Raw genomic sequence first — 72,089 nt, forward strand, 5'->3', positions numbered from 1 at the left:
AGATAGCTCTGCTGGCCAGGATTTGCGCTGATGTGGATGGCAGGTTGTTGAAATGATTAATTCTGGATTTTTACTTAATTAACTTTATCTATAAAAAATAAGCAAACTAAAACAGGAGTAGGCAGGTAAGTTGTTCGGTGAGAAAAATCAAATTGTGTTGTCATCCTCTGTCTTCATTGGTGCGCGCAGGGATGACGAGCCGCTACACTATTGGCTGCCGATCACGACATGTCTGATGCACGCCTCTCATTGGCTGCTGGGGGCATGACGCGATGACATGTGTGTGACGTCATGGTACTCGTGGTAGGGGCGCATCGCAGCCGGGGATAAGCGCGCGGGTCGCTAGGCGCGGGTCGGGCTGAAGGTCACGGGCCGCCGCCGGTTTCTATGCACTTTAGGTATTGCCGTAACATAAGCTCCCGGCCTTGGAAGAGTGCACTTCCAATGTGAAGATGAGACGGTGAAGTTAGTCATCATCATGCGTAGGTAGCGGGCAGATTTTCGAAAAAGCTCGGCGTACAGTGCCGCGGGATGTGCGGATATCGGCTACTCGGGAGACGCCGTCTTTGCCCGGGTAAGTCTTGGTGATTCGCCCTAAGCTCCATTTGAGGGGCGGAGCATGGTCCTCCTTGATTAGGACGAGGGTATCCACCTTTAGGTCGTCCAAATTTTGCGTCCACTTTGTCCTGACCTGCAGCTCGGATATGAACTCCTTCGACCACCTGGCCCAGAAATGTTGTCGCATTTGTTCCACTCGCTGGTATCGGGACAGACGGTGCACGGGAGCGTCGTTGAGGTCAGCGCACGCAGGGGCTGTCAGCGGACGTCCAGCAAGGAAATGAGCAGGGGTTAAAGGGGTGTAGTCTTGCGGGTCTGAGGACAAAGGACTCAAAGGCCTGGAATTCAGAATGGCTTCGCATTCCGTCAAAATAGTGCTAAAGTGCTCGTAAGTTAGCTTGACATCGCCTATCACACGTCGCAAGTGATGCTTGCAACTCTTAACACCAGCCTCGACCAGACCGGCAAAATGACTAGCATAAGGAGGCGTCATAATAAATTCAATTTTTTGTGAGATTGCGTACTCTTTTATTTCGCTCGAACATGATTTTAAAAACTTTGAAAAATCATTCATAAGACCTACAAAGTTCCGTCCGTTGTCCGAAAATATTTTTGAAGGTTTACCACGACGCGAAATGAACCTTTTCAACGCCAGTAGGTAAGCATCTGAAGAGAGATCGGTAACCAACTCTAAGTGAACTGCGCGCGTAGCAAAGCATATAAATATACATAAATACGCCTTGACAGTTGTGGCTCCCCGACCCTTGCGGTTTAAAATGTAGAATGGACCTCCATAGTCCACAGCGCAATTGACAAACGCGAACCCTGGTTCTAATCGCTCAGAAGGTAAATTACCCATAATAGGAGTTAACGTTTTACCCTTAAAACGAACGCAAACAACGCAGCTGTGAACCACTTTCCTAGCAAGATTCCTACCGCTTACGGGCCACCAGGCCTCGCGAAGCGAGAATAATATATGCTGCGGTCCCGCGTGCAATAATCTTTTATGTTCAAATCGGAACAACAAAATAGTAAAATGATGCTTACTAGAAAGTAATATCGGGTGTTTTTTATCGTAATCAAACCTAGAAGAATTGGTAAGCCGTCCTCCGACTCTAATTAGGTTATTATTGTCAATGAACAAATTTAATTTGGCTAAGAAACCCTTTGCGATACATTTGTTCTTTGTCAATGCGTTGTGAACATCCGATAATGACTCCAATTGCGATAAGCGCGAGAGTAATATCTCAGATTCCCTCAGTTCATCTACAGTGAGCGCGCCGGTTCGACGTGCATCCTTATTGCGCGAGTTATGAATGAAGCGAATTACGTACGCGGCTGCGCGCTGCATTCGGTTGAACTGAGAAAACCTGTCGAATGTAAATAGTTTATTATTGTTATTGTCGTTGCATACCAGACTAGTCATCGGATTCGTTTTACGTTCGGGTATCTGGGACTCGTCTGGCAACAATGACGGATCTACAGTCTGAGCATTATAATTAATGTCATGAAGGAAGTCAGGGCCGCTCCACCAGAGACTGGATGAGCGAAGTGCGTCCAACTGTACTCCCCTAGAAACCATATCGGCCGGGTTGCACTTGCCGCTAACATGATGCCACGAATGTTCTTTCGTTAGTTCGTGGATTTCTGCAACCCTATTTTGAACGAAAGGTTTTAGTAAATTAGGCTGCATTCGGAGCCAACTTAGTGCGATAGTTGAATCGGTATGAAATATTACTCGGTTGAATTTCGCGCGGAACGATCCCTTTATTTTATTATATAATTTAGCGCCCAATAAGCACGCGGACAGCTCCAGTCGAGGCGTACTCAAAGGAGGCGAAATTGGGGCCACTTTACTTTTCGAGCATAGCAACCGGACGGTAACAGCTGATTTATTATCAATCGTTCGCAAATAGGCGCAAGTGCCATAAGCTAATTGGCTTGCATCTGAAAATATATGCAAATCTATACATATAGGATCATTGCACATAACATGACGTGGTATGCGAATGTTAGGTAAAATAGCCAGGTTGCTTACGAAGCGGTGCCAGGCTTGCGTGACGTCATCGGGCACAGCTGCGTCCCAATCTACCTTTAATAAAAACAACCGTTGTAATAAACATTTGGCGATAATTATCATTGGACTTAATAATCCGAGCGGATCGAAAACCTGTGATGCCGTGGATAATATTATGCGTTTCGTGACAGGTTTAGGATTTGGCTCGTGTCGCGAGTGATAGAACAATTCGTCACTTTTGTTGTACCACCCGAGACCTAAAGTTTTACTATGCGCGTGCTCGCCTAATGATAATTCCTTTGACGTGTCGTCATTATAACGTTGATCGTTACAATCGAAGTTAAATACCCATTTTCGTAATGGGAAGCAACCAGAACTTAAAACTTTCGCGGTTTCGTCACAAATTCGTAGCAATTCGGGAATCGTAGACGATCCAGAAATAAAATCGTCTACGTAAAAATCGTCTCTAATAGTTCTAGCTACTTCGGGATCTGTACATTCTAGCGCCAATTGTTTTAGACACCTGCAACTGAGGAAGGCAGCGGCCGCCGTGCCGTACGTAACGGTACTCAGCTGATATATGTCAAGGTCGTCGCTTGGATTATCGCGCCATAAAATTAGTTGTAAGTCGCGTTGAGATTCGTCAATTAGGACTTGTCTATAATGTTTTTCGATGTCAGCGCATGCAACAAACCTATTTTCACGGAATCTTAACAATATAGCAATCAAATCGCCTTGTATAGGCGCGCCTACGCGTTGTATGTCGTTCAGCGATTTGCCACTGGTCGTGGGGGCGCTAGCATCGTATACGACTCTTAGACGTGTTTTTTGTGCATGTGCACGATAAATTCCATGGTGGGCCAGAAAGTAATTAGGGGTCCCGTAGGTATATACTCGTTTCATATGACCTAATGCGAGATATTCTTTTATAAAGTCGCTGTACATGCCTTTATATATCGGATCGCGATTGAGGCGTTTTTCCAACGACATAAAGCGTCTTTTCGCTTGCGCAAATGAGTCACCGAGAGACTCGGGAGATTCTTTGAGAGGAAGTTGCACGCAAAACCTACCATCCTCGAGACGGGTGGTCGTTTTGACAAAATGGTCTTCGCATGCAATTTCCTCTTCGCTGCGCGAATCGTGCGATTTGTTATTTACCTGCACCTCCTCTATTTCCCAAAACCTACGTAATTGATTATCTAATGAGGTCGCGTCAAGAGATTGCATAAAATTACAATTAATAGGCTTTGTATTGCGCGTATTAGAGGAGACAGGTCCAGAAACGATCCATCCTAACTGGGTATTTATTAAAAATGATCCGTTCGTTAAGCGCCTTATCTCAACTATCCCTACGAGGAGCTCCCAGAATATGTCAGCTCCTATAAGGACCTCAACAGGTTGACTTTCATGAAAGCTAGGATCTGCCAGACGTACGTTGTCTGGAATGCGGAATTGATTACGTTTACTCGGAAACGTAGGCAATGACGAGGTTAACTTCGGTAAAACTCGACATTGTAATCGCGCCTTAAAATTGGTAACAAGTGAATTTATTTCGATCTCACATACTCGCGAACTATGTGTAGCTAAATTCATGATACCGTTTAGTTCTTCTGTGGACTGTATACATAGCGGATTTAATTTGTCACACAACGCTTCGGTAATTAGACAACCTTCGCTCCCATTATCGAGAATCACTCGCGTTTTATGATAGTTACCGTAACTATCTGGAATTTCGACAATGGCGGTTGCTAATATTACAGGACGCCTCGAAGACAATCGCGCGTATAAGTCTTCGTCTATGTGTGCGTTCGATACCTGCAATACGTGTTGTGCGCGTGCGATATTATTATCAGAGATCGAGGAGGAGGGCGACTTTGATGCGTTGTCTGTTGCCAGCAACGCTACGGAGCGCTTGTCACTGGCACCTTCCTTCTCGTCCTCGTGAATTATGGAATTGTGTTTTTTGTTACACTTTCTGCACGGGCCATATCGGCATTCACTGGGCGCATGCCCTGTTCGTAAACAATTCTCACACAAACATTTATCGCGAACTAACTTTAATTTATCTTGCAAACTTAAATCAATGAATGCTTGACACGAGTACAAAGGATGTTTACCGTTGCACATAATGCATATTTTTTTGTTAGGTGTTTGTTTGGAGTGAGATTTGTCCACGGACTTTTCGGTGACAACATTACAGTGAACCTTTGGAGCCGTGTGCGCGTTATGAGTGTATGTTTTTTTAGCATCATGCTGCGGATAAGTGTTATGTGAGTTGGACCGGCTGTGCGTAACCAATAATGTTTCCAACATATCAGCGCGGTCGCGAATGAATTTTAGCAAATCATCTACCTTAAGCGCGGTTTTGTTTTCGTTCGACACTGGTAATAAAGTGCTTTTATATTGCTCCCACTCACGTTCGGTGGTGGGATCTAATTTAGAGACGACTAAATAAATAATTAGTGTGTCCCAACTTTCTGTGGGCTCACCGAGCAATTTTAAAGCGCGTAAATTCTTTAAAACTGTATCTAATAACTTTCTTAACAGTGCCGGCGATTCCTTGTTAAGCGATTGTATAGAAAACAAGGCCTTTACGTGATTGTGCACTAGCAATCTACTATTGTCATACCGGTTCAGTAGTAATTCCCAAGCAATTGCGTAATTATCTGCCGAAAACTCAAGCGAATCGATAACAAGAAGCGCATTACCCTTGAGCGATGATTTTAAATAATGGAACTTTTGAATGCTGGTTATTTCTTGCGAGTTGTGCACTAAAGACGCGAATGTGTCTCGGAATTGTAACCAGTGTTCATAAGATCCGTCAAAGGTAGGTAAAGAAATGACGGGGAGCCGAACTGTTTGCGCCAAATTATTAGAAGCTTGCACTATAGGTTCATTAGCTTTCTCCGAGCATTTCACCATACATTGCGTTTGAGCTAAAATCGCGTAATATTCGCTTTCAAACACCTCTCTGGTTTCAAAAAGTGAGTCCATTTCGCTATCGGGAATTAAACTTTCTAACTGATTATGAATTTCACTAAAATCATCGAAAATACCCTGAGCTCCCTGCATGCGTAAATTGAGCTCTGTGCGTTGGGTATCGGACAAAGTTAAACCCTCAAATGTTTTTACAAACTTTTTGAAATTAGTCAGCCTACATTTTACGGAACCTCGTCTACGGTTTAAATGTTTTATCGTTTCCGAGTCCGCTTCTTGATTAGGACCTAACGCGGCGTGAAACACAAAATCATATTTGCCAGTCATTTTGCGAATCGAATAAAGGCAGACGCTAAGTACTCACAGTTGCAATCACCACCACGGTCGAGCACAGCAAGGCATCTAGCAGTGAAGCTGACGCGGGCTGCTTGCAGACTTTTGCGAAGGTCGACTCGACGACGTGCGATAGGGTCACAACGAAAGCACAAGCACTGGAATTGAGAAAAGCACGGTATGACGCAAGCGTAAAAGGGAAAGGTAGGATAGGTAAGCTGGCTCGTCTCACCGAAGATCTTCACCGATGCCGATGACTCTGGTCGTTTCAGCACTCTGCCGATGCGTTCTCACACCCAATCTGTGGATCCAAGGCTGGTTGATATCCGGTATCGATGGATCAAAATTATGTCTGCGCGTATAGACATACGTAGATAGCTCTGCTGGCCAGGATTTGCGCTGATGTGGATGGCAGGTTGTTGAAATGATTAATTCTGGATTTTTACTTAATTAACTTTATCTATAAAAAATAAGCAAACTAAAACAGGAGTAGGCAGGTAAGTTGTTCGGTGAGAAAAATCAAATTGTGTTGTCATCCTCTGTCTTCATTGGTGCGCGCAGGGATGACGAGCCGCTACACTATTGGCTGCCGATCACGACATGTCTGATGCACGCCTCTCATTGGCTGCTGGGGGCATGACGCGATGACATGTGTGTGACGTCATGGTACTCGTGGTAGGGGCGCATCGCAGCCGGGGATAAGCGCGCGGGTCGCTAGGCGCGGGTCGGGCTGAAGGTCACGGGCCGCCGCCGGTTTCTATGCACTTTAGGTATTGCCGTAACACGATTATCTTTCCAAAAACTTGTTATTTAACTGTACAGCGAATAAAACAATTTAAATAAGTTAATGTGACGTCACAAAGTTTGTGACGCCCCCCTCCCCCTTTTCACAACATGTCTCATTTTCTTGACCTCCTCCCCCCCTTAAACGTGTGATGTAATTAATGGATGTCCCCGAATGACGACCCTCAGCAATGAGGAATACGACGCGAGGAGGAGGAGGAGGAGGAGGAGGCGGAGGAGGAGGAGGAGGAGGAGGAGGAGGAGGAGAGGGAGGAGGAGGGGGGGTAACAACCTTGACATGTCGCAGCAGCACCAGAAGACAGCACCACTGTTGAGCGAGCGTGGAGGGCGCTCCCAGTAACAGTTGAGCCGTGCGGGAGCCGTGCGCGGCGCCGAACGTGTCGCCGTAGCGCGCGATCACACGGCCCACTGCGGCGAACCAGGACGCTCTGAGAAAGAGATCGTAAATAACTAGATGTGGTATTTTCTATAAAAAGGGACCTTATTGTCGATGGCATTATAAACGATGCTCCGATATAAATACGATGCCGCGCGACGCTGTGCGGCGTAAGCGCCATCGACAATAAGGTCCCTTTTCATAGAAAATGCCCCAAATAATAAACAGGTGTTCTATGTTTTACTCTTTAAATGAGTTCCTCCAAATATAGTAGTATTAAATAGAAATTATAGTTTTGAGTAAACAATGTAATAGATTAAGACCACCTATGTATAGCTTTATGATAACATTTGCATACTTAACCAGCAAAATATGACACTGTACGGGAAAATCTTTCCAATTTCACCTTGCTGTACAGTCGAGTTCATAAATATGTGTACATTTCTTCACCTTAATCCATTGCAATAAGGTGAAAAAATTTATACATATTTATGAACTCGACTGTACCATAATAATAATAATAAAATACTTTATTGTGCACTACAAAGAAAAATACATGTTACAAACAATGACAGGACATAAGTGGGTAGGTAACAACAGGCGGACTTATCGCTAAACAGCGATCTCCCCTATATTTTATGCAAATAAAAGTTTTTTTATATTTATTTAAAAACATTTAGAAAAACTAAATAGGTACGACGTAGACTTAAAATTAAATTAAATTGAATAAAGGGTAGTACAGTCGCCATCAGATATATCGGAGCGGCCGAGGCACTCACAAATATCTGAGCACGCCTCTATTGTCAAGGCGCTAGAGTGCGTGTTCAGATATTGTGAACACCTCGGCCACTCCGATATATCTAATGGCGACTGTACTAAAATTTATGTAATAATAAATCAATATTAAGTTTTAAATGTAATTTCTGACAAATGAGTGAACCATTTAGAAAAATTCTTATGCCCTAACCTAGATTGGATTTTGGCCCAGTTAAATTAAAGGTTTCACCTCGGAATGAGAGATAATAAGCTGAAAACTCGTATACACCTTCACTATGACGTATTAAAGGTTCTCTTAAAAGTCGACGCATATATCGTGTGCGCGTCAGTTGTTATTCAAGGTCAAAAGTCATAAAAATCGGTTTTTCGCGAATATCAAAGTTTCTATAGCTCCCATGTTATTTACATGTAGGTAAGAACTGTAGAACATTAAATTTGCGACAAGTTTGATATCATATATTTTTTCATGCGATTAGCCGTTTTCAAGATATTCTCCAAATAAACTGAAATAAATGAATGAATATTTTCATAGAATGAATGAATGAATATTTTCATAGAAAATAATTTAATTTGTTCTTAGAGTATTCTCCAAATAGATATATTCTTAAATGTTTTTGATTCCGAATAGAAACAGAATTGACTGGATTAAAAAAATAACCATTTGTGACGTTTTCAACCAAAAGGTACCACATTGTCGCTTGTCGATAAGGTTGATTTCTAATTGAAGCTACATGGAAATAGCGCCTTACTGACAAGCGACAATAAGTACCCTTTTGGTTGAAAATGACACATTTTATCTCTGAAACATATGTTTATTATACCTGACTTGCTGCGACTTGTTGGAGGCTATCTTCCAGAAGGAGCTAGACGCTAGGAGCGGCGTTAGTTCTCCCCACAGCCAGTCATCATGTTGAGAAGGCAGATGTTGTACGAAGAACTCCAAGCCTTGGAGGCTGGCGGTCACCAATCTCGCCCATTGGAGCTCCTTCTCCTCTGGTGTAAGGATCCTATAAATGTTATTAATAATTAGAATACAAGATAGAAGAATATAGAATTGGTAAAAGTAGATGTATCATGAAGCCTCGTAAAAGTCAGCTGCCGCTCCGTTGGTGGATTAAAGAACGGTAGCAACACAAACTAACTATCTCAATTCCTATTTAGGTTAACTGGAAGAGATCCCTCTTAGGGATAAGTTCGCCTTTGTACTACTTTTATCTGATGTAACCTTGATTCCTTTCTGTTTCGTACAATAAAGTGTTTACTTACATAACTATCAAAATATGTGGGTGGTTGATAAGATTGTAAGTTAAAACTTCAAACCTCAGGCGTGTCGTATATATTTTTTTTTTTTTTTTTTTTACTTTATTTAGAACACAAACAGTCACATATACAAATGGGTTTGAAGTACAAATGTACTTAACATACTTAAGAAAACAGACCTGGAGGTTCATTAGTAAGTACATAATGTTAACATACACACTAAACAGCAAAGATAAAAAGGAGATAAAAGAAAAACATGAGCCTACGGTTGTCCTACCGGAAAGCCGGAAAGTTACATTTATACATTTACTTATTTATATTTATACTTGACATATTAAAACAACTTATGTCTAAGTTTCATTCTAAGACTAGACAGGGAAGTGTATATCAATCAATATATAATTTATTTCGAACAAAAGTCCATAATGTATGTGTAATGTAGAGTAGAAACACTTTTAAAACTCAGACCAAAGATAGATATAACTCCGTAATAGATGGATACAGTCTAAGGAAAAAACGTGCCTCGAAAATCAAGAAAATTTGATTCTCGTTCAGAGGGCGCTACTAGCTTTGGCCGACTGTCGTATAGATGGCGTTGACGGTTTCGTTTGTTATTTAACAATTTTAACGCATATCAGTGAAAAAACATGGGTCAAAATCATAAAAATAATTAATGCAAATAAAAAAAATCATTTATCCATATTTAAATACATTTTATCGTATTTTTATAAATCTTCATTTTTAGTTTTAAAGTGTGTCGACAGATGGCAGTGAATTTACTGGGGTTACAAAATTTACTATGACAGTACCGCTCTAGTATAAGTTACTCTATGCTCAGACGAAATGTTTAAAAAATGTAAGATTGTCCATGCCGCGTAGCCAACATGCCAATCGCTTGCTCCGTAGCGATCGAAACGCAACTGTCACTGTCGCACTAATGTGGAAGAGTGATAGAGAGACACAAAGCGTTTCGTTGTCGTAGCGATAACGATTGTCACCTTGGCTAGGCAGGCTGTAGCTGTAATGATTATTTATTTATTGACAGACGAAACTTACTTCTTGCTAAGAGTAACTTCTGCGTTGCCGACGAGATTCTCCAGAAGGTGTGAGATTACTTCAGACATACAGAAGGAGATCACATCCGGCAGCTTACTTTCTGGGAATGTTGACTAAAAAAAACACATTTGTTTAAAAACATTTCATTATGATGTATACTTATATTTTCTAAAGTGTTGAAGGTACGACCTTGAAATTTGAAACATAAAAGAAAAAAAAAACATAAACATAAACTATAACCTCCTTCTTTAAAAGCCCCACAAACAAACGAAGGTTTTTTTTTATCAATTCCTAAAGTGAAAATATGTTTTTTAATGATTTTTGTGCCGATTTTTAGGGTTCCGTACCCAAAGGGTAAAAAACGGGATCCTATTACTAAAACTCCGCTGTCCGTCTGTCTGTCACCAGACTGTATCTCATGAACCGTGATAGCTAGTCACTTGAAATTTTCACAAATGATGTATTTCTGTTGCCGCTATAACAACACATACTAAAAACAAAAAAAAATATATTTAAGTGGGGCTCCCATACAACAAACGTGATTTTTTTGCCGTTTTTTACGTAATGGTGCGGAACCCTTCGTGCGCGAGTCCGACTCACACTTGGCCGTTTTTATTTTATTAACACTTACTGTCAACGCGGCCCTCGCGGCCGCAGCGGCCGGGGCGTACTCGTCGTACTGCGCCTGCAGCCACGGCGGCAGCATCACGCCATGCGCCTCCTGTTGACGTGTATAGCACACTTACTGTCAACGCGGCCCTCGCGGCCGCAGCGGCCGGGGCGTACTCGTCGTACTGCGCCTGCAGCCACGGCGGCAGCATCACGCCATGCGCCACCTGTTGACGTGTATAGCACACTTACTGTCAACGCGGCCCTCGCGGCCGCAGCGGCCGGGGCGTACTCGTCGTACTGCGCCTGCAGCCACGGCGGCAGCATCACGCCATGCGCCACCTGTTGACGTGTATAGCACACTTACTGTCAACGCGGCCCTCGCGGCCGCAGCGGCCGGGGCGTACTCGTCGTACTGCGCCTGCAGCCACGGCGGCAGCATCACGCCATGCGCCACCTGTTGACGTGTATAGCACACTTACTGTCAACGCGGCCCTCGCGGCCGCAGCGGCCGGGGCGTACTCGTCGTACTGCGCCTGCAGCCACGGCGGCAGCATCACGCCATGCGCCTCCTGTTGACGTGTATAGCACACTTACTGTCAACGCGGCCCTCGCGGCCGCAGCGGCCGGGGCGTACTCGTCGTACTGCGCCTGCAGCCACGGCGGCAGCATCACGCCATGCGCCTCCTGTTGACGTGTATAGCACACTTACTGTCAACGCGGCCCTCGCGGCCGCAGCGGCCGGGGCGTACTCGTCGTACTGCGCCTGCAGCCACGGCGGCAGCATCACGCCATGCGCCACCTGTTGACGTGTATAGCACACTTACTGTCAACGCGGCCCTCGCGGCCGCAGCGGCCGGGGCGTACTCGTCGTACTGCGCCTGCAGCCACGGCGGCAGCATCACGCCATGCGCCTCCTGTTGACGTGTATAGCACACTTACTGTCAACGCGGCCCTCGCGGCCGCAGCGGCCGGGGCGTACTCGTCGTACTGCGCCTGCAGCCACGGCGGCAGCATCACGCCATGCGCCTCCTGTTGACGTGTATAGCACACTTACTGTCAACGCGGCCCTCGCGGCCGCAGCGGCCGGGGCGTACTCGTCGTACTGCGCCTGCAGCCACGGCGGCAGCATCACGCCATGCGCCACCTGTTGACGTGTATAGCACACTTACTGTCAACGCGGCCCTCGCGGCCGCAGCGGCCGGGGCGTACTCGTCGTACTGCGCCTGCAGCCACGGCGGCAGCATCACGCCATGCGCCTCCTGTTGACGTGTATAGCACACTTACTGTCAACGCGGCCCTCGCGGCCGCAGCGGCCGGGGCGTACTCGTCGTACTGCGCCTGCAGCCACGGCGGCAGCATCACGCCATGCGCCACCTGTTGACGTGTATAGCACACTTACTGTCAACGCGGCCCTCGCGGCCGCAGCGGCCGGGGCGTACTCGTCGTACTGCGCCTGCAGCCACGGCGGCAGCATCACGCCATGCGCCACCTGTTGACGTGTATAGCACACTTACTGTCAACGCGGCCCTCGCGGCCGCAGCGGCCGGGGCGTACTCGTCGTACTGCGCCTGCAGCCACGGCGGCAGCATCACGCCATGCGCCACCTGTTGACGTGTATAGCACACTTACTGTCAACGCGGCCCTCGCGGCCGCAGCGGCCGGGGCGTACTCGTCGTACTGCGCCTGCAGCCACGGCGGCAGCATCACGCCATGCGCCTCCTGTTGACGTGTATAGCACACTTACTGTCAACGCGGCCCTCGCGGCCGCAGCGGCCGGGGCGTACTCGTCGTACTGCGCCTGCAGCCACGGCGGCAGCATCACGCCATGCGCCACCTGTTGACGTGTATAGCACACTTACTGTCAACGCGGCCCTCGCGGCCGCAGCGGCCGGGGCGTACTCGTCGTACTGCGCCTGCAGCCACGGCGGCAGCATCACGCCATGCGCCTCCTGTTGACGTGTATAGCACACTTACTGTCAACGCGGCCCTCGCGGCCGCAGCGGCCGGGGCGTACTCGTCGTACTGCGCCTGCAGCCACGGCGGCAGCATCACGCCATGCGCCTCCTGTTGACGTGTATAGCACACTTACTGTCAACGCGGCCCTCGCGGCCGCAGCGGCCGGGGCGTACTCGTCGTACTGCGCCTGCAGCCACGGCGGCAGCATCACGCCATGCGCCACCTGTTGACGTGTATAGCACACTTACTGTCAACGCGGCCCTCGCGGCCGCAGCGGCCGGGGCGTACTCGTCGTACTGCGCCTGCAGCCACGGCGGCAGCATCACGCCATGCGCCTCCTGTTGACGTGTATAGCACACTTACTGTCAACGCGGCCCTCGCGGCCGCAGCGGCCGGGGCGTACTCGTCGTACTGCGCCTGCAGCCACGGCGGCAGCATCACGCCATGCGCCTCCTGTTGACGTGTATAGCACACTTACTGTCAACGCGGCCCTCGCGGCCGCAGCGGCCGGGGCGTACTCGTCGTACTGCGCCTGCAGCCACGGCGGCAGCATCACGCCATGCGCCACCTGTTGACGTGTATAGCACACTTACTGTCAACGCGGCCCTCGCGGCCGCAGCGGCCGGGGCGTACTCGTCGTACTGCGCCTGCAGCCACGGCGGCAGCATCACGCCATGCGCCACCTGTTGACGTGTATAGCACACTTACTGTCAACGCGGCCCTCGCGGCCGCAGCGGCCGGGGCGTACTCGTCGTACTGCGCCTGCAGCCACGGCGGCAGCATCACGCCATGCGCCACCTGTTGACGTGTATAGCACACTTACTGTCAACGCGGCCCTCGCGGCCGCAGCGGCCGGGGCGTACTCGTCGTACTGCGCCTGCAGCCACGGCGGCAGCATCACGCCATGCGCCTCCTGTTGACGTGTATAGCACACTTACTGTCAACGCGGCCCTCGCGGCCGCAGCGGCCGGGGCGTACTCGTCGTACTGCGCCTGCAGCCACGGCGGCAGCATCACGCCATGCGCCTCCTGTTGACGTGTATAGCACACTTACTGTCAACGCGGCCCTCGCGGCCGCAGCGGCCGGGGCGTACTCGTCGTACTGCGCCTGCAGCCACGGCGGCAGCATCACGCCATGCGCCACCTGTTGACGTGTATAGCACACTTACTGTCAACGCGGCCCTCGCGGCCGCAGCGGCCGGGGCGTACTCGTCGTACTGCGCCTGCAGCCACGGCGGCAGCATCACGCCATGCGCCACCTGTTGACGTGTATAGCACACTTACTGTCAACGCGGCCCTCGCGGCCGCAGCGGCCGGGGCGTACTCGTCGTACTGCGCCTGCAGCCACGGCGGCAGCATCACGCCATGCGCCACCTGTTGACGTGTATAGCACACTTACTGTCAACGCGGCCCTCGCGGCCGCAGCGGCCGGGGCGTACTCGTCGTACTGCGCCTGCAGCCACGGCGGCAGCATCACGCCATGCGCCACCTGTTGACGTGTATAGCACACTTACTGTCAACGCGGCCCTCGCGGCCGCAGCGGCCGGGGCGTACTCGTCGTACTGCGCCTGCAGCCACGGCGGCAGCATCACGCCATGCGCCACCTGTTGACGTGTATAGCACACTTACTGTCAACGCGGCCCTCGCGGCCGCAGCGGCCGGGGCGTACTCGTCGTACTGCGCCTGCAGCCACGGCGGCAGCATCACGCCATGCGCCACCTGTTGACGTGTATAGCACACTTACTGTCAACGCGGCCCTCGCGGCCGCAGCGGCCGGGGCGTACTCGTCGTACTGCGCCTGCAGCCACGGCGGCAGCATCACGCCATGCGCCACCTGTTGACGTGTATAGCACACTTACTGTCAACGCGGCCCTCGCGGCCGCAGCGGCCGGGGCGTACTCGTCGTACTGCGCCTGCAGCCACGGCGGCAGCATCACGCCATGCGCCACCTGTTGACGTGTATAGCACACTTACTGTCAACGCGGCCCTCGCGGCCGCAGCGGCCGGGGCGTACTCGTCGTACTGCGCCTGCAGCCACGGCGGCAGCATCACGCCATGCGCCACCTGTTGACGTGTATAGCACACTTACTGTCAACGCGGCCCTCGCGGCCGCAGCGGCCGGGGCGTACTCGTCGTACTGCGCCTGCAGCCACGGCGGCAGCATCACGCCATGCGCCTCCTGTTGACGTGTATAGCACACTTACTGTCAACGCGGCCCTCGCGGCCGCAGCGGCCGGGGCGTACTCGTCGTACTGCGCCTGCAGCCACGGCGGCAGCATCACGCCATGCGCCACCTGTTGACGTGTATAGCACACTTACTGTCAACGCGGCCCTCGCGGCCGCAGCGGCCGGGGCGTACTCGTCGTACTGCGCCTGCAGCCACGGCGGCAGCATCACGCCATGCGCCACCTGTTGACGTGTATAGCACACTTACTGTCAACGCGGCCCTCGCGGCCGCAGCGGCCGGGGCGTACTCGTCGTACTGCGCCTGCAGCCACGGCGGCAGCATCACGCCATGCGCCTCCTGTTGACGTGTATAGCACACTTACTGTCAACGCGGCCCTCGCGGCCGCAGCGGCCGGGGCGTACTCGTCGTACTGCGCCTGCAGCCACGGCGGCAGCATCACGCCATGCGCCACCTGTTGACGTGTATAGCACACTTACTGTCAACGCGGCCCTCGCGGCCGCAGCGGCCGGGGCGTACTCGTCGTACTGCGCCTGCAGCCACGGCGGCAGCATCACGCCATGCGCCACCTGTTGACGTGTATAGCACACTTACTGTCAACGCGGCCCTCGCGGCCGCAGCGGCCGGGGCGTACTCGTCGTACTGCGCCTGCAGCCACGGCGGCAGCATCACGCCATGCGCCACCTGTTGACGTGTATAGCACACTTACTGTCAACGCGGCCCTCGCGGCCGCAGCGGCCGGGGCGTACTCGTCGTACTGCGCCTGCAGCCACGGCGGCAGCATCACGCCATGCGCCACCTGTTGACGTGTATAGCACACTTACTGTCAACGCGGCCCTCGCGGCCGCAGCGGCCGGGGCGTACTCGTCGTACTGCGCCTGCAGCCACGGCGGCAGCATCACGCCATGCGCCACCTGTTGACGTGTATAGCACACTTACTGTCAACGCGGCCCTCGCGGCCGCAGCGGCCGGGGCGTACTCGTCGTACTGCGCCTGCAGCCACGGCGGCAGCATCACGCCATGCGCCACCTGTTGACGTGTATAGCACACTTACTGTCAACGCGGCCCTCGCGGCCGCAGCGGCCGGGGCGTACTCGTCGTACTGCGCCTGCAGCCACGGCGGCAGCATCACGCCATGCGCCACCTGTTGACGTGTATAGCACACTTACTGTCAACGCGGCCCTCGCGGCCGCAGCGGCCGGGGCGTACTCGTCGTACTGCGCCTGCAGCCACGGCGGCAGCATCACGCCATGCGCCACCTGTTGACGTGTATAGCACACTTACTGTCAACGCGGCCCTCGCGGCCGCAGCGGCCGGGGCGTACTCGTCGTACTGCGCCTGCAGCCACGGCGGCAGCATCACGCCATGCGCCACCTGTTGACGTGTATAGCACACTTACTGTCAACGCGGCCCTCGCGGCCGCAGCGGCCGGGGCGTACTCGTCGTACTGCGCCTGCAGCCACGGCGGCAGCATCACGCCATGCGCCACCTGTTGACGTGTATAGCACACTTACTGTCAACGCGGCCCTCGCGGCCGCAGCGGCCGGGGCGTACTCGTCGTACTGCGCCTGCAGCCACGGCGGCAGCATCACGCCATGCGCCACCTGTTGACGTGTATAGCACACTTACTGTCAACGCGGCCCTCGCGGCCGCAGCGGCCGGGGCGTACTCGTCGTACTGCGCCTGCAGCCACGGCGGCAGCATCACGCCATGCGCCACCTGTTGACGTGTATAGCACACTTACTGTCAACGCGGCCCTCGCGGCCGCAGCGGCCGGGGCGTACTCGTCGTACTGCGCCTGCAGCCACGGCGGCAGCATCACGCCATGCGCCACCTGTTGACGTGTATAGCACACTTACTGTCAACGCGGCCCTCGCGGCCGCAGCGGCCGGGGCGTACTCGTCGTACTGCGCCTGCAGCCACGGCGGCAGCATCACGCCATGCGCCACCTGTTGACGTGTATAGCACACTTACTGTCAACGCGGCCCTCGCGGCCGCAGCGGCCGGGGCGTACTCGTCGTACTGCGCCTGCAGCCACGGCGGCAGCATCACGCCATGCGCCACCTGTTGACGTGTATAGCACACTTACTGTCAACGCGGCCCTCGCGGCCGCAGCGGCCGGGGCGTACTCGTCGTACTGCGCCTGCAGCCACGGCGGCAGCATCACGCCATGCGCCTCCTGTTGACGTGTATAGCACACTTACTGTCAACGCGGCCCTCGCGGCCGCAGCGGCCGGGGCGTACTCGTCGTACTGCGCCTGCAGCCACGGCGGCAGCATCACGCCATGCGCCTCCTGTTGACGTGTATAGCACACTTACTGTCAACGCGGCCCTCGCGGCCGCAGCGGCCGGGGCGTACTCGTCGTACTGCGCCTGCAGCCACGGCGGCAGCATCACGCCATGCGCCACCTGTTGACGTGTATAGCACACTTACTGTCAACGCGGCCCTCGCGGCCGCAGCGGCCGGGGCGTACTCGTCGTACTGCGCCTGCAGCCACGGCGGCAACAAGGACTTCAGATGTGGCGCCAAGCGGCGCCCGCAAGCGCCTGCGATCACGCCATGCGCCACCTGTTCACGTGTATAGGACAACGGCTTTAAACATACGAGTATGTGCAAATAAGGCTCAAACACTTAAGGCAAACAATATTAATTGCTAGCCAATGCAGATTTCTTTTTATTTGCATTAATTATTTTTATATTATTTTGACCCATGTTCTTTCACTGATATGCGTTAAAATTGTTAAATAACAAACGAAACCGTCAACGCCATCTAAACGAGAGTAGGTAGTGGCACCATCTGATCGAGAATCAAATTTTCTTGATTTTCGAGGCACGTTTTTTCCTTAGCCTGTATCCATCTATTATGGAGTTATATCTATCTTTGCTTATAAGTGAGTTGGGAGTGCCAAACGATAATGGACATTGACTTTTACTTCTGAATTATAATATTACCTGAGCAGCCTCTCGCACTTTGTGATCGGTGTCAGTAGTGAGTTGTTTATAGTAGTGTGCCCAGCTACCCAGTGCTGCTACTACGTCTTCTATATCTCCTTTTTTCACCAGGTCACACAGCTCTTGTAGTGCCTATGGAACAAGCAGTGTTTCTTCTTATCTTAAAAAATAGTATAGTTATATGTAAGAAATCCGCAACGCAGGCAAATCAGCAACATGCTTCGTCCCAAAACCACCAATGATGATATCCGCAACAGGCCTCGTCATTCGTCGTCGTGTTTTAATTAACATCCATAATCAATGAATCATTAACAGCAACACCCTTCAAAATTTACCCTTGCCAAACATTATATCTTTGCAGTTAACTACGTGTTATGAAAGTTGCCATTTTTTCTCAAAAAACAAATCAAGGGCCCCAAAGAATATTTTTCTGATCTGGCAATGGGAGAACTATAGTCTGACCAACACCGCTGTACCGCGCCTTAGGTGTGCGAGCGGCGAGACGGGGGGAGCGTGACGTGACGTGAGCGACGATGGCGGAATGACAAAACGAAGCGGCTGCTCTGCCCCCCCATCTTAAAACAAAAAACCTACCTTAGTTTTCGTGATAGGATCCTTCTTATTCAACTTCTTAAAACACAACGTAAAGTCCGGGTTCAGCGTTGGGTCCAACGGAGCGGCCAATGTCGGGAACAGCACTGGCAGCACCTTGCCTGAGCTTGTGCTCATGAGGCCAGGGTCCATGCGGACCGCGTTGTGAAGCAGCTCGGCGCTGCGGCCGCTGCTTGATGGCTGTTGATTGGGCATTTAAAACAATGTTAACACTGAACACGTATAATTATAATGCATGCTCATTGGAGAATGTTGTGAGGGTTGCTATTGTCAAATACTAGACAATGCGTTACTATAAAGACTTTGCACGCGTTTGTAAACTGTACGTTTCTTAATTATTATAAACTTTATATGGATCTCCGAGTTTGATTTCTACACCGCTGAATAGGAATCCATAGACTATTAGCAAGGAAGTCTGTCTAGCGTTTGAATCACAGTAAGGGCATTCATTTGTCTGTTAATTACGATAATTGTTCCTGAGTAGATAAGATAAGATATTTCTTTATTGTACAACCGTGTTACAAAGGTGTTATGTGGTGTGATACATGTGTTTCAACGGTAACCCAATTCGGGTATACAATGGACACTTAAAACTAAATTAAAACTAAGAAACACTTAACTATTATACACATACATAGCATAGCTATCAGTACAGGGGACACAGTATCATGAAGAGTATAATTCAAAGAAATCCTTTAGTGAATAGAATTCATTCTTAATAAGCCATTTTTTTAAACTACACATAAATTCTATGCCATCTAACATTTTCAATTCATCTGGAACCTGATTAAAAGAGTTACAGATCTTTTCTAATATATTTAAATAATATAATAATATATTATATTGTCTTCGGTTACCGCGATAGTTACTCATGAAATAAAACTATGAAAACGGATTATATCGCGTATATTGAATTTATAATACATCCCGACGTTTCGAACTCTTTACAGCGTTCGTGGTCAACGGGTGACTGAGGAAAAATTACAAAATGCAAAAATACCCACATACTAAAATAATGAACAATCATAGACTACAAACTTAATCGGGGGGGGGGGGGATCTTAGTCGGGATGTATTATAAATTCAATATACGCGATATAATCCGTTTTCATAGTTTTATTTCATAATAATATATTTTTTAAATTTAATTAATTTTATTTATTTATTTGTGAATTCTATTTTAATTAATTTTAATAATTTATTGCGAATTTTCATTGTATTAATTTAATTTATTGTAAAAAAAAATTCCATTCATTTAATTTATTGTATATTTTTAAATTAATTTAATTTAATTAGTATTTTAAATATTAACAATAGATTTTAAGCCACCATGTACCTAACCCCAATGGATCCTAGTTATCTTAATAAAGAAATTATATTATTATTATTTAACTATCATAACCATAATCTATTTATATGTAACTATCTATTATATGATTGTTGCCTGGTCCTGGTACCCACAATACAGCCTTATGTCGCTGCTATAACAACAAATACTAAAAAGTACGGAACCCTCGGTGGGCGAGTCCGACTTGCACTTGTCCGGTTTTTTTACATAGCTTTACTAGGGATTGTGAAATCACAGTATAGGTTTGCTAAAGAGGAAAATTCTTTTTAAAAAGACAGTAAATCATAAGATACAATTACACGGACCCTAGTTGCATCTTACTCTCTCAAATACCTTATATTATACTCATTTTAATATAAATAAATAATTAATTTGTATCGTTTTATGTAGTTTTAAATAAATTAAAATAAAATGAATGAATCTGCGGCCAAAATTGACCGTGACCCTCGATTAGAAATCTTATTGCTTCTAATAAAAAATGTTAAGTAACTTTTGCTAATTAATAGAAGCAACGGAAATCTATACCTTTATGGATGAAGGTAGACATTCGTCAAAAAGATATTTCTTGGAAATTATTATCTAATTAGCAATTATTCTTCACTAAATAGAAATCAAAATAATCAGCAGTGTTTACGTACCCGAACATTATTCTTCGTCCGCTGAGTCTGCTTGGTTTTGCCACCCATTTTCGGTAAAAACTATGAGATTATTATCACTGAACTATTCCCAATAGCATATTTTAGACACAAAAGCTGTGTTTTAGCGCAAAATATTGAAAGAGTAGTGCAAGTTGCAAATTGAAACGTCAATTTTAGGAATTATTACGAATATTACGATACGTCAAAAATTTTGACGTTGACAAGAACATACATCAGAGCTATTCGGGTATATTCTTTTTAATGTTGGGTTTGTTTATGTAGGTGTATTTTTCTTATCATAAGCGAAACGGCGATAATGTTTCCAGCGATAATTTAAAAAAATATTAATACATAATATGAAAGCATAGTTGGTCAAACCAATATGTTCAGTAACAACCAGGAAACTTATACTCATCCCGTTCTTTTGGGTGCTAGTACTAGCGTAAGACAAAGATAGTATGATTCTCTCTGTCTATGTTTGAAATGAGAGTCCTTTGACAAACTATAAATAAGACTAAGATAACGAAACGGCCAAGCCACATAATTTGACTAAGGTGTAGAGTTTGTGAAGTTAGGGCTTGTAGAGTTAGAAGCTTGACTACAAGAGATCTGATAACTTTTTAACGTTTCGTCTTAGCAACATTTTACATAAAAATGTTTTTGGTGGGATTTCACTTCTTTTTGTAAGTTGCTTATGACAATCTTCCATCCCCTAATTTAAAAGGTTGGTGGTAATTTACCATTAAATTACTTGACCGTCACTGGAAGCTTTATAATTGAGAGAGCATATCTGTTTCCGTCGAATTATCACCAGTCTAGTGCTTTATTTGACTCTTGTTTCCGGCAACAGTGGCGACACCTGGCGGACCGCGCCATTTTTACACCAGGTAAAAGATGTCCGGTGAACTGTTTGTCATTGGCATTCAGTTTCCCGTCGAAGCAACAAGTCCGCAGCGAGTCAGGCTCACTGACCCTGCGGCCATTACAATTTAAACCCCATACAAACTCCAACACCCTTTTCCCCCTAACGCTTTTTCCACCCCCTCGCGGGGTGATTTTTGGGTTTGAAAAGTATTAAATTAAATTTAAAAAAATCTTTATTGCCACACCTTAGAAAAATAATTTGCAATTTAAAAAAAGATAGCTTAAAAATACAATAATAAACTAAACTACTATATAGAATAGAATAGAATAGAATATATTTTATTTGTAGTAATTGTATACTACTATTCTATATGCTTTTCCATAACAAAAAACAAAAACTATCTACATACCAAATTTCAACTAAATCGGTTCAGCGGTTATTAGTTCCCGATACAACATTCCACCCTCCTTTTCCCCCTTAGGGGCTAAAAAGTTCAGGTTTTTGAATTTTTCTGTTGTTTGTGTACTAAGACTATCTTACATACCAAATTTCAGCTTCCTAGTATTTCAGGAAGTACCCTAAAGGTTTTGATGATCATCAGTGACTGAGTGAATGAGTGACAAAATCGGGGTTTTTTTAGATACGAATTAAATCTAAAGTATAAAAGCTAAGTACTTCAAAATTTTCATGCTTAATACACAATAACATAATATAGCTAAACATCATATCCCGAGAATTTTGTTTATCTGGTACAATCCAAACCCAAGTTATGAGGGTTCAAAAAAACGACGAAGCGCTTCGAGAAAAGGTACCTAGGTCCCTTGCTCTTCGCTTTGCTCGTCTTTGCAGTTTTGCAGGGGCACTACCGTGCCCCCAGACTCATACCTTTCTTTTAGGAGCAAGGACATGTAGTCATGTACTACCGTAAAACAACGACAGTGTGATTCTCTCTGTCTATGTTCGAAATGAGGCTGTCTTGAGCTAACTATAACTATAAGTATAGGGTGGGCCAGTGATAAATTCATTTATCATTAGCCCACCCTATATTAATGTTTTACAGTACAGAGGCCCATTTAGATGGAGACAGATTATTGATATTATACATTACATTATTTATTTATTTACACAGTTCTAAGAAGAGAAATACACCTACGTTACATTATGCTCAGTTTTACATATAACTAAAACAGCGTGACTTGGTGTAAGAAGCGTTCCAAAATCACCCCACTCTGTGTGATTTCGTACTTATTGTTCTGAGATTTTTCCATGATTTTACATATAAAAAATTAATATATTTACCTTAATTTACAATATATCACAGTCTTAATTTATTCCTATGATGTAATTAATTATTTTTCACTAAATATCCTATAGAGAATAATGAAAATATATATAACTTGGAAACGGAACGCTTCTCTTACGTGTCAAATTTAAAAAGTGACAGTTCGAAATTAGAGCGCGCCAGACGTTTTAGTACTGCAAAATTTATTTGATTAATTTATTCTTTTTGAGCTAAAATAGCTAAATATGTTGCAAAATAAGGTTTTTAGTGTTTAGTATCGAGTGTCAATCTTATGAAATTAAATCTTGAATAAAAATGAAAATTTTTTATATAGATCAGCTTCCCTTTTTCTCTGGTAAGTAATGTAAGTATTCTTTAAATTTTAATGCGTGTGATCGTGCAGTATTATAGCATGTAACATAATTACTTGTTTTAGTTTCCTACATTTACGCAATTCTTTTAACTAGTTCATTACTTAGAATACATTTAAATGTGGAAATATTACTGCCTTGGCTGAGACTTGAACTCATGGCCTCTGGATCACGGACTCCAGCACTCTGCGAAATGAGACGCAGACGTTCCTGCTTGTTAAAAATTAATTTAGTTCATTACTTGTGTTGTTCTGTGCCACTGTGCATATAGAGTTGGATAAGTGTGACCACTAGGCCTATATACCCAGACAGGGTTTCCTATCCAAGAAAATGATGATGAAACAATTAAATAGTAAAGCAAATAACCTGAGATGGAAAAAAACAGCTTTAAAAATAATAATAATAAGTGTGACCACTGACCACTGTAGTGGATTGAATTTTATATTTTTTGACAAGTATCAGAATGCAGTACTTATATTCTTAATTATTACTTTGAATGGATACTTTGTATTCAGTTTGTAAATTGACCTACTTATATGTACCAGGAGTTTGCCCTCTTCAGGGGAATTCTATTATTTATTATTTACTAGCTTTTGCCCGCGACTTCGTCTGCGTGGACTTAGTAACAGTAGCTAAAGTATGTATAGCGCCTGGAAAAATTCTCATAGCAATCATTCAATTTGAGCATATTATGCACACAAATTAGCAGGCACTTAATTAATGATCTCAATTCCACCCCACTTTTTACTTTCTTAAGGGATGATTTTCGGGATAAAAACTGTCCTATATCGTTCTCAGGGACTCAACGTATCTCTATGCCAAATTTCATCTAAATCGATTTAGCGATTTAAGCGTGAAGAGGGAACACACAAACAGAAAGACAGACAGACAGACTTTCGCATTTACAATATTAGTATGGATTGTTACCATAGCTTTTAGTGAAATCACACCTAGCATTCTAAGAAAAGCGTTTCTTGCGTTGGGGAAGACGCTTCAAATAAAAAAAATAAAACAGAACTTTTGCACTGAATTGTCAATATATATAATTTTAATATTCATAAATTCAATATACATTATAATATCAAGTAAAATGAATTACTATAATTTATATAGGTAATATTTTAACACATGTTAATCTATGGGTAAGTTTAACAATCTAGAGTAGGTACTTATTATTAACAAATGATCGGCAACCGGCCTGAGCTCTCGCTCCCATACATCCATACATACAATACAACAAACACAATATGGCAATAGGAATTCACATTGGCTTATCATTACCACTAAACCTATTGTGGACTCACAAAGGAAGAAATACTTTTGTCGCAATAATGATTGCACAATTAGTAAACATTGCCACAGTACATATGCCATTCCATGTAAAAATAAAATTTCACTTACAACTTTATGTATAAAATTATTTTAAGTCTTAAATATTTTTGGCACAAAACTAAAACTAACTATAAAAACTAAATGTGATGGGATTCTATATGGTACAAGTCCGCATCGAGCTAACACGTAACTAATCTTTGGTTTCCCTAGCCCACCAGGTGATTTGGAAATCACTTCTCCAACGTCAAATTATAATTACATAAAACTAAACTAGAATTAGGTATGATAAAACATGAAATCTTTCAAACGGGCTTTATTTAATTTAACACATTTTGAAGTAATCTAATTTAAACTGTTGTGAGACATACTAACATTAAATTATTTCACGGTTTAGACTCACTTGTTTTAGTCACTCGCGCGACATGTTTCGGAGAGCCTAGGTCTCTTTTCTCAAGCACTAATAGTGTGAGCAGTGTTCACGACGACCATGTATTGCGTACTGTAGCACACCGCGTCGCTAACTGCGCGCGCGCCGAGAAAGCCGGGAAAGGAGACCTAGGCTCTTCGAAACATGTCGCGCGAGTGACTAAAACAAGTGAGTCTAAACCGTGAAATTGTTTAACATTTTGAAGTACATTGAAAATCAATTAAAACAGGTACACTTTGCTCAAAAAAAATTCAAAATGTACCTATCATAATTGATCTTTGATTATTAGTACCATAGTTACATCAATAAAATGATAAAGATGTCTTATCAACATTGCCTGGGGTTAAAATACTGTTTTTAATAACAATGTTGTGGCTCCAATGTTTCATGAATTTTGATGGTGTTCAAATACTGTGATAATTTCTAATGTAGGTAAATACTAAAGTATAAAGTAACTATATACTGTTCGTTATTCATTATTGTAATTCGTTGCTTTGAAACCTTTCAGAAAAATTGAGTCTACTTACTATATTAGAACATATAGAAATAATTATTAGGTTTCTAAATATCTCTAATTTAATGTTTTTTGCTTAGGAACTTTCTGTTCTATTATACTGCTGTAGGGTGATCATTTTTAGGGTTTCATACCCAAAGGGTAAAAACGGGACTCTATTACTGAGACTCCACTGTCCGTCTGTCTGTCTGTCTGTCCGACTGTCTGTCACCAGGCTGTATCTCATGAACCGTCATATTAAAATTGATGAAGATGATGTATTTCTGTTGCCGCTATATAACAACAAATACTAAAAACAGAATAAAATAAATATTTAAGTAGGGCTCCCATACAACAGACGTGATTTTTTTGCCGTTTTTTGCGTAATGGTACGGAACCCTTCGTGCGCGAGTCCGACTCGCACTTGGTCGGGTTTTTAGAATTCGGTTCTTAAAGCACTTAATAAGTGAAATAAAACTTAATTAAGTACATTTCAAAATGGCGGTTTTGGTTTAATTGTAAATCTCATTAATAACTACATTAAATTATTATCCAAATATATTTTACCGCAGTATTAAAATAAATTAAACGGCGCTACGGAGGTAGTGAAGACAGAACCTTGAATTAGTTTACTGAGTAAAATCGTTGTGAAACCTTATCAGAGTTTAAGAATAGGTAGAGTTTAATTATAGTATATTTAATAATCGAAATCGTTTATTATTGTCACCATATTCATTGTGTCAGATGCGGCAGGAGAAGCCACAAACGGACTTAAGAGAGCAAGCGAGCATATGTACAGATAACTCTTACAATATTTACAACACGAATTATTTACACGTTACATGCTAATCTTTGGACTAATCGAAAGAGTTTTTTAAACACAGCAGAGATCCCATAGGAGTATTATGGAATGCTTAAGACTTATTTAAGATTGAATCTATCTAAAGTATTACGAGAACCTTAAACTATTGTTTATAAAATTTATTTTCGTAACAGGGTAGGCTTTAGGCCTATTAGACGCCCAGGCCTTAGTTAGTGCCTTCGTCGGCTGTCGGTCAACAGTTTTCGCGACACGTAGGTACTCTGTTGTACGTATATTGTTTAGTTATATACATAGTAGTGGTAATACGAGGAAAATAATGAATATTAGTGTTATAACTCTAGAATATTGTCATCACATGGGCAGCGGCGTGGGCCGCGGGCCTGCGTTCGCGTCGCGATCCTACAAATAAACTTTAAACAGAACATCTAGCTTATTACATATTTATATATGGCAATAATATAATAAATATAAAGAAGAACAACATTACATTTATCGAGTATTATGCTACAGGTACCGGCCTTTGGTATTTGGCACATAAAACTATAGTATAATTTTAAAGAGTTAAAATGTTAACGCGATAAAATTTTTTGGCATTAGCATGGCACATTCCTTTGGTATATTTGGCACTATACAATATAAATAGGGGATTCGAACTCTACCGTATAAAAATATGACGTTGAGCAATATTAATTAACTTCGAAACGAAAATACCGGGCGACGAATACTTGAGTATTATGATTATTATGCAGTATGGCATCACGCTGTGAGGTGAATTAAGTAAGCAGCGTGGTTGAGAGTTGCGAGACCTAGTCCCGGTAGGGTTTGCAAATGGCGAAGCGGTGGTTCATGTGCTGGGAGTAGGAGCCGGAGTGCGAGAACTTCTTGAGGCACTTGCAGCACTGGAACGGCTTCTCGCCGGTGTGCAGCCGCTTATGCTCCGTCAGATGGTGCTTGTGTTTGAAGGCTTTCGGACACTCCACGCACTTGTACGGTCGCTGACCTGCGCAACAAACAAACAATGATTAGTAACCAATGCTGAAGAGCGAAGAGCTAATATTGTCTTCGGATACCGCGATAGTTACTCATGAAATAAAACTATGAAAACGGATTATATCGCGTATAATGAACTTTAAATACATCCCGACGTTGTTGGCTGAAGAGCTATAGTTCTGAATTCCGCCTACAAATGCTTTATATACCTACCTAATTTAAAATATTGGTCTAATAATTTTATATAATTACTCACATAATATCAGAAACACTAGGTAAATGATTGAAATGGGTAAAGAGCCTCACCTGAGTGTTCGTACTTGTGCCGCGCGAGCGAGCTCTGTTTAACGAAGGTCTTGTCGCACTGGTCGCATACGAACTGGCCCTCGCCCTCCTTAAACTCCATCTTCAGCTTATTCTTCTTAAGTACCGGCCCTTCGTCGTCATAGTCGTTATGGGCAAGCATCTCCTCTCCCCACAGCGGTCGCTCGTACGACGGACTTAGCCCAGGCGCGCGCCCGTCCATGTGCATATTAAGGATAGGCGACCGGGTATTCGCCATGTCGTTGTATTGTAACAGCTTGTCCATCGGTATTGTAGGGTTTAGTTTCTGAGCTAGAGGCCGTTTCTGGGCTCCTAACTCCCCCGGCGACGGCGACAGGCGGAAGTCTGTGAAGGACGATGAAGAACAATTGGAATGTGGGTACGTGTTCAAGTAGTTGTTGCGGTGGGGCGTCGTGCTGCGCGAGGATTTCTGGCTCAGGTTGACCGCTTCCTCGGAGTCGGAATGTGTGACGGAAATGCTGCAGGGCGACGGCGATGGACTCGACGTCACTGACGCGCTCTTTTTGGTCGACAGATCTAATGGCTGGTCGTACACTGCTACGGTCTGTGTCATTCTTCGAACCCTCGCCCTGTTATTTTGGAACCAGACTTGCACTACTCTATTATGAAGACCGATTTCTTGAGCGATCTTTTTGAATTCCTCGCGTTTTGGTTGAGGGTTAATAGCGTAGTGTTGTTTCAGAATCGCCTGCTGCTCATCGGTTAAGTTGGTTCGAACTCTGATTTTCCGGGCGTCATCATGAGTGGAGTTTTTCTCGTCGCGGCCTTCCCTTGTGAAATCTTCGTCCTCGCTGGCACTGACTCCGCTTTGGACGGATGCCCGCATTTCAGCTTCTAGTCTATTGAGCGCTACCGTTTCTTCAACCTGTGCCGCCAATCCCTCGTGCTTTCTAAATGTCAATAAATTTCCACAGTACGCCTTCTCGTGGTCTAATAAATCGCTTTTATTTCTGAAAATAGCGTTGCATTTTAAACATTTGTGTAAATCGTCGGGCTCGTCTTTGATGATGACGTGCGGGGTCGGCGGCGACTCTATGCTCGGGCAAACGCTCCCCGACATAGGAGACATCTTTTCCATATTAGCTCTGAAGAAATGTTTAGTTACTGATGCGCTAACGGATTCTAATATCGTGTTGAAAGATTGGTTGTTGTCGGCTTCCGGGCCATTATTGTTTAAGGGGACGGTATCTAAGTTACGAGTGGGTGATCTCAGATCACATTCTCGTTCCTCACGTTCTTTTTTAATAGAGACTGCCTCTTCATCTTCGATGTCCATAACTAGTTCAGCGCTTCCCTCTGAGCGCTTATCGTCTTCTTCAGTCACTTCTTCGATCATGTCCTCGGGATCCGTTGGATGGGGGCTCCGTTTCGGGCTCATAGGATTTTCTATTTTACTTTGGTAGTATTGCGATGACGCGAGTTGCTCAAGTAACTGGGTAAGTGGCGCCGGGAAGCTGTAAGGGGCGATGCCATTCGCTGGGCTCATGGGCATACCGGGAGGCATGTAGAATGGCATTCTGCCGAGCGGCGAGCGATGGAAGCCGTTGTCTTGTGACATGTTGGCAAAGAACGCTGCCTCGTTGTATTTGGGAAGGATTGGTAGGAAGGAGCTTCCATTAGGGGCGATGTTATTATTTAATTGGCTAGCCATTGCGTTGGCGCGCTTGCGTGAAGGGCTTCTGTCAGGGTTAAGTGCGGGGTTATTAGGCTTGATGCGGCCCATCTTGAGATTCATAACCAAACACTTCTTAGAAGTCATGTGCGAAGAGTAAGAGCCGGAATGCGAGAATTTCTTTCCGCAGTTGGCACATTCAAATGGCTTCTCTCCGGAATGTATGCGGAGGTGCTCTTTCAAATGGTGCTTAAACTTAAAGGCTTTGTCGCAGTCGTTGCATTTGAACTTGCGAAGGTTCGCGCTCTCATCGTGGCTTATCATATGCCGCTGCAGTCGGTATACATTTGCGAAGCTTTTGTGGCAGATTTTGCAGGCCTGTTGACAATACGAGCTTAGTTAGTTTTACAGTAGCTATGGTCTAAATTATTTCAAAACTACAGTTTTTTTTACAGTACAGTCAATTCCCAGTCATCATTGAAAGAGAGATATTTGCAGAATCGCTTTGTGAATTTGTATTTTACCTACACACAAATAAAATATAAAGGTACCTATAACATTCTATCGGTGCAAGTATCCCTAAAACTTTCGATTTCGAGAAATCATATCTGTTTTTACGAGTATTTCGCTTATGACCGCATTAGTGAAATCTATGGATTCTTATAGCGATTCATAAACATATTTGAGAGTGAGTATTGGGCAAAAACTTTTAATTACGGCAATCATATGTTTTGAAGCCGCTAAAATGGACTGCGAAAGACTGTTAAGTTACATAGCGACTCATAAGAGGCAGTATATACAATGCACTAACATATTTGACAGTATCCACCTGAGTGTTGGGCGAGTGCAGGGTCTCGTGGCGCTCAAGCTGCTCTCTCGTGGGGTAGGCGCCGCGGCACTGGCTGCAGGAGAACGGCCCGCCCGGGCCCAGCGGGGAACCGCGGTCCTCCTCATCGTCCGGGGGCTTGCTCTCGCCCGCGAGAGGGCGGACTGTAACAAGCGAGAAATATATTTAGCATCTATTATGAACAATATGAACCTAAGAAACATTTAAGTATTTTGATTTGAGAGTCACAAACGCAGTCGCCGCTATATGTATAATCGAAGTTACGCTCTTATTTTAAAACTACACGCTGCTGTATTTAGAGAACACCAGACATACATTTTATACCTAAATTTATGTCTGGTGTTCGTTTTCGTTGTTAAAATTTGCAATGGGTATAGAAAAATAGACCAAGTAGAAGTTGTAGGTATAAGTGTTTTGTAACTTAATTATTTCTTATCATACTACTTATAGGTATATAGGTAAATTGAAAACTGGAATAGATACTGCGTACTGAAGAAAAAGTGACCAAGTCCTTTTAGTATGACATTTATTAGAGTTTACTATCTTACACTTTTCACAAGTCTATTTTTCTAGGCCGAAATCAAATACCTAGTAAGAGACAGATTAAACTTTTAACCATCAATTCAACCATCGATTCAGCTTAAATTGTTATTAAGAGACATTAATATTTAATGAACAAAACGCATACATATTATGTAATGCATTAATTTGGTTCTCACTAGAAGTTTTCGGTCATTACATGTCGCAAAAGCTAGTGATACCAGGTTTGTCTCTTTTCGATTCTATGTAATGGCATTAAGGTTCAAAAGTGACAAACTCTTAAAATTCCGTGACTGTACATAGGATTAAATTTAATTGCCCTAATTAAAAAGTTGCTCTCGTAAAGAATAGTCAAGACAATGGGAGCGATAATCCAATGTCATTGACGCCATATTTGCCGTTTAATTATCGTTAATTACACTACACTGCAAACATGACAGCGGCTGTGCGGCACGATCCCCGTGTAGTACGCATCATAAAAGCCCAATTGGAAACAATACAATCGTGTTGTCGACGATTAAAATTATCGCGGACACCTTTACGGCGGCGTTGTAAAAACAAACACGGCAACAATTCAATTTGGAGTCGGTTATTTCGGTAATACGGCCCATTTTCCCGCGTAATAACGTTTTTAAAAGCACCGCTGGCGGGCGCGCCTCGTAAATCAAATATAATAAAGAGCAAAACAACGTTCGGACGTATTAATTAGATCGAGCGTCGCTGTATGCTGCGAGTTACGGTGCAAGCTGCTGGGTTACCAGTGCTTTCCATACACAGGCACTGTTCAGGTGAACCAGAATAACTACAACTTCTATCCATACCAAACGCGTAATCAAAAAGCGTATTTTATACTAGTTCTGAACTTTGGCCTCTGCTTTTGGAATAACGTTAACTGCACGCAAGCTGGCCGTAATCCGCGATCGGACACCGGTATTGAATTTTAGAAAATACGGCCTCGTAAACCGACCGTTCCCCTTTACGGGCGAGGTGATAGTGAATACCTAAATAAAGCGTTTCTAAACATAAATGATAGCGCAAATAGCGCAATATCTACCGTACATTCGGCTTATTGAATGGACGGTTACTAACACATGATGTTCGGAATAGTAACTTAGATAAATCATTTATTTGGCAGCTGCGATACACAAAATAAATTTACAAACACGACAACAGAAAAAATAAGCGGTTTTGACTTATTTACAATATTAGTGGTGGTAATTGCTATAGCTGTTTCAAATTTTAGGTATCTACATCTACGTCAAACGGTATTTGAGAAAAACGCATTTAACTGATTTGCAAGACCAAAGTGATCCCAAATTTAATTATTACACTAGCAAAGAAAATAGCTTAATAAAAATGAGACAGAAAAGAGTATGTACAGAAGTAAAATTTAATAAAAGTAGGTACAAACTGTGCGCGTTGCAGCAGGACAAAAGGGTCACGGCTCAGTTATATGCTTCGTTCTTTCGAGCAAAGCACTGCACCAAGAGTCTAAACAAGTAGAATTTATATTATATACTTTTTTAGGTATTACGATGATACTTGCGTTTAATCATAAAATATAAAGTAGGTAAGGTGCCTGTTTACTGTTGCATCAGTGTACAAGATGCCTTGATACGTTTCAGTAGCGTGTGGGTATTGCCAAAGTATGAAGTACTTCTAGTTATTCATATTAGCGATTTTCAAAACTATCCCGTGGTCCAAGTTACCCCAATGCACCTTACTAAACTACTTACTATAAAGATCTATTTATATTGTATCATTCTATTTTAAACAACTAACCACAACCTAACTTATTTATTAAGTATATTTAAGTATTTCAATTTTAACTTTTGCCCGCATACGTTTTAACCCCTTACTTCATGTCATAAAGAATTATTTGTTGAAAATTGAACTTTAATAGCTATCAATAGAGATGAATATTTTAACAGTCAGGTACCTTATGGCTGCATATGCAGTAACGGGTAAAACAGTATAAATAAGTTGCCCATACTCTACCTATTTCGAATTTCGCGTAAAATCTTTTAAATACATTTTCCTCTCCTAAAATAAAATAAAAATGATTTTATTAAGTTCATTTACTACTTATAAATCCGCACTTAACTGTCTATTTTTTAAATCATGAATTACATATATTATCAAACTAATTCAAAATTCAAACACGCTTCGTGTGAGCAAGAACGGGAGGAATAGTTCCGCTACTCGCCAACAGATGGCGCTGGGAGTCCCGCCGCGCGTAGCTCTACGGCCGAAATAAAGTTCAAACAAGATTCGAACAAGTCGTTATTTGCTTATAAAATCAACTCGATTTACAATAATACATGCCTTGTTTTTGGTTATGTATAAATACGTGTGTAATAAACTAATAAATCCTTAAGGTATTTGGTAAGATATATTAAAGCTATCAATAAATACATAAATACGAATGCAGATTCTTTAATGACGTATTTTTTGAACAATTATTTTGTTTCGTTTAAGTAGGTACCTACCTACTACTATGAAATGCGAAGTAAAGTTGTCCTTAACTCTACAATGTGTCTGAAATAGTAAGTATTCAATTAAATGAGACAATTTTTTCATTAAAAAACCCAAATAAAACCGTTTATATTTTATTGCTCTTAAGTATTTATTAAAAGAAAACGATTGTTTTATATACGTTGTATGCCAAACTTGCCAAAGCCAACTGCTACCTACATAATACATAACACAATTTATAAAACACCAGGCCCATTTTTTCATTCGCCACCCGCTATAAATCGCATTAGAATTCACATAAAACATGTCAACATGTAGGTAGAACGGATAAAACACCTACGTCGTGTAATCTGCGCACGGGCATACGGGCAAGTGCGTCCGTTAACCGCTGATAAAAAACCTTACGCACACTACGAAGTCTCGCTTCCTATTGCCTGTTAGAGTAAATAACAATTATCACACGCACACAAACGCGCAGATAAGAGCCCGTTTGTTGGACGTTGATTGGTCGCACCTGTGTCGGTGAAAAAACTCCGCCTGCCAGACACCATGTTGTAACGTCTCGGGAATTGTAATTGCGCGCTGAGAGAACTATCGAATTGTTTGGACGCGCGCTATTTGTTCAATTGTAGTGCGCTTCTGTTTTATGATCTGCGGTCGGCTTTGTTGTTCTAACCGTAGTATTTTTACACCGAAAGGACGTCCGTGTTAGGAACATTACGGCACATGTTTCACGTCTTTGTTTTCTCTGAGGCCAGCAACTTGTAATTTTGCGGATATGGTTCTGCGTCTCTTTTGTTTTTCGATTAGCAAAACGGTTCTCTTTGGAGATTCATTACCTTTTTTTATTGTTCCTATATTACATTTATATTCTATTTATTTTTATTCTATTATATTTGTTTATTGTTGTGTTGTTATTGTTTTTTTTTAATTTTATATTTCGTAGTTTTGACATTGTATATTTTTATTTTGGATTTGTAAGTATTTACTTACCTACTCTTATTTTAATTGTAATGACAATCCTTATTGGAGCTACAATTTGATTTTATTTATAATAGTTAAAAATACCTATTACGATTATTATTTTTATTTTTAATTTGATAATCATGATATAAATTAGTATATTTTTGACATCAATGCAAACGTATTAGGTATGCACCTAATGGTCTATCATAAAGGAAAGGTTGATGATAAACTAGTTTTTACACGAATAGGTATTTGGCGCTAATAGGTGAAAAAGTATGGTTATGGATTTATTGTAGGTACCTAAAAGTAATTAGGTAGGTGAGTATAACATCCAAAGCGCTTATCTGAAATGTACAGGAAATGCACGGGTTATTTACCTAGTAATGAGGCAGGACGTATATTTCTACCTACGCAAGGAAATGCCATTGATAACGGTGCCAAAGTCTAAATAACAATGCCACTAAAGTCGTCACAATTAATATCCACACACATTTTGTGAATAAGATGATACTAATAATTCTTATAACATCACACACACTAAAGTATATATTAGGCTACAAAACTTCTAAAATACCTTTTTTACTTCTTAATAGATACCTAATAGTTATATGTCTAAACTATACTCATAATATTCATCTTTTATATCCGTAAAATAATTAAGAAAAAATTATTGCTTTGATACGAAAATACCTACTGTAGGTAATGAGATGAATTAAAAGTATTATTTTCTCACCGTTTACAAAACTGACAGAATAGTGAAGGAAGGTAATAGAATGAAAGTTCATTCAATAAAGTGTGAATAATCCCATAGAATTACTACACATATGGAAATTAGTGTTAGTAGGTACGTTTTTTTACCTACAGGAATTTTACATTTTTTTTATACTACGTCGGTGGCAAACAAGAATACGGCCCGCCTGATGTTAAGCAGTCTCCGTAGCCTATGTACGCCTGCAACTCAAGAGGAGTAACATGCGCGTTGCCGACCCTAATACCGCACCTTCGTTGAGCTCTCTGGCAACCTTACAATACAATGAAAACATTCCTCTAAAATAAGGACAATATCCATCTATTGGTGATGATCACGTTATTCTTATATAGTTCTATTTCAGATACTATCTTCCCTATATTATTTCCAGCATCCGTTACCTATTCGATTCATCCATCAATGACTCACACACGTGATCGGTAACGCTGTGTTTGGCGAGCGATTACCGCGTTTGCTTGTCGCCGTTAATTTTGTTTGTGCTTTAAACTCCATAAATAGGCGATTAGCGGAGCACCTATTGACGAAGCTTACATTTACACTGATAACAACGCCATTTCTAATGACTTGTTTTCCTGGTAGCTTAACTCACTTAATGCACTGATATTATTTGTTAATGAGTTGGGTGATGTGATAAATTCGATAAAAACTTTCAGCGACAAAATCAAAACCACTTTCAATAATCACCAAATACATATTAAAAATGCCGTTTGAACGTAACTGATTTTAGGAACATGAAAAATATCTAACATTTAGATAGGTTTACAGGTTAGATTATCGGTAACCGTTTCACATCATTCTAACGTTTTAACATACGCGACAATTTGCACAATTTAGGCATGCAGCAAACATTTTATTCTACATGAATGAACACTTTTTTTCATGTAATGGCATGTCCAGCGGTCGGTAATGTTATTAAGCGCACAGCCCGGAAGCGGCCGCTCCACGGAAAACGATAAAACGAACTTGCACTAATTTATTCATACGTTCCACGAACTTTCTCATCTCAACGCACTGTACTGTATTAACCGGCCCTATTATTTCTATATCCACTCCAGACAGGCGGCACTCAAAGAAGAAGAAATAAAAAGTAAGAGAAAAAGCAAAATGAATTAAAACAACATAATCATTTACGTTTTAAGACGGTGAAAGCGAGCGGGTTCCCCTCCACAAACGAAACTTTCTTTCAAGTCTGTGTGTACCTGTTCCCGATTCTCAAGTGGATGAATTATATCCCGAGGGACCGAGGGGAGATTACCGAACACGAAGGTTACTTCTAATGAAGATGTGCTCGAGTTTTATTTTTAATGCGGCTGAGGTGATATCATTCTCACCTGATTTTCTAAGGGGGGAACTTTGCTGTAAAATTTTTACTTCTCTTTAATTTACGCTCGTTTCAACTTTACAAAACACAAGTCATTAAAGAACAATTTTATACCTAACTTTTATTCCATTTTGGGGATTAAAAAAGTATTTATGACTGTAGACTGTGCACAATTGAATATTCTTCTAATAGAGCAGTCGCGAGTTGCACAATAAAATAATAACAAGAATAGAACATTCGGTAAAGTCAATAAACAGATAGAAAATGCAAATAAAAACAAAAAGAAAGGAAGCTTACTTAAGGCCGCGAGCCGCCTGGCGGAGGTGGTGGATGTCGGGACTTGCTTACTCCTCATGTCCGCAAGCCAACCGGCCGCCAAGCATTCGTACAAACCGCCAACTCCCATAAGAGGGCTCTGCACTTTCATGGAGCGACACCTCTGTTCACACACTACCCGCGATACGCACTTCGCGTGGACACTGCGTTATCTATCTACTACACGGAGATATCACAGCCTCCGCTGACGTCAGCGGGGTCGAGTCTCGGTTCTGCGGCACCGGCGCGCTACTCACATCGGCAGGCGCCCCACACGTTGGCCAGGCTCCACAGGCGGTACGAGTAGCTGTCACCATAGCACCCGAACATGCTCTCATCGGTTCTCGCGACCATGGCCCGCGCGCGCGGACTGACGTGCGAGCGGCGGCGCGGCGCGCGGCGGAATGAAGCGGCCCGCCTTCGCCCCGCCCTGCCTCCGCGCGTCCCGCGCCGCCCCTTCCCCCCACCTATACTTAATTAGTAGAGCTAGCACGGCACCGTGCACCGTGCCGCCGTGCGAGCTATCACCGGACTCGATAATGACACACACCGATTATATTATAACACCTCTGCACGCTCCTTTTTTTTTTAAACCGCTTATATACCGCCTCTACGATTGTTTATTTATATATTACGCTCGACGCTCCACCTTTCCATTGATGCTCTACCTGTCTCTATCTGCCAAAGTATCGCAACTCATACGAGACGAAGACGTAGTACCATTACTTTGGCATCTTTTTGTCGTACTCGTCGGTAATGATTATGACAAGTAATTATAACGCTTTACAAATACAACATTAATGTAGCGCTTTTATCACTGGGTAATTATGATACACCAAAAAAAATTTACGCTTAATCAATGAAAATAGTGTTGATGTTTCAATGAAATCACTATCTGGTCGGACGTCGTACCTTCCGCGCGAGGCCGATAAGCGGCGACGCGTGCAGGAACGAGCGGAGCAGCCGTTGCACTTTTAGTTCGGCTTTCGGTCACTAGATGGCGCTGGGAGTCTCGCGGCGCGTTAAACGCGGACGGATCTGCGGTCATCGTTATGTAGGCAATGGGACTACAAATGATTCTGATTTGTTATTGCTACGACTAGGTGCTATAAACGTTTAGCTAATCTTGTTTGCGCAATTATAATTGTTGTTGGTACATAGTGCAAATTTATTCAGTATTTATTTATGCTATCGCAGAGACATAATGGAATGTGCCATTTCGTACGACTAAGTTGAAATCTACGTCAACGTTACATAAATTAACGTAATGAAGCTTATGATAATGACATTAATGCATGTGTAGGTCACATATATATTACATAAATTATGTTATTTATACATATGTACTTAAGTGAAGTAACTTACCTAGTGCATCATAAACGCTGTATGCCGAGTATCTATACTGCTCGTTCGCCGTATAATGATAATACGCCATCATTTTGGCACACTTTTATATTCACCAATTTATTAAACAAAACCTTTTTTAGTTATTTAACTAATGTTTAATACATAATTAACAACACATAAAAAGTATTTTTTAATGTTAATTTCCTTGTATTTATTAATTATAAATAATAAAAGCCTACTTATGTTTTCCGGTATAATTTAACGCGCGAAGCAGGCGACCGTTTCGCGCTATGGTTTGCCTTGAACTGTGAATGGGGACTTGGTTTTCTAATTTTCAGCAAATTGAGTAGGCATTTTGCCGCGTATTATGCATGACTCAGTGTTTACTTACCTAACTATTAGTATATGAATATTTTAGCATTTGTTCTCCTCAGTAAGGGTACTTTCAGTAGTATAAATTTACGTTTGTAACAGCTATTTAAAAAAGCTCGCCTGAAAAAAAAAACAGTACAGTCTTTGACAAAGCTTTTTATTATAACGAAAAAATGAAAATGCAGAAGATTAGAAAAGTATTATGTATTTTATTTTGTGAATAATTTTATTTTAATATTATTATTTAGATGTTGCTATTAAAATCAATATTCATATAATATTATTTCTTTAATTGTAATACTGACGGTCAATGTATAGGTATGTACATTATTAATAAATATGAATAATACATGTTTTTTTATTTATTTTAGACTGTTCTATATTTGAACGATTATTAAAAATCTTATGATAGGTATTATAGGTAACCTATCAAGCCAAGTACTTACATGTTGTATCAAGCAGAAACGTCAGCGAACGATGCTATTAAGCTTATAAATAAATAAAAACCGGCCAAGTGCGAGTCGGACTCGCCCCCACGAGGGTTCCGTACTTTTTAGTACATATTTGTGTTATAGCAGCATCAGAAATACATCATCTGTGAAAATTTCAACTGTCTAGCTATCACGGTTCATGAGATACAGCCGGGTGACAGACAGACAGGCGGACAGCGGAGTCTAAGTAATAGGGTCCCGTTTTTACCCTTTGGGTACGGAACCCTAAAAAACATAACAACCCAACCCAACCGAAGACAGTGAATTTTTCGACTTAGTTTATTTCAAGCTTAGGTACCTACATATTGGTTGATAAAGTGTTTAATCAACTTTAAAGTTGACTCTCATATAGTTCTGTGATTGGTTGAATATTATTTTGTACCGAATTGTTAATAGTTAAGTAAAAAAATTGAAGTAAGTTCTGCAAAAACATTAAAACGACGGAACTCATTGTAAATCTCAAGACAAAAGCTATCGAGTGGCGGTAAAGCTATACTACCCTCATAAACTCTACCTCCAATTTACACAACCATCACATCCTAATTTAAGCTCTATGGCTTTATGTTTTAGAAAGTTTTTTGATTGCAGTTTCAGTGTCGGTTGTAAATTGTGTAACCTTTAGAGACAATAGCACCTTGTGCCACGTGTGTTACACGTGCGCGGGACCACCTCGACATTGTGGACGCATTGTCACTGCCGTCTTTGTCTTAGTTGATATACTGCGTCTATTTATAATTTATAAAAGTCGACGGTTGATGGAGCTAGGTAGAAACAGATGTGGACTGGCTATTATGTTCGTGGGATCGAGGTATGCAAGTAATTTATGTTGTTTCGGTAAATTGCGCTTGGACTTGAACAAGTATTGATTTAAATGTAGAATTGTCATGGTCCGAGACTTGTAATGTTATAAGCTCTACTATTAAAATATTCTTTTTTACACACAATTTAGAAGTAAATATTATGTCTTCTGTAACTTTATTAAATGTCTCTACCTATTATCGTACAGTTATATTATGAAGAACCTGTTGTATTCTTCTGTCAAGAATTCAAGATTAATAATTATATCTTTTGGGTTCCGTATTTTTAAATTGGGGAAAACTCACCTTACGAGTTACGGTGTAGGGTAGTTGTTTGACTAATTATACAACGGTTGGCTGTGTATAGAGGGGTATTAGTGCCTACACTTATGTATGGTAGCGAGCCAAGTGAATGCAGTAGAAATGAGAGCGTTGAGAAGTGTGTGTGGTGTGAGATTACAAGATAGAATTAGGAACATAGTGATAAGGGAAAAGTGTGGACTGAACGAAGATGTAGTGACAAAAATTGAGAAAGGTATGTTGAGATGGTTTGGACACGTGGAAAGAATGAGTAAAAGAATGTTAACAAAGAGAGTGTATAAGGGAGAGGTAGAAACGGGAGTTGAAAGGGGCAGACCTCGGCGGACTTTCTCTGATCAGATCGGGGAAATCCTGAAGAAAGGCCAGGTCAAGAGCACCCTAAACCGGCGAGCGTGTATGAGGAATGTTATGAAAGTGAAGGAAGCGAAAGAGGTATGTCAGGATCGTAGCAAGTGGAAATCTGTGGTCTCTGCCTACCTCTTCGGGAAATAGGCGTGATTACCTATATAATATGTATGTATGTAAATATTATGTTACTATAGACAAGTAACTAAAAGCTAACAGGTACGTAGTACCTACTTGTAGATGTAGAATTTTTTATATGCTTAAGTACCTATCTAATGTCATATATCTACCTAATGTAGATCTAGGTGTATTATGTACTATTGACAAATAGACGAGAGCCAATGACGCAGGTAGTTATTATAAGGAAATTATAAGGAAACAAATATACGTATTATTTAATTTAGTTTATCAAATCAGAGAAACTCGTAAAATACTAGTTAGACCTCCCGACCCGACCTCAGATACCCGAAACGCGTCATTGCACGTCAGCGTGCGATGTTGATTGTTGATTGCAGTACTCTTTGATCGAGTAATGGGCAGATAATGAATGTTGTTTATACTAAATGCAGACAGCTAAAGGGGCATTCCAGAAAAGTGTCGAGTACTTGACGCTATTTTTTTAACTCTTCTGTAAAAGCCAAGAGAGAGTTTAAATTCAACGGTATTTTATACAGATTTTTGCAGGTTATCTATACTCTTCTTGAGCTGCGTGTACGTAATGCCAAAGAGGATATAATAAGATAGAGTGGTACTGTCATAGTAGATTTTGTAACCACAGTAAATTCACTGACATCTATCGACACACTTTAAAACTAAAAATGAAGATTTATAAAAATACGATAAAATGTATTTAAATATGGATAAATGATTTTTTTTATTTGCATTAATTATTTTTATGATTTTGACCCATGTTCTTTCACTGATATGTGTTAAAATTGGTAAATAACAAACGAAACCGTCAACGCCATCTATACGACAGTAGGCCAAAGCTAGTAGCGCCCTCTGATCGAGAATCAAATTTTCTTGATTTCCGAGGCACGTTTTTTCCTTAGACTGTATCCATCTATTACGGAGTTATATCTATCTTTGGTAATGCGTAGCTGTCATACGCATACGTACCTACTACCTACCTACCCGTCAATGTACAACTTTTTGTTGAATTGACCAGAAGTAGCTAAGCGGGTGAAGTGATCAAAATACACACACTTATCTGTTTACTTTATTAATAATATGGTCTGGTTACCGCAATAATAAAGTTGTAAAATAAAACTGTTTTAATAAATTATATATTGCGTATAAGGGGCGGGCATTCCATGAAAACGGTAAGTTTTTACAAAATTATTTTTTGTGCAATGTCTACGTGTAGGACAAAGTATTGGAGTATTTTGCATGCGAATCGCTTACGAAATATTTGCTTTGATTCCGAATTACTTTGTCGACTTGCGCATTATAGTAAAAGTAAATTAAACAGTTTATTAAGAAAACAAGCAGCTTTAAGATGAAGCTGATGAGGAAAAGAACCAGGCTATGAAAGTCGAAAAGATGGGTCCGAATGTCCCTTACGTAACGATGGAATGCTCCATATGTCCCGACGTGGTTTGTAAACGAGTAAACTCGGGCTAACGGGATGTACTTTAAATACATCATATGCGAGATATCTTTAAATTGTTTTATTATGCAATATGAATGATATTTAACCAGTTTTGATAATTATCATAATTTATTTAGCAATTTCCTAGTTCAATAATGTATTATTTGTAAATAGTTCAGTACCTAGTATTAAGATTGTTGCAGTGCCCTAACGGGGTATCATGTACCTACTTCAAAATGTTTTGTACCATCCTCTGTAATGAACATGATCGCAATAAAGATATATGAAATATGAAATATTACATGGCCAACTGTCGCGGTAGCTAAAGGCAATAATAATATAGAATTAATAAAGTTGTATCCAGATAATTATAATTGTGAACACCTCACCCGCTTAGCAACTTGTGCTATTAACAGTAGGTAAGTACCTCCTCAACGTTCTCACGCTGTCGTAAACAAACGCCACATCTGGCGTCTGTAAAGTTACAGGTAACATTGGTTTATGATCACTGACAATTACTTTAAAACAAAATAGAAATATGACAAAATTGTCATTTATCTCAGGAAATGCAATATCCCCTCGTCACTTTTTGTCACTGAATCGTATCAACTTCGACGTTATTTGGCTGATAAAAATGTTGATAGTACACATTTCATTTTTAAGGGGTGGGTTCAGAATAGTAAAAGATAAAATCGATTTGTTTTCAATATTACATTGACCCGTTCGCACTCATTTGGGAGCAAGCGTGTCGCATTGATAGGTAATGTGTAACTGAACTGGTATCATGTTTTTGATGGACGCTTCAAAATCACGTTGTTAGGTACCTATTTATTTTAAGCTGAAACTTAATAACCTCCACGTTACTTTAAATAAAAATATTAAAATAGTATTCCGCTCACTATAGGTATTAACAGTTCAGTTAACCCGTATCCCTCATAACTTCGTTTTTAAAATTGCCGATCTCGTTTCGTACTCGATGCAATCAAGCAAGGTCATTATGTCGATTCGATTTCTCGATAACGTTGCGATACCGTTTTCGTGCCCGCATGCCGCCATCACCTATTATTAGGTCTATTGTTGGTCCAACGGATTTTGGCTGTGGGAGTTTTAATTTGTGTGGGGGTCATGTGTTACCGGTGGGCTAAGTGACCCGATTTATGAAAACGGGAAGGTAATAATAATATTTTACAAACGTCTGTGGATATAATGTGATTGATGTGTTATCTTAAATATGAGCACCGGTAGCCCAACGGCGATTTCAAATATTAGTACCCAAGAGAGTCGTGAGCCCAAACTGCTCCTTAAGTACTAATATATAATAATATTATTAATAAACTCAAAAAAGGTGTACGAAATATTTCAGTTTGACCAATTTTCCCCCCGGCTATAAGTTTAGCCTAGAAAATAAGTATCGCAATACAATCCTTGAGGATAGCTTAGCGACTGGACTGGACCCTGGCCTTCATTTACAGCCTTACCACGAGCTTGTCACTGACATAACACTGACATACCTATTCGCTAGCGTGTGCGTAACTTACTTTCTATTCATCTCGCTCGTACTGGCATAATAGTGTGGGCGAGGTGTATAGAAAGTAAGTTACGCAGACGTTAGCAATTATGTCAGTGTCAAGTCATCAGTGTCACGCTCTCGTGGTAGCCGTATAGAAATTATAGAATGCAATCGAGAAATTACTGATGAAGGTATGTCCAGTTTTTTGTGACTTAAACGCTATGAGGTGTTATGCAATTCGTTTCAGTCATTACTCATTAGGAGTGGACTAATAGGTTTAGGACTATAAGGAATTAGTCTGGTATATTGGTCGATTTTATTATAATTAATTTTAACATCAGGTACTTGTACCGTTGTGCGCATTGGATCACCTTGGAGGTGATTGTCCGCCGTCAATGCCGAGCAATGTGCGCTTATCAGCATAAGGTTATAGTACCTACCGCCTATACATGATATCAAACATAGGTACCTATTTATTTAAAAATCTTTGTTTTAAATGATCAGTACATATTTTATCACAGTGCTTATATGTTTACACATCTGTAGTTAAGGCAATTAAAATAAAACCTGTCATTCAAGCTTATCGCAAAAGGGCACGTTTATCCATTCAAACCCTATCGAGCATTGGAACAAAAAAGTGAAGTAATCAGCTTAGAGCCCTCAGAGGTTATCGGTGGCTCGCCGTCCCGGTGTGGGACTGTGGGACGCTGCAACTGTCGTGTATTTCCAATGTTTCCATGCCTGAGCATGGGCTTGTCGACTTTAAGGGCGCCTAATGTAAGGCGACCTCGAGATGTACCAACTATGCATAGTCAGAGAGGTTATTTATATTGGTTCTCCTGAGCTTTTGACTCGTACGTTCTTGGAGATTGGAATAGCATCGTTGGACAAAAAAATTTAAATCACATTAAAATGGAAACATTATCTATGTTAAACGTTATTTATGAGTTCCTTATCTGGTGATGGTGTACGTAACCTTGTCAACTGTATATTTTTTAGAATTATAGGTAAAATTGATAATAGCTGCGTTAACACCAAGCGTGAATTATGATCGCTTCCCATCATGTAACAAGCGGATCGTCTGCGACGCCGAAGCGTGACATAAAAACACATTATATATTTCCTAGTAATCTGTCATTGAACATAGTTTTTTACAGCTGCTGTATGAGGTGTATCAATCACACATATTGTGTCTCTCTCTCTCTCTCTTTAGCCTTTTTCTACCCTTTGGGTGTAGGCCTCCTTCATTTTGCGCCATTCGTCACGGTTCTGTGCGACTTGGAGCCACTGCTTCCCCGTAGTCTTCTTAATGTCGTCCCAACGCATTTGGGGTCTACTTTGAGGACGCTCTTCCCCACATGGTCGCCACTCGAGTTGTCGTTTACTGCACGAATCGGTTTTTCGTGCTATATGACCAGCCCATTCCCACTTCATATTGTGTAAATCTTCATAAATATGTGAATAACTTATAAAAAAATATGAACAGCACTGGAATTAATGATTCAACTTGCATGAACTGCTTTTTTAACCGACGAAAAAACGGAAGATGTTCTGGAGTCGACGCGTGTATTTTTTTAATGTATAACCACGCATAACTTTTTTAAATACCTACTTACCAACATAAAAATCTAATTACACACATTTCAGAACTACTTACCTAAATAACGACCATTCGACCTATTGCGCTAACTCATTTTAACCGACATAACGTTATCATACCGTTACCTAAATACATTATTATATTAATAAAAAAAAGTTACTTCACGACAGCACCTAATCATCGATTGCAAGTTTTTTTTCTAGAAGTTTGCTTTAAACTCACAACTGGTAGTGTCTAAATAATTCCTAGAATAGAGGAGATATTAAGATATTATTAACGTTGTATCAATGTATCAATGACATGTCATTTGTTTTGCGAAACAATTTGTCAATGATGTCAACAATAGTGTACCTATACGATACGGATACGACTGTTATTTATTGTAAGTGTGCCTTAGTCCGTCTAAGCTAAAATGAGAAAGTGTCATTATAAACGATATAATTTCATAGAAACTTGACATTCATGATGACATTGGCACACTTTGTCATTGCAAATGGCATGCAGAGTTAGCTTGGTCCAATTCTAAACTGTTATGTGTTCTATGAAAAGAGGTACAGACACATGTTGTGAACTCGCTATCTCCATCGTCCTTTCCTGCCGGCCAATCGCGGAAACACCGACATCCTGGAATATATTGGACAGGACATGACTGTTACACGGTGAATTATTTGTGTTATTAAAATACGCATACAAAGTCTGCGACACATGGAGAAGTTTACCTAACTCAATGGTGCATTGTTGTGAAAAATCTCACGTCTCCAGAGGAAGATGCGCGCTGCGATCCGCGACCATGTGGCTCGCAGACCCGTCACGTTCGGGACCTGACAACAGACGCTAATTGTTCTAACTATTGCCTGCTTTGTCCTAAACAATCACCAGCGTAACCTTAGCATCTAACCGCTACCTTATAGGTAATGGAATAAAGGCCAAATTAGAATCGCCAGGTGAGGCTCAAAGTTAGTCCAGAACAAGCGGGTGCCAGATGGTCTACAGGATGCTTTGTGTTTTGTTATAAGTGTCAAAGTAATAGCTATTATACTTGACTTGTGCTGCGATAATGAGAGGAAACGGACCTTAATGCTTTGTTTGTGCTGATAAGAAAAAACAAGACAAAAAATTATGGGCTTTGGTTAAAATCCGGGTGTCGTTTTAATAGTATTATGGGATTTGTGATTAGATATTTGTTCAAAAGTTCAAACGCAATCTTATCCTATTTGGACCCTCATTTCGTTTAAAGCAAATTTGCTCAAATATAATCATATAATGAAAGCGCATCGATTTTTCGATGTTAGTTTGATATGTTCTATTTGACTGCGTGTATGCGTGCGTAATTAATGAGTATATAACTTTTTAGATATAAGTACACATCTTATATTTTCCTGGTTTGGCATTACAATTTAACACCCTAATGTATCTATCGTGTGTTATGGTTTTGGTTTTGATGTTCTATATTCAAATGATAGTTATTGACGTATTTAACTACGCAAAAACGTTATTACTTAAATTAATATCCTCGAAAAGTAGATGAGTCATCATATAGAACAAAAAAAACCTAAAAATTTAAAACGGCATCGTTCTAATGTTTAGCTATTTCCAAGTAGTCTGGATAAAGTAAGTATGTAGTGTTGTAATTAATTAAAAAGTTTTTTGCGTCTCACTATTAATACATAAGGGCGAATTTTGATATAATGAATCTCTTTGGTTCTAAGTATATAAAAAGTAAGTATTGTTGTTGGATTAATTAATTAATAAAGTCCCTCGCGATGACGCAGCGCTGCTTACATTGCACCACTGGGAAAAACTGTAGCCAAAAGCCGAACTAACAACAATAAAACTGACTTTTATTATACCTTATCTCTTTGTAATAAGGTTTATGAATGGTAAGCTAATCGAGTAGGTTCTTCTCGTTCTTGTATATGGTTGGAAATGGACCGGCTATTTATGTTGTTTCCTTCAGGTAAACGATACAGTTGCGGTTTTATTATGATATTCATGTAACATCCGTGAGTAAGTTTATTATTGGGATACATAAATGTTGCACAAAACAACTAAATGCATACTCTGCCTTTCAAATCACAACAAATACCTACATAAAGATGGATGAATAAATAAATAAATTTAATGCATTATTCTTATACAAATCGATCTATTTCCGCGGTAAGCTCAACGAGACTTGTATTATGCATACTAGACGATAATTATACACATTACACAAAAGAGTTTGTGGGTAATCAATTATTACAGTTTCAAACCTGTTTTTACATAACATTCCGACTCACAGACAATGTTAAAACAAGTTTATAGTGCGACGTAAAGTAGTAGAAATTAAATGAAATGGAACTAAAAATATTCTATACCAAATTGGTGCCATGTTTAAGCATTTTACGTCAAAAATGTGACAGTTACGTAGTAAGTGGCGCCCTCAATAATAACCTAACCTAACCTAACAAACGGTGGCCCAACTCCCATAAAAATATCGGCAGAAGAATGTGACAATAACTGCAGACTTGCAAATGTGATTATGGCAAGAAACAAGTGTTTTTTGGCTGGCCGTTACATGAATATTCGTGTTGAGTTGGCTGGCGCGGCGACCACCCACAACGAACTGCAAATTTTTAAGACGATGTAGGCAGTAGGGTTGCGTGGGCGAATTGTTAATTAGTCCTCTAGGTGTACCTATTTTAATATATCCTGCTCTAGATATGTAAAGTTTTTAATTGGATAGGTAACTATGCTTGAGCAAACAGGAAAGGTAATGACCTAATAGGGTAAAAATACATAGGTACCTACTTACCTATGAGTTCCGGTTTCCGCTCTTATTTCATAAATATCAGACCATTTTGCGTCGGCATAGATTGATACAACGACGTCATGGGATGTTACAGTTCTATCTTTATCCTTAGGAAATCAGTTCTATATATGTACCTTACCTACATGTTAAATGTTTAAAAACTGTAACAAAACAAACAAACTTGCACTAAAGAAACTCAATTAAAATGTGTCTTATGTCAACCGTATCCCAAAAGAGTTGATTAACGCCTACCAATACCTCGCGTCGAATATATGATGGTCCGTATGACATGTGACAGTGCACCTCAAGTCTTTTGGTTGGGCTTAATCGAAAAATTTGGAGTACAGTCGAAAGCAAAAATATCGATCCAGACAAATGGCTCGAAAATATGTGAACACGACTTTATTGTCTAAGGTGTAAGAGCGTACACATATTTTTGACACTTTGTGAATGTATATATATTTATGCCCTTGTCTGTACCTAGGTGATTAATATGTTATTACCGTATCTTAATGTCTTAAATGTTACATTTCTAAATAAATTTGTTAAATTTACAAAAAAATCTAAATAAAATTTCCAAAAGATCTCTATCTCTATCTCTCTATAAAAATAAAAATCAACGAGCATTTTACGTGACAGCTACTTCATATAAAAATGAAATGTCATAGCCGTCATAGGGACATCATTCAACGCGAGAGATGTACTTTAGTCAACAATAATAATTTAGTAGTTTTGACTCTATGGTGAAACACGACGCAAACGTACCCATATATTTACATGATGATGATGTAATCCTGTTATCCCTCATTGGGGACATAGGGCTTGCAGAAGAATTTTCCATTTGTCGCGATCCTGAGCGGCTACTTCCAGCTCCTTCCAGCCGAGTCCAGCTGAGCCAGCCTCCTTCTCAACTGATCGCCTCCATGTGGTACGAGGCCGCCCCGACCGTCTACTGCCAGTCGATTGCCAGCGGAGACCCTGCTTGGACAGGTGGTTGTCCGGTCTACGGAGTGCGTGACCGATCCATCGCCATTTCCATCGCCATATTGCTAAAATCATAACCTTTTTTCATAATCGTCTAAAGAGGTCTGTTAACTACTTACCTACGCATGAAAATCATGTGAATTTCGTTCGCACTTGTCATCCTGATATACGTATCCTTTTCAATTGGCAAACGATTTTGACTACGGACCCAGTTCATTAGCAAGGTCCCAACATGTATGCGGAACCCGTTTCTTCACCCGCGGCAGATGTGTAGAAGGCGCGACAAGGCGTTTGTTTGTCGTGGTCCAATAATTGTTACTTTTCATATTTTTATATTACATTGGTGCTCAATACCGCCTTTATGTGATCGTTGTTAGCATGTTTCATACATAAGCGTGTACGGAACCCGTGTTCCCAGTGCTACAGGGGCGGCAGAGGTGTGCTAGCGCGACAGGGCGCGAGTTTGGCGCGGCGCGCTTCCGGCCGCGGCGCCCGCGCGCCCCATAGCGCGGAAAACAATACGACGCGGGCGCGTTGTTTATTCGTTACGGCCTTTGTGATCTTATGCATCAAGGCTCGTCAAGACCGATATTTGATCGGTTTGCTGAATGGGATGTAACCGCAATAATCCGCAATGTAACTCGCATGCGAGTTCGCGACTTCGCGCCCCGTCTAAATGAGCCCTTACTCAGTGATACGAAGTTACTTTGTTTAGTTTCATTGTGTTTACATTTATATTTTCTGCTTAAGTTAGAATTATATTCAGTGATATGGTGACGATTGGCAATAGTAAAAATGATTAAATCATGAAATTGTTTGGTAAAATGCATCTATTTGTTATAAAAATAAGCTGAAGGAAGTTCAGGAAAAGAGAACCTATTAGAAGTATTAGGACAAATTAAATTATGCCTGGGGCACTGGAGGCTTTGGTCACATTTTCTAGAGAACCGGTTGGCGAGACATTTGTGTATTGCAAATATCACACCATCAAACTCACTCAAGGTGATCTAAGCCCAGTTATCTTTTGCAATATTGGCTAATCATAGGCGTGTAGACGAGAAACGCAAGATATCACGTTCAGTTACCGGCTAAGATCGCTTTTGCAATCTCGAATAGCTGCCTTTATTGCGCCAGGTTTCCGTTCCCGACGCCCCACAATTATTCCTGCAAAAATGTTAAATCACAGTAGGTACCTACGAGGAAATTTGACGCCACTCGTGCCTATCAACCGCAAATTATTATGATATGAGTCATATCATATAAGAACAACATATCATATCCATAAAAGAACAACAGTCATATCATATGACTGTTGTTCTTTTATGGATATATGAGAGACAGGAAAACGGACAAGGATTTAGGATACCCTTGCAGGATAATTTAATTGATAAAGTTCAATCAAAATCTTTTAAGTTATATTAAATAAGTGCTGTAAACAAAGGACTCTTAACATAATTATATTTGAATTTTCTTTGATTATTGAGATCGAGTCACACTTCTAACATGAACACATTTTTATTTCGACATCGCTCGCATGCCCTCGCTTGCACACAAAATACAATTGTGCGAGATGTACTGCGAATGGTCTCAAATTAGTACATATATTTAAATGAGATGAAATAAACATTACGTAGCAAAGTTAGAATTTGGCTTTTTGTCATATACCTATATGTAAATGACAGTTTAATACATGAATTGGTGTGTGAACGCAAATTCTGTGTATTGTTTCATGTTTTGTTCCACTAGCTTGTTCTGGAGATATTTGCTTAGTTGTACACGTGAAGCAAATATTCATCAGCGTAGTGCCGAAGCTGGCAGCGGCCCGCGGTTTATGCCCCATGAATCGTTAATGCAGCCCCCAGTTTCACTACCACGCGCCGACGGAGCTTTTGTACCATCTACTAAATTATCTGACACATTGACATCTTTATTGTAAAGGCGTAAGGCCTAGCATAGGTAAGTGCAAGGAGGTATTCTTGAGCCGTGTTTATTTTTCGCTTTTCGTTTCCGTTTCTCGTAGAAATTAATGTGTGGGGAGTTTGGCGCGACGTGTTGTTTTCGAGTTTCAGTGTTACATACCTATTGTCTGAGTTTTTAATTGTTTGGAGAGTTCATTCCAACTGAGATACGAGTCTCAGTTTTTCAATATACATATATCTATGTATTTGTACTACAACTGACAGTGCTGTCTTTGACCATTTATTATCGGTATGGCTATGTCTCTCCGGGGTGTCGCTTTTAAAAATGAAGGTTTTAGTGAAATAGACATTATTATGATACGGAAAGTTTTAGTATAAATATTTACATATTTATAAAAATACTTCCGTTATGTGTGAACGCGGTTTTTACAATTCAATAATAGGTAATAGGTACACATAATGTGAACGCAGGAAAATGTATTGTATTAAAATATAAATCAAACACGCAAAAAGTTAGAATTTCTATCCACGCAGGATATAAATCCAAAAAATATTCGGCATTATTATGTCACCAACTAAACAGATTGCCAACCGCAAACATATAACGTCTAGATAATGTTTGAAAAAGCGGGAGGAATAAAACACGTCGACGCTACTGGCGGCGTGCCAACTGTGGCAAAGGTGAGCATGGCCTGTTGGTAAACACCAGGGCTGTTGCTGCGCAATTGCGCAAAGGTCTGGCCTAGTGGGTAGTGACCCTGCCTGTGAAGCCGATGGTCCTGGGTTCGAATCCCGAAAGGGCATTTATTTGTGTGATGAACACAGATATTTGTTCCTGCGTCTTGGGTGTTTTCTATGTATTTATGTATTTGTATTATATATATCGTTGTCTGAGGACCCATAACACAAGCCTTCTTGAGCTTACTGTGGGACTTAGTCAATCTGTAAAGGATGTCTTATAATATTTATTTATTAAAAAAAAAAAAACAGATTGCGTTGACCTGCCTTATGGTCACGGGGGTCGCCACTTTAAGGTCCAAAATTAAATAAACATTCGTATGTCTTACTTTCAACGGTAAACATAATAATTAACTCAGGCTCAGACTTTTTCCAATCGCGCGCATTTGCGCGGAGAGGTGGGCTGCTACAGTAGATTACTCTCAGAACAAGGAATATAGGTAGTAACCTTCTATATTTGTTTGGTTAAGAGTACCGTAGCTTTGCAATCAAATTCTGGGTCTATTTCCTGAGTGTAACTGACCCGTTGAAAGTTCTTGTAGAGCTCCATGCAGAAGTCCCTCTACATAAAGGGAATAGTTAGATCGTTCCTGAGCCTCTTTATTGACTTGTTGCCGTTGAGATCTAGCTACTCCCAACTTTCTCTTCTGTAGTTTTCTACATACTAGTATCATTACTTTTGATATATAGTCCTTGCTTATCCATTCTATAACAACCTTTCGCTACCATTCGCTATTGATGATATGTACGTTTACAATGTAATCATAAAACTTACAGCGTAGCGTCGTAACTGAACTAAATTGCTACATCTTACCTTACTCGTATAAAAATTACCTACGTACGCTACTAAAAGACAAAGGGCAATCAATCAACGATATCAGTGGCATCTTCCTAGAATACGGTGTGGTGTGGTGGGGCTTGCGTGTGCGATCCTTCACCTCCGCCCCGTTATCGCTCCGATAATACACACAAATAGGCTACCGATTGACGTCAGAGCTCTCGCACCGCGCGGAGGTACCCGCACCGCAGCTTCCGACAACATCAACCTTATCTCTTTACAATAACAAACATTTTAGATTGTTGCTACAGTAATTAGAGTTGATGTACCTCGCTGACACAACCTCGGCCCGAGCCCGGCCTCATTCTAACAAGGTTCACAAATTAAATTACGACGCAGAATCATTAAAAATATCGAGCTTATGTCGCCTGATTGCGATTTATTACCTACCGACCTGTATCTTTTCGATTACTCGCTGGCTGGTCATAATTTTGGTTATTATTTCAGGAATGTGAACCTCCACAATGATACAATTGTTGGCTGCTATTCAAAATTCAATTTTGGGACCTATCATTTAAACACTGTGTCGAAATGTTTTCATTCTTACTTAAAATGTATTGCACTAGTTTCAAAATTGACTAGAGAGCCAGGATACTATAGATAGAGTATACATCAATTTTAAAACAAAAGTTGTGACTCCTATTTATATATTTAACAGCGTGTGTGTATATATGTAATGACTTTCCCACACAGGTTAATAGAAAAGAAGTAGGTACCTACCCCTTTATACGGATAAGACTGGGTCCAAATGTCGGATCTGAATCGACTTATTGTATAGGTAACAATGGTAACAAAGGTAACTATCTTTGGTAACGAAATATTTTATAAGAGAGGATACTTGAGAGATGATCTCAGCGCAAGAATTAAATAACTAGAATTGTTATGCAGTGAACTGCATAGGAAGGCACTTAGTTATTAATGTTGGTCTACAGACCGCAAAGGTACTTAAACGGTTGATTCAATTATTTACATTTACAGGAACTACCTTAGTTTGTGGCGTGCGATTAAAATAAATGTAGGTATTATAGGCACGCCATTTTCCTGTTGCAGGTATGTAGGTATGCCTAATGGCTTGTTATTTATAATGAAGTAAATAGGTAATTCGTTATCAATACGTGGAGGTAGGTATTTTAGGCGATACAATTTAACACATATAAAAAGCCCAATAAATAAGTGCCTATTTACACATGGTAATTTCACACAATTTAAAAGTCAAATTTATTTATATTTATTTATCACGTCAGAGAAAAATTTAGTTTTATTTAATAAATTTTACCTTTACTAGGAAGCGCTAATTGATCATACCTACAACATCTCTATAAGTGTATCATTATCAATATAATACGATAATGATTTTCAGAATGTCAAAAAGGCAATTAAACAATCCAAAGGTGACATAATATATTTACGGTCAGCACTATAATGACGAGTCTCATCTTTAATGCTTACAGAGGCAAATTCAAACTTACATTGTGATATCTAAACGATGTCAGTAGTGCGTGCATTTCGCTCGTACTTGTTCGTACATATATTGGTGCGAGCGAGACGCACGGGCGACTGACATTATTTAGATATTATTATGTGACAATGTAAGTTCAATTTGGCCTCCGTATCATAATGGCGACACGACATGCTCTCATTATTTGGCGACGCGTATTCGCAATAATTCTGCTAGACGAATGCGGCCACCGGCACATACGCAGTTGTTTCACTTGGCAGGTAAAGTTAGGGGACAGGTGGTTAGTTATTTAAATGGGCATATTGCTATTTGTAGCAATAATATGGGACAACGTGGAAACAGTGAGTGTTATATTTAGCTCGTAGTCTACTTTAGAAACTCGGTACTCGAGAAAATGGTTCTTTAATTCTTTATCCTGAATAGGCAGGAAATTGTTATATTTAGTACATAATTGACCATCATAGAAACAAAAGAAATTGAATATATATTATAAATTTACATTAAAATTATTTGTTATTATTATAGCGATATTGTGGAAAAACCATTTAGCTAGATGGCTTTCCTGCTAATGAATTCCTAAACTCAATTCTTCTGTTTATACTCATAGGTAATACTGCTAACGAAAAATGTAGTAATAAAACTAGCTAGATGTCATGAACTTATTTTGGGGGCATTTCTTCTAAGATTTATTTCTGAATCTTATTAGTTCTTCCTTACCTACGCTGTAATTAACAGCTTTAAGTTTTAATTGTTTTCACTCTTAAGTGTCCTATATAGGGGCTCAAATAAGTCAATACCTAGAACTATTTATTTCATGAAATGAATTTCGATACTTTGGGGTCTCCATTAATTACATCACACAAAATTTCGGTGTTTGAGACGACGCTGGAGGTTCCAGGTTCGAACCCCGGTAAGGGTACTTATTTGTTTATGAGTTACATATTTTCTATGTATTATAATTTATACGTACTATTTTCTTTGTATTATAATTTAGCCTTGCTTAGTTTGGGCCAAATTGATCTGTGGAACATTGTGCCCGATTATTTATTTTTGATGAAAGTATACAAGGTAGATATGTAAATTATCAACAAATAACCTCGGCCGTTGTAAGTCTTATCGGCCAGTAATCATTCATATTCTGTCCGTGTGTGCGTGTGTCAGTGTGTGTAACACAGGCACGTGTAAGTCTGTGTTTATCTCGACAATATGGCCGATGCCATTCATGCTTCGTATCAAATCTTTAGAAGTACCTACTTAACGTTGGAGTAGATCTAATTAGTTTAGTAGTTATTTCTTATTAGATAAAATAATTCTTATTTTTAACAATGTTTTTTTTTTGATGTAGGTAGGTGTACCGTAATTATAAACGCAGGTAATTATAAGTATTTCTTATTTAGGTAACTTACAAGTTTTGTAAATAATACGTAAAATCTTGGAAGCTAAATCAAAATGAAAGACAATTTTTCAACCAGAAACCATTGAACTATTATTAACAACGTATAGAACCGGCACAGAGAACCAGTATTTTCCGCTATGAGTTGATGTTGTTTTGATATCAAACCATAGAAGCGGAGCGTGAATCTCGCGACCTAAACGCGTAAGCGCCATGAATTTTACAGCGCTTACGACGTTTTGGTCGCGTGGTACAGGTTGTGACTGCGACAATTTCACTGTTTGGTATGACTTATCTATAGTAATAAAATAACTCAACGCCAGAAACATCACCTTTGACACAGACAGATCATACACAAATTCAGATCAAATTCATAATGTTTCGTTCGATCCGTTTTTTGTGGATCTTCGACTGAAGCACCGACTGCACCTTCTCTACTAATCGAGCGCGCGACTTGTACAAACTTATTAAGATTCGGTAAATAACCATTCAAATATACACCCAAATAAAAATACTATCTGCGTTACTGCTGCTCTTATCTCCACTTTTAATTAGCTTTTTTTCTCTACCTATTTCTCCGACCTTTGACCCCGTTTCCTTTGTTTATCGTAGCTAAGTCATCACTGACGCAGATCCGAAGTACACGTGTCGTGACATGGCGGTGCTCCTGCGCAGTGATATCGGCCCCCTCCCCTCCTTTCCTTTCCCCGTTATTTCCCACCTCGTGAGATAACGGCTAATGTTAACAATTATAAATCGGTATGTATTCTGTTGTTTTTTTTTTTTCAGAAAGCGCTGATGGCCTAGCGGTAAGGGTGTGTGACTTGCAATCCGGAGGTCGCGGGTTCAAACCCCAGCTCGTACCAATGAGTTTTTTGAAACTTATGTACAAAATATCATTTGATATTTACCAGTCGCTTTTCGGTGAAGGAAAACATCGTGAGGAAACCATTCTTAAAGTTTTAAATTTAAAGAAGTCTTAAATATGTGGCTTTTAAGAGTGTGGCAGGGGTGTAGGGTTAGAGCCGGTGTAGCTTTATTTGACGTTCATAAGCGCATTGTAATATGCCTCCTTGAATAATAAACTATCTTTATCTTTTATGTTTTTATGTAGGTATTTGTAAATGGTTACATGTATGTAATAGGGTAGATATGTACAGTGTCCAATTTTTCTAAAACAGGAACATAATAAATACCTACAAGAGTACATAGATTATTTTTTATTCCATGTCTCTAAATATAAGTATGTACGTAGTGCCATAATCAGAATTTCGGCTATTTCATCAAAACGGATAGTTTCCTTGTTTTTTCCTGTTGCACCTAACTCCTTATTAACGTTCAGTCCGTGATAACGTTGTTTTCTCGAACTCTTGATAACGTAGCGGGCGTCAGTCGGTACAGTCGAGTTTACAAATATCTTTACAAGACAACGTTCCGAAAATATATTTAACACTACTTTATTGCCAGTGTCTCCTTTTAATTATAATCACTCAAAAATTACAAATAGCAATATTACACACACAAAAGCAAAATATTTAAAGCTAAACTAAACTACATTACATCCGCATCGGCATTAAGTCTGCCATTTGTATATTATTTTAATGTTTTGTGCAATAAAGCTGAAATAAATAATATAAATAAACTACAACCTAAATCGCAGCTTTTTAGATCAAGTGAAAGAAAAAGTAGGGGTCGTGTCGTATCAAAAAGTCAAAGAGCTGGCGCGGGATAGGGAAAGCTGGAAGATACTCCACCGACAAGAGAATAACTTAAGTTAATGATGATGATGACCACATAAATATAAAAACATCTCACCAGTCTCCCGCTTCCGGAATGGAGCCCAGGATGCTCACGGCGTTGCCCCTTTGCACCGCCAGACTTACTCGCTGGGCAAAGAAGGAGCCTGCCCTGTAGTCGCCCAAGATACCTATTAATCGGACCGATACTTCTTTTATAAATTTCTTAGAGGCGTGTTAATATGTTAACGGAATGGTGGCCGCTTTCAGACGAAAAGAGCGCCTGGCGTCCTCCGTTGGCTTGTTGGGTGGACGACGTTCGGAAGAGTGTGGGTCACTTCTGGATGAGATTAGCTAAGGACCGGGACAAGTGGCATACTCGAAGAGAGGCCTACTCTCAGCAGCGGGCGATAAAAGGCTGATATGGTGTTGGTGATGATAATGACGATGAAATATATTTTTGGAACGTTGGCCTGTAAATACACAAGTCCTGTAAGTTCACAAACATGTGAACTCGAGCGTACAGCCGTATTTCTGTATCTAGTCGGTACCGGTCGTGATAACGTTGTGACGTCACTGATTAAAGCAAATCACTTCGCTCGTAACTTACAAGACTATTTTCGCGTGTCAAGTACGTGGATTCACACGGGGCGGTTTTAGTCAATTTAAAATATTTAAAACTCTAATTTTCAAAAGAATCCATATGTATTTTCTGGTAAGTACTTATTAGCTATCCTGGTTTGCATTCTTATTGGAGTAGGTATATGTACTTAATTAAAACTTAAACGTTTTTAACAAAATATGCTTTCAAATCAGGTTTTCTGAAAAAAATATTTTTTTAGTATAATTTATCATCTCATCAAAATCATGTCAATGTTTCACCTCAGCTGCCTGTTATAAAAGTAAGTTGTTTGCGATAGGTAAATCCTCATAATAACACTTCGATGGTTTATTCTATAGCTGATACAAATATCTACTTACATAGATACAATTTCAAAACCGAAAGACAACTAGCAGCTACAATATTGTGAAGCTTTTTGAGTTACATTCCTTACGTTGTGTGGTTTCTTATTTCTCTATCGCGAATTGATTAGGGACAATTCTGCCCTTGAGGCCTACTTACAAAATAAAATGTTGAATACAACTGTAACAAAATAAATTCGAGATTTTGTTACTAATCTTTCCGACGTTTTGACGCAGGTTACACTAGTCGTGGTCGCAGATAACTGATAAATTCTCGATAGACCCGATATAAAATTTGAATCGCGAAAAACCGCTTCGTGTGCCCTGCTCGGATTCTTCCAATCTGTACGGCGTCTGGTGATTCGCGTTCCACTTATTACCGTGCCGCGGCCATTTGCATAAGAATAACAAGGAGGATTATTGATGTCCCCCCGCGCCCCCGCGGCGAGGCGCAAGCCACGAGGGCGCAGGGAAATTGGTACATGACAGGGAAAAGTAATAATTGAAATACATTTTGAAATCTTTTTATTGTTTTAGAAATTGTTAGGTTTAAAAGGGGTGTTTTGTGTCTTTAATGTTAATATCATCATAAATAATGTGAGTGGCGTTTGTCGATAAACATTATCATCTTGGCCAACTTATGGACTGCATATAATGCAACTGCTTAACGTAACTATTAACCAAATTGTTTATTGGTTTCTATATGCCTATGTCCAAATTCAATTAACAATGATCAGTCATCGAAAAAAGAAATTCGTTGTTTTTATGTGAAACACTAAATAATTTACTACCGGTTTCTTATTCTGTACCTACATACGTCGATTTAAGTTAGGCTAATTGTTTTAGAAGTCGTTTTTCAATTGAACACCTAAGAAATTTGCTATTATAAGATCTTATTGAGGCCATGGAAATAATGATTCCTTGCAGCGAAGCTTCAGATTCGCTGTCTCCCATAACTTGATCGCGCTCGTAATGCTTAATTTTGTTCTCTTTTCATGTTTGCTCTGTATACATTTCGTCTAAAATGGAATGGAATAATTTGATGTAACGCCGCATCGACGTGGGCCGGATTGGATGCTTCACTTTTATGTCGGCAGCTCTATTGGCATTGTATGTTAATGTGCTCCCAATGTTCCTAGTTATTGTAATAAATTATGGATTATTTGTACGTGCTTAGCGATCGTTCTCTGTAAAATCAAGCCCGGAATGAAAATGAAGAGATTACGTCGATGTCGGGAACTACAAAAGTTTATTAAGTTTTTTTGCAGATGGATATTGCGCGTAAGTTCGGCTTAAGACGAGGGAAAATGTGAAAACACATGCATAATTTTATTTGGGTTGTGTTTATTTGTTATTACACTATCAGTGAATTGAATGAAGGAGATGAATTTTGATAAGGGCAACCCACTGATGTCGGAAGTTGGTAAAGTTCCGTAAAACGGTAGCAAGTTGAGCACCTTTCACGATTCAATTAACAGCCTTCGTAGCACGTGACACCGTAGCGCTACGAGCTACGTGGCTACGCGCTACGTGACTGCTACGACACCGGTAAGGATATTATTTCTAAGTACCTTTAACTTCCGGGGAGCATTTGTTGACAATAGGAATTGTATCTAAATTAAATCTCGCTCGTTATTATTACTTAACTATGTTTCTAAGTGTTGTCGGTCTCAAAAGTGACTAGAGAATTTAGTAACTTATATGTAATTAAATAAATATTATAGGACAATCTTACACACACCTACCTCTACCACAGTATTAAGCTCAATGAAGCTTGTGTTGTGGGTACTAGTAAATATATAATAGGTATTGATAGATACAATACAAAGAAAACATCCATAACTCAGGATCAAATATCTGCGACAAACACAAATATATGCCTTTACCAGGATTCGAACCCGGGACCTTCTGCTTCGTAGGCAGGGTAACTCATACCAACTAAGTCAGGAGACCGTTAAATCATACACCACTATCACTTATAATTTTTAGAATAAAACAAAAGCCGATAGTGCTTTTAAATGTGCGATTTGTTGACAATAGACCAAAAACTAATCAAATCACTCGTTTTCATTACTCAAAGTTAAATCCAACTACCGTAAAGGTTAACCCCAATCGAACAGATCACAAACTAAAGCTGACCGCCGAAATCAGCTCGAAATTAACCTTAAATAAACTCGGTTCGGAAGCAGCGGACCATTCCCACGATTAAAATTCCAAGTTCCCTTTTTGGCGTGTCCTCCACGGGGCTCCACGGGCACCTCGGGCCCTAAATCACGGTGCAATTCGCTTAATTCAATCATGATAACTGCGGGCCAGACGCAAGAAATAAATTGACCAATGACCGCTGGAGCCTTCAGGGCTAGCAACAGTTGATGTAAAAGTTACCTAGGTAAATATATTTTTATACAACATAGTACAAGTCACGGATCCATATAAATGTGATACATATCAACTATAACATTCACCGGGGTCCCTTTGTTTGACATAATTATTGAAAGTCATAATGTAATGATTGTCATACTATCATTAGCCATAATTCTGAAACCGTTAACTTTTTAGGATTTTCCTCGGGTTATCCTATAGATAGGTTAGGTTAGGTTTGTTTTATGACAATCCTGAAAAGTTACGCGTTTCTGAGAAAAACCAAATTATGACTTATGATAATATGGCAATCATTACAATACATATAACTTTCAATAATTATGTCAAACAATAGAGACCCCATGTAAAAATATTACAACTTTGGGAACAAATCAAATTATTGTATCAATTATTTTGATTTGTGATTTTAACTAGTCACGCTACTAGAATTATCCGGCCGAGTTTATTGCGCAGGTATCCTTTCGGGTCATAGGTATAGGAATAGAACCGGTGGTAGTATTCGTTTTTGACATGCTCACTGTATGCCTAATTAAATTGAAGAATAAACAATAATTATCTTTAGAATCTATGCGAGGATATAATTATATTATGACCTATTTAATTATTAAGATACATGCAATGTTGGCGTACAGTAACAGGGAGAGAAGTCTGTTCTTATAGCTATCAAATAGCACACTTTAACCTAATACTAGTCTTACAGGTTATGGAAATAACGGGAATATTGTACTCACTGCAGATAATATGTTATTCACTATCTTATTATTTTTAAGATGTCAATCAGAACACAAACATATATATAATTAGGTATACTTAAAACTTTAAAAAAATATAATAGCAACGGCATCGGCAACTCAATATTATTGAAATAAATTAGTTCACAAGGAATCACTAATTTATTTCATTAGTGATTCCTTGTGAAGTGGGACAAATAAGAAAGTATCAATATATGGCCGGCTTACCGCCTGTAGTCTGCAAACGAAATAACCTACTAACCTCTCAGCGCATCGTTGCCTACTTTTATAAATGCATGTGGGTGGCGCGAACAGCCCTTCACTCATATGTAGGTACTTATGTGTACAACGAGTTACAACACTACCACATAACCGTTTATTAGATACGTCGTGCAATGTTTTTCTTGTAGAAAGTAACATCATGTAGATTTATTCTATGTAAGATTTATTTTTACACCAATGAGTCGCCTACACCACACCTTCAAACATCATGGTCAACCATAATAACTTCTGATGTCAGACGCTAAAGACGTCCCTACTGAACTGGAAAGTGATAGGAAACGAATCCCGAATAGTGGGGAAAACCCATGAATGTTGAAAGGCTAGTGGCAACCCTAATTTGAAAGAAAGGGCAATAGTACCTGGCAGGCTATTCACCGGCGACCTTGCAGCGCAGATAACAATTGGGCCCCGCCGCAAATTCAATATCCCGAGGTGTCGCCACCCCACCCCACCGTGTTTAGTGTCCACTCCGTCCGCTGTAGGGGATATAACCACTTAACGCGAACTGAAGTCTGGCTTGAATTGAATTCCAAAACTGTCGCCCGCGATCTAACTACTCGTGCAACTGAATAAATTACAAACCGGCTTAGTCGTTGCAGGCTACTTAACGAGCTAACCATATGTGCATGCGATTAAAATACTAGTAATTTTGTAGAATTTTTAATCTAGGGATAGATGTTGCTATGCACGATTGGCCCCACGTTGGGCGCCAACATTAGAATTCGCGTATAAATTACGCGAAGAGGAAAAAATAGAGAAAACAGGGTGTTTCCGGATCACGTAGGTTGGTTTATCCTCACACTGAGCCGCGTGGAGCGCGGGCGGGGGCATATTAAACGCCGATTAACCCACCGGCCGGCCGGTCCACTCTGATTTATGTGAACTATTAAAATCTACGAAGGCACAGAATTAATTGCACTACTTCAGTGTTGGCTGCTTTATTAATTGGGACCGAGTCGCCTGTTGTTTATGGACATTTCCCTTTCCTTGGCCCTTATCGCGACCCGGCCGCTCCAATTTGTCCACTCACGTTTCTGTTCAGTTTCAATGGCTATTAAGGGCCCTACCTCCGCTTCCGACAACATAAACTACGTTACAGACCTATCCGAGGTTTCTCGTTCCAATCAAGGAGGGCGACTCCAATTTCGTCGTTACGGATTCATGGAGCGGCAGAACACTTATAAAATTCAGGTTTGATCTCAAATTCAAATCGCAGCGGGGACAGCGGTAATTTATAAGTTGTGCGAGTAAATTATGTGCGTAGGTAGCTGACGACCCGAGGAAAGTTTGCGCATTTACATTTAAATGCGGGCGTGTTAAACACCTTGCGTCCGCGCTGAACAAATTATCAACAACAATTAGCGAGGGCTGGACACCGGAGACACTTACACGTGTTTTACATTATCGCGACAAAGCGACTCGCTAACATGCCTCACCGAGTTGAAATAAGGTTAGGATAGAGGAAGTTACCCAAGCGGACAGAAATGTATCGTTTGCTCGACGAAAAACACAATGATACCTACAGTAGAACCATTCAATTGCTACGCAAGATAAGTAATTACTTACGCATGAGCTTCTCATTGCAATTATTCCTTTGTGCGGGGTGCAAATGGTACCTTAACCCTAATTTTATTATTAGGAAAGTGGCAATTAGACGGGGCTGACCGCGCGCCCGCGGCACCTGCGCACCTTCCCTACGTGTGGCATTTATCTTGTCCTCGCAAGAACCATTTGGTTATTATCTCCCGTGAATTTATCACTCAAAGTGTGGGTAGCAACTGCACGTTCTCTTTTTATTAATCCCCCTGACGCCTGGCCGATCCCTCTGCGGCGGGGCACTTGCAAATTTGTTACTATTTCTGACTTTGAATGATCATATTTGCAAATTGCGCATTTGTTATTTCTGTAATTTGCGTTGCAGGATGCTTTCTCGTTTGTAAAATAGGTACGCCCTAATTGGGATCAGCTGCATTATTCATAAAACTTACTTACCTTAATGTTTTTTTTTTCAAACTAACATTGGTTTCACATACTTCAAATAAATTTCTATTTATTATCAAAAAGTGACGAAAACTAACATAAAAACAAATTACGAGTGAAAACAAGTTAGACATCTCAATCGTTTGCGATCACTGCGAAAACGAATTCATATTTATTTGGACGCTACGAATCTTTTCCCTAGATTTTTTTATTATACACGTCCCCAAACTTGAGATCCATAGAATGACGTGCGTCTGATATCGGCAAGGTAAATCTCAGTCTCAATAAACGACGTCCCTTAGGTGTCCGGCAGGAGCGCACCGTCATAAAACGAAATCCGCCAATTTAGATCATCTTCGAGCCTATGTCTTGCCTTTAAAATTTCACCACATTTTTCTGCGGCCGGTTTAACCAAACTTCAAACTTATGCCTCTAGTTTTAAGAGTGTTGATGTAAAGGATTGAGTGCTGGTTGGTTTTGTATCAGCAAGGTAAGACAAAAACGCGATAAGTTTTATTCGCGCCGCAGGGAGGTGCGTCGGACATAAAGACCCATACGGAGGGACGCAGCGGGAAGGTCGCGTTACGTTACGATATAACAGCAGTATCGGAACGGAGGAAAATCTAGATTGCTAGAGACGGATTACCGGAAAATCCTGAGTTGATGGGTAGAGTAATTTAGATTTTTGTACCAATGTTTGATATGATTTTGTTCGTAAAGCCAAAGTATTAAATAGAATACACAGTCCTCAATATCAGTCAGAATTTTAATACGTTGAGGATGAATCCATGATTCTCTGTCAGTTGGTTTTTGTCGTTTTGATTATTCATCAGTTTATACTAGCACATCAGGCTGTTATAGTCTGATTGCCTTATTAGTAGCTCCGTGTTTAGCTATTAGCTATTATTTAGGCGAAAGTGCATCCTAGACGAGCGCATTAGCGCGACACTGATCGAAGAGATAGATGGATCGATTACTTCATCAGCTCCTAAGATAATGTAAGTTTGTTGTATGTGCTTTTTAGTAGAGAATACGCCAATCAAATTCTAAGATAAAATGTAGGTATTTATGTTCTTATTATTTATGTTTTAATATTATTAATATACTGGGTGCTATTTTTTTATGATACTTGTACCATTATTATATCTTCGAATTTACACTGTCGTGAGACATACTAACATTAAAATACTTATTACGGTTTAGACTCGTGTTTTTAGTCATTCGCGCGACATGTTGCGGAGAGCCTAGGCCTATTTTCTCAAGTACAGCGGCGCACCGCAGTACGCGGAGCACGGCCGTTGTGAACGCTGCTCGTACTGTAAGTACTTGAGAAAGGAGACCTAGGCTCTCCGAAACATGTCGCGCGAGTGACTAAAAACACGCGAGTCTAAACCGTAATAATTATTTTAATTATTATATCTTGATATATGTGACTTGTAAGCCATTGTACTCATTTCTACGATCAGTACGATCAACTTCCATACTTCACTATAGCAGCAACTCAGAAATCAGAAAAAATCCTGGTCTCCATCTATTGTGTCAAATTGAGCACTAATATGGAGCATCTAATTTTTTCGCGATTTCAGGGTTGCTCATGTAACAATATATGCTCATAGTAATGGGTACAGTCGCGTATATAATAATGAGTACAGTCGCGTAATTATATTTTGTATCACGCAAAAAATTACACCTTGCAATCCAACTTTTAGGCTAGGTACCTACAGCTTATGAAGTAGAACTATTATCGTCTTACTTAAAGCAACATATCTTCAAAATTAAGATATAGAAATTAGGATAAAGTAATCGTACACTTGACGAAAAGCAACGCAATAATTCAGAGTCTGATATTCAACAGACACGCAATATTAGGTACCTACATTAATTAGCACGCTTCTCCCTGCGTCACAGTCTACAATTTAATCTAGGGCTAGCTTTTCTCCACTAATTAAGTACAAATATTAACTGTCAATTTAAACCTTATTTCAACGACATAAAGCCGCATACTTATAGCAGTTATAGTCAGTTTAGTGTTGCTGTTCAATGGTCACTTTGCAACAAGATAACCTCAAAGCAATTTTACTATAAACCTCAAATTAAATATAAATTTCTCTATTAATTGACGATTTGACGTTTCCTGCAGTAATGCAGTCGGCTGCAGCAGTAATTGCAGCGCGGCATTACTGCCAAAATGTCAATATCAATGTTGCTGACCAGAATTTTGACTTTAGCGGCAGCAATGCAGTTGACAGTAATGTCGCACTGTAATGCTGGTGCAGTCTGAATCCGAACGTCACCTTAATTTGCGTCAATTAAAATTAACCACATAGTTATTTACTCACCTCGTAGTAAAGGTTCACAGTTAGTCGCTAATTAGGAGTATGAACGGGATACCCGTTGATGGCTGGAGATAACCTTAGGCTAGTGCATTAAGTGCACGTGCACTTGGCTATCAGCTATCACATTGTCAATATTGTGCTTGTACGAGTATTATACAATTATACATGTGTTACTTAGTGGTGTATTTTGTATTTGCACACATAAACCTAAGAAATGCGTAGCCAACTGCACGTCGCGGGTAACGGCCGAGTGGTCTAGTGGTCAGGACGTTAGCCGCGTAAGCTGAAGTCGCGGGTTCGATTCCCGTCATGGCCACCGGTGGACTTGGTCACTTTTTCTTTAGTGTATGTTATCTATTTCTGTTTATAAATGCGTAGCCAATTCACATTTTGTAATGAAAGTTGCACGACATTGAAATACGATAATGTATGATTACGAATCACATGTACATAAACATGAGGAATATGTAACAAATTTATAAATATTTATTTGATGCAATGAACCTTCTGAATAATTAGTGGATTGTATACCACTGGCTTCGCTGGCTTAGTATTCGGGATTGATTCTACTAATGAATAAATTAAATACCTACTGATAAATACCTCTAACTTCCAAGCTTCCTTATTAAGGACAAATTATCTATGTCCTTCTGTATCCCAACTTGTCATTCGCACACATTTCCAGAACTCGTACGTGACGTCCGATAAGCATGGGTCAGTTCCCGATAGCTAATGACCAATAGGGAAACTTGGGGCATACATCACGGCAGATAATAATCCATTGGAGATATTTGCCCTGAAATTATAGATAACGCTTCTTGAGTGTCTAATTTATGGTCACCCTTTGGGCATATGGTTTTCTTGAAGTTTGGAAGGGATGATGTTGTGTAGGTCCACAGTCATTTCCCTCATATTGGTAACTCCAAGTAGGTATCTAAACCCTGACCAGTAATATATGATCAAAGGGGGCGCTGTTATTCTCATGTATAGGGTGAGTTCAGTATAGTATGAAAAAATTAGTTCCAGTGAAATTCCGCAACATGGCGCGTGATCAAATATTACTGGTTAGGCTTTACTTATGTAAGCGGGGACAGTTACTGAACTTACATTCGATATGTTTTAATTGACATTATTTAGCTTTTTCGGTATTGTTGACTGCTGCATTTAATTTTGATAATGATTGGGTTAACTTAATGATGATATTACAAGACATAATTATATAGTTTGTCAAAGGACTGTCTCATTTTAAACATAGACAGTGAGAATCATACTATCTTTGTCCGTTTGTATGTTTATTTGTATGTTTGTCAAAAGATAAGAATGAGTATAGTTTATTTCATTCATCCCTCGCGTGCATGAGAGGAGGCCTGTGCCCAGCAGTGGGACGTGTATAGGCTGAAATATTATATATAGTTTCTTTTTGTTCTTATTTACTGACAATTTGGTTTGACCAACTATAGTGAGCCTTACTGAGCTTTCTGTGGGACTAGTTTGAGTTATATAACATTGTTCTATAATATTTAATTTTCTTTTATTTATTTTTAAATATTGCATTGACTTTTGTTGATATGATTTAAGTGGACGCTATGCATGCCATCTATAACAAAATGAAAAAGTGACCCTCTTTACGTATATCTAGCTTAAGAATTAAATAAAAAATATAACTAGTTGTTACGATATAGTCTTTAGTATTTCATTCTACTCAATAAGATATCGAAGTCATTTTGAAATTAAAAACTTGATTCATATTTTAAAAACTTGATTGAGATCGGTTTTTGAAGTCTGTCAAAAACGGGTAGGTAGGTACCAAGTAGATACCAATATTAAAGTGCATTAAAAACGCTATGTCATTGACTCTTTATAACAGCAAAATGGCGACGTCTGATATAGCTTTACGGCCAGTTAGATCGAGATCAAGTGGGGCAATTTGGAAAAACCGGTGTCGGCGAAATTTTCAGATCTCGCGTAGCCCGCGGCGGACATCACGCGCGGCGCGACACCAGAACTCAATCTCGAGCCAGCAGGTTGCCAGTTCACACTAGACGACCAGACAGATAGTTTGTCCCATAATATATCAACATTGTCAAAGATAAGGAAAAACTTGAGATACTGACCTTAAGTATATACGGCCAAGATCATGCACTCTTGGTCGTATATATTTATTCTTATAATAGTTCTAGAAAACTATGATGCGGCCTACACGATTCACAGTACATTTCGTTCACACCAATCAGTGTGAGAGGTTAGGTATATCTCTATCTATATTTAAGTATCATTATCATATTATTAATATCAAAACTTTAACAGATTTATAATCGGAATTCCGTTCCATATGTTATCATCGGTCAGAGGAGGTGAATATTTTTTTTATAATAAGATTGTTACGGTTCAAAATCGTAACTTGGAACCAATCTCGTTTCGACACTCCTGGCGACATCTAGCAGCGAGATTATGAATAGTGTTGAGTATGTTAAAACGATAGTCGGGTCGAAGGCGTTTAACGCCATCTGTCGAGGTCGGATAACACCTTTGCATAAACCTGGCAACATTTACTGCAAGGCGTGTTCTCAGATGCTTCGATACATTATTTAGGGTCTTGTTCTGGAAGTATGATTGAAAATAGCGCACACGGATTATTTTCCCATATATTCCATCGTCTTTCTCAAATTATTTTAGACTTATAGTTTGTCAATTGTTTGTTGTTGGTTATAATCTGTCTCATTTCAAACATAGACAGAGAGCGTCCGAAGGAAAGGGATGAATGATTTTTCCAGTTGTCACTGACTGACAGATTGGTTTGACCGACTATAGAGATAATTTCGATGGCTGAGTGTGAGTTTTTTTGTCCTCTTTGTGATATGGCAACTTAAAAATACGTGGGGACGTGGAAGGTGTACGGTGCTCCGTCACTTTTCAATTCGGCATGATGTGAAGAGGGAGACATCGACGATTGAGAGTCAATTTTGGTCGGGCCCGCAGCCCTAAAATGCAAATACACTTTGCAGCTTATAACCCGTAGCGAGCATACAACGTGGCAATGGCGTCCTTTCTTTTGAATTCCTTGTGAATAACTTCAATTTGGCTTCGGGTCAACATGTTAGAGGTTGATACCAACAATTTCATCAAAAGTCCGGCTTGAAAGCCGGTCCTTTCCCCGGGTCCTTCCTTTCGCCCCTGCACACCTGGCTTTGTCTTCTGGAACGTGCTGGCGCAGCCTGCCCCTGCAGTATTGTTCTTGTGACTCCATGCTGTTCATCGCGGCTGTGGCGTACCGGTTAGAACGGCTGGCTGGATACGCAACGACGGTCTCGCTGCGTATCATCGCGACTCCTGCCGTCTGCTGCGCGCCACTGGAGCGGCATGTAGCCGCAGTTCTGCTGCCTCTGTAGCAACACGTGTCTCAGGTGTGGTCAACTCTAATTTCTTTTAGTGATCTCTTAAGACTTAAATTAACCTAGCAAAGAACATATAATAGTGGCCTCTTAGATTTGATTTCAAGTACGAAGTGCTAAGCGTGAAAACAGGACTTCATAGACTTTCTCACGTTTAATGTCTCATTATAGCATAGTTCACCCTAGCATAATTACCATAAGTATGTAAATTCTGTATCAGGCCTACTGCCTGTCATCTATTTGTTTAAGGATTGTAATTAAATGTGTAACTGAGCTCAAACAATAGTTTATTTTATCTCATATTAATCCTCTTTCTTTTGCACGCTTTATGTGTGCTGGCGCCCAATCTTTCTTTAGCTTCATAAATTTTATCTACTCTTCTCAAGATATCTTGGAAACTGCCAGACGTGTATTGTGATAGCAGCGTCGAGACCCACAACCCTGAGAGAACCTAAATAGAGTCTATAGCTTAATATACTTGTTACAAGATGATATCTCCCACATAGTATGAAACTATGAATGCGAGAAGAAGTACATAAATAAGATCATTGTTTCTACCAGTACTATATAAATATGTAAAAAAAGGCAGATTTCTTTATAAAAAGTTAATTTTTACTACTACTTAAAGAAGCCTATAAAATGAAAATGCATAAAGCGTCATATTATGACATTAAGTAACTTCAGAGCATGCATTCTCGGTAGCTGAAGTAACGATGTTAAAACCACCAACCACCAAGCCACCAAGTATCGATGTAGTTGATGTGTATTATTTAACACGAGAAGATAAACAGTTAAATTTATAATGTACTGAAGTTAAAAGCGAGTTAAATGCTAATTACTGATTTGTATTAAGAGTAACTTAAAAGTCTCACTACTTTTCCTGGTAAAAATAAGTCGGCTTGTTTGTCTAAGATACAAAATTGTCTTATTATCAAAACAAATAGGCTCATACGACAATAGGTGCCATGATAGGTGCCCGCGGCCACGATCGCCGATAGGGGACCGATCCGCGGGGCGCTGATACTGTCGTAAAGCGGCATGATACCTTTGAAAGATCTTTACTGTTTTTATCCTTCAATCCTAAAGTGGCTTTACTTCAGCTACCGAGTATGCATGCTCTGAAGTTACTTAATGTCATAATATGATGCTTTATGCATTGCCATTTTTATAGGCTTCTTTAAGTACGATACAAATAATGTTTATTGCACACCAATAACAAAAAAATCAGTACACACAAATGAAGCATGAATATTAAACTATGGTAAACAACATCTGGTAGGGCTGGTGGTGGTTACCTAGGCAACTACTACCTAGCTACGTTCATGGGATACGATAGGTACGGGTTATCAAAAATAAATACTTTTACTACCTCTTGTCATTCTTAATGTATTTGAGGCTCTTTCGATCACTGAAGCAGAATACAGAAGCTTAAACTTTTTACATATTACTATTGAGAAGAGTCAGACTTGTAAATTACATACCAATACCTATATAAATTTTATAAAGGTGACCCCACTTAATAGCTTCAAATCATTATAAGACTAATAATAGTTTAAAAGTCTGCGGGAATCTTGTTTCGCAAGTTGTCAAACGAGAACTCCGATAAAAACTGATTGAATCGAGATCTGCACTAATCTAATTACGTGGGCTTTGTGCGCTCGGTGCTTATTTCGCTGATATACTTTTTTAATATTTTTTCGCGCACTCCCCGCTCAAAGGCGGAGAGTTGTGAAATTGTTCAAGCGTTAATTGTAGACGTCCAGTCGCGAATATTAAAGTGGCTCGTGTGCGTCGAGCCTTACATAACTAGTTAGCGGCGGGCATGACCGCAGTGCTAATACCGCAACTTTTCGATCAACACAAAGAAAAAACGTATATTTAATTTGTAAAGTTAAGCCGGTATCGGGGGAGTGATCTGCTGTACCTAACGAATTTATTTTGCGACAGACTCGAGGGCCTTAATGAGCTGTGTTTTTGTGCCGCAGTTGTTTGTATCTTCTGTAGTTATGATTGTTGGCTTTGCGGTGTTAGCTGCATAGACTGTTTGTTTGTTCATAGGAAAATAGTTTAAGATACTAATTAGCGCATAATTTAAGGGCCAAGTTAATAAACACACAACAAATGGTTTGTAGGATGTTTTTCTCTGTTGTTCGTACTTATCAAGTTAACATTTAAAGATATAGGTTTTCAGGTATTCTCGACGCCTACTTATTACATCCTGAACGGTGTCTCAGCTGCCAATGAAAGGTATTCCAAAGCATACATTGTAAGTAATCATTTATTGTCAGATTGTGCATGTCAGTATACAGATGTTACAATAGCATCTTATAATAGTAAGTGTCACAATCAAACGGTTTAGGGTATACAATGTACTTATTCCTAAAATACAATAGTAATCAAAGACAGAGTCAATTCAATATTAGTATAGTTTACATTACAATTCGAGTCAATATACATTATAATTTACATGTCAAGCGATCGATTTTGTTTTGTTCTGAGAAAAAAAATCATTGAGATTGTAAAAACATTCAGTTAACAGAAAGGTTTTTAACTTAGAGAAAAATTTGTTGCTTGGTAACTCTGTCCATGACATAGGAAGTCCATTGTAAATGCGGACAGCCATGTGGTAGCAATGTACAAACAGCAACACGCATAACTGTACATCGGTGAACCGTATTACAAAAGTCATAAGGTCCACCGATGTACAGTTAACAGTGCATTAGGACTTAGTCTTCTTTGTTTTACTGCTTTTGCCATATATTTAATAGGTACTCTACGAAGACTTCTTCACTTTTTCACTTATAATTTGCCACCAAAATTGTTTGAGACCCACACGACTTCTACTGTTCTGCAGGAAATAAGAAAACAAAAAGAAAATAATCCCGCTTGAACAGTAGCTAACTTGCAGGTTCCGCTTCAAAAAATTGAGCAGAATGAACGCGAGAAGCGATCGATCGACACCAACAGCCTTCTTGATTTCAGCTTCCACACACGTGACATCGTCCATACTGTTAACTGATAATTCCTTAACGTTGTTGCAAAGTTGTAAAGGCCACCAATAGTCAGAGAGTGTTGCTGACACCAAGGTGGGTGTTGCTGACGCTGAGTGCAGAAAGACCTCAGCGAACTCGGCGTCGTCGACTGGACAGAAACGGCTTTGGACATTGTAGCATGGCGGTCTTTGGTGTCGGAGGCCAAGATCCACTTCGGATCGTCGCGCCACACCAGTAAGTAAGTAAGTTGCTGACACACTTACCTACACATCATCATCGTACTTTCTCAGCATTTTCAATGTCCGTGGAAATCTGTTGACCTCTTCACCTGCTGCCCGCTAACGACGTTTCTCGCGCCATTACCCCGCCGATAAAAAACAAAGCGCGCCTAATGACTTCGCCGATTACCAATCACTGGAAAAAATCGTCTTAGCTCAGAGCTGTGACGTCAGTGCGAGCGAGGAAGGGCAGATGCGGCAGTTGTCTTGGCATTGGAAAAGTACAGGAGCAAGGAGATTTATAAATTGAATAATAAATGTAGTCAAATTGAGACCAAATCTAATTACCGGAGCATAAATTGTGCCATCTGGTTATCTTTAAATGGA

The 72,089-nt window shown here is 41.1% G+C and overlaps 1 protein-coding gene across 4 annotated transcripts; it reads right to left on the reverse strand.

The window, feature by feature from the left end:
* Positions 1 to 23,968: 23,968 nt before the first annotated feature.
* LOC134743428 (zinc finger protein 1) lies at positions 23,969 to 37,269 on the reverse strand. Of its 4 annotated transcripts, none has more exons than XM_063676822.1 (4): positions 37,106 to 37,269; positions 29,790 to 29,950; positions 27,310 to 29,338; positions 23,969 to 27,013 (listed from the first exon to the last, which is right to left on the reverse strand). In XM_063676822.1, exons 1-4 carry the CDS (start codon positions 37,239 to 37,241, stop codon positions 26,820 to 26,822), a joined length of 2,520 nt encoding a protein of 839 aa, XP_063532892.1. In that variant the 5' UTR covers positions 37,242 to 37,269; the 3' UTR covers positions 23,969 to 26,819. The 4 variants fall into 4 exon arrangements, with proteins under 4 accessions (XP_063532892.1, XP_063532889.1, XP_063532893.1 ...); XM_063676819.1 differs by having other exon boundaries at positions 29,772 to 29,950; XM_063676823.1 differs by lacking the exon at positions 37,106 to 37,269 and adding an exon at positions 36,451 to 36,609 and having other exon boundaries at positions 29,772 to 29,950.
* Positions 37,270 to 72,089: the final 34,820 nt, after the last annotated feature.

This window comes from Cydia strobilella, chromosome 8 (assembly GCF_947568885.1).
Source record: "Cydia strobilella chromosome 8, ilCydStro3.1, whole genome shotgun sequence".
Lineage (NCBI taxonomy): Eukaryota > Metazoa > Arthropoda > Insecta > Lepidoptera > Tortricidae > Cydia > Cydia strobilella.

What these genes read in the sequence shown, in the direction of transcription:
- LOC134743428 (XM_063676819.1), bottom strand. Translation starts at nt 37,241, where the DNA reads ATGACCGCAGATCCGTCCGCGTTTAACGCGCCGCGAGACTCCCAGCGC. An exon ending in AGGTGGATACTGTCAAATAT is followed by an intron (nt 29,339 to 29,771) that starts GTTAGTGCATTG and finishes TATTGTCAACAG; the next exon opens with GCCTGCAAAATCTGCCACAA. An exon ending in GCACAAGTACGAACACTCAG is followed by an intron (nt 27,014 to 27,309) that starts GTGAGGCTCTTT and finishes TTTGTTGCGCAG; the next exon opens with GTCAGCGACCGTACAAGTGC.